This window comes from Carya illinoinensis, chromosome 13 (genome assembly GCF_018687715.1).
Source record: "Carya illinoinensis cultivar Pawnee chromosome 13, C.illinoinensisPawnee_v1, whole genome shotgun sequence".
Lineage (NCBI taxonomy): Eukaryota > Viridiplantae > Streptophyta > Magnoliopsida > Fagales > Juglandaceae > Carya > Carya illinoinensis.
Genome location: NC_056764.1, coordinates 21396801 through 21468889, shown reverse-complemented (window position 1 = coordinate 21468889; position 72089 = coordinate 21396801). Strand labels below are relative to the sequence as shown.

General features: G+C 35.8%; 3 protein-coding genes across 5 annotated transcripts in view; 2 read left to right on the top strand and 1 right to left on the bottom strand.

Annotated features, from left to right (window-relative positions):
• Positions 1-1249, top strand: part of LOC122290873 (shugoshin-1-like) — a 4216-nt gene extending 2967 nt beyond the window's left edge. For all 3 annotated transcript variants that reach the window (XM_043098544.1, XM_043098545.1, XM_043098543.1), the window contains 3 exons: positions 51-144; positions 235-295; positions 646-1249. In XM_043098544.1, coding sequence (XP_042954478.1) covers positions 51-144; positions 235-295; positions 646-949 — 459 coding nt within the window. In that variant the 3' untranslated portion in view covers positions 950-1249. The remainder of the gene's footprint in view (positions 1-50; positions 145-234; positions 296-645) is intronic.
• Positions 1250-13169: 11920 nt separating this feature from the next.
• On the top strand, positions 13170-14848 carry LOC122290758 (protein enabled homolog). The gene is made up of 2 exons (XM_043098386.1): positions 13170-13376; positions 13555-14848. The coding sequence occupies exons 1-2, from the start codon at positions 13323-13325 to the stop codon at positions 14269-14271; spliced, it is 771 nt and encodes a 256-aa protein (XP_042954320.1). The 5' UTR covers positions 13170-13322; the 3' UTR covers positions 14272-14848.
• Positions 14849-49799: 34951 nt separating this feature from the next.
• On the bottom strand, positions 49800-69078 carry LOC122292150 (DNA ligase 1). The gene is made up of 17 exons (XM_043100371.1): positions 68185-69078; positions 66577-66693; positions 65159-65260; positions 64961-65077; positions 58358-58588; positions 58177-58271; positions 57253-57340; positions 53494-53625; positions 52687-52799; positions 52306-52407; positions 52142-52203; positions 51867-51938; positions 51700-51773; positions 51539-51595; positions 50513-50590; positions 50355-50432; positions 49800-50199 (listed from the first exon to the last, which is right to left on the bottom strand). Exons 1-17 carry the CDS (start codon positions 68950-68952, stop codon positions 50131-50133), a joined length of 2355 nt encoding a protein of 784 aa, XP_042956305.1. The 5' UTR covers positions 68953-69078; the 3' UTR covers positions 49800-50130.
• Between the last annotated feature and the right edge of the window lie 3011 nt (positions 69079-72089).

Below are 72089 nucleotides of genomic sequence, written 5' to 3'. Positions count from 1 at the left end.
GCCCATCCGATTCTTTATATTTATAGCTTCTTGAATTTTGTTGCCTTAAGGAAGGAGAGGTGGCGGCAGAGCAATTATTGCATGAAGCTAACAACAGTGGAAAGAAGTCTAATCGCAACAGAAGGCGCACGAGAAGAAGTCGATGTAATTTTTATGGATCTAAAATGGATCTTTCATTTTCTTTTTTCTAGATTTGTTTTTCTTTTTCTATATCGGACTAACAAATACTTGCAGCTATGGGCCCATCTACTGCATTTGAAAAGGTTGCAGATAAAGAGAAGGTTGAAAATAAAAGGTTTGTTGTAGCATTAATATAGCTGCATACGTCTTAACTGTTTTCTGTCTTACATGATTCTGGGAAACCCCTAGCGAAGAACATGTCATATAACTTCGCATGCATTCTATTGAGTGTTGGATGTTTTAGGAATAGATGAACATATCAAACATTGAAAGAAATGCATAAGACGTCCTCCTTAAAAGGATCTAAAAAAATATTGTGTTAGCAAGTTCTTGATCTGTAATTCGTTTCTGGATTCCTGCATTCATGTCTGCAGAGATGCAAAAAATGCTGTTATCATTGCTTTTTATCATCCCTTACCCCTTGAAAGAAAAAGGTAAAATGCTGGCTTTTTTAACTTTGATCAGGCGTTGTATGAGGAGGCAATCCGCAAGGTTTAAATTCCATGAGAGAGAACCCACAGAGAACTTATTTGAGATAGAGTATGCTAACTATCCACTCAGTCAGTCACTTGAAAATCCTATGCATGAAGGTCCTCTTCCATTAAAATCATCAATCAAAAAGGAAGCGGAAGTAGAAATTTTTGTGCCAAGAAATGAAGCACAACCACCACGAAGATCTTCAGTTGGAAGACCACTACGCAAAGCTGTTGAGAAGGTGGAATCCTACACGGAAGCTCCCATTAAAATTAAAATGCGGAGGACAGAGTGATCAGAATCTTCTCACCCATAAAAGTGAGTCAAGCCACTGTTTATAGAGCTAAAACCACATGTTTCCACGTCTTTCTGTGTCTGTCTGTTAGTTTATGATATGGTATTTTTGTGGTATTGTCGTATCCACATTGGTGTGATTAATCAGGCATGTTATGTTGTTGTAAAATTGCAAAAATTGGTATATCCAAACAAGAGATTGACTCTTACGTACTGATCTCTTTCGTATGGGGATTATTTTGTAATTGCTCATTGCTATAAATTACATAGAAAATCTTCAAATTTTCCGCTGAAAACAACACATTTTCACGTCTGGCTAGGCTGTCAAATGCTCTGTTTGAATTACTGCTATACCACGGTGATGGGCTTGGGTTGTTACATCTTAGCTAAATGGCTCTGCCTTGACTGCAAAGGAGCTGGTTGGAATTTTCTTTTTTTTTTTTAAACAATAACACTGCATTGGGCTTTGGTAACCTTGACTCAACCTGAAATTTGCCGACGTGCACCCAATTGCATACAAGCCCAAACGGTGGATGGGTACAAACTTCCTGGCATGTGTCGAGGCCTGTGGCTGTGGGCACTCTAAACGTTCTCAAGGAACAGTCATCGTTCGAAGTTCTATTTCTATTCAAATGAGTTAGGTCTCATTTTATTTTCAAGACATGTGAATAAATTCTCATTCTGAAAAATAATTTAAAGCTTAATGGGTATACCGCATTAACATAATAGGATGAATACATAATTTTAACATTTCTCTATTTGTCTAAAAAAATAAGTATACTCAAAACTACAGAAGCTGTTAAAATATAAAATAAATAATAGAATTTACTTTTTTCTATTAATTTAAATTTTTATGATAAGTGGTGATTTCTTGTAATATCAGTGTAGATGTCATAAGTTCAAACTGACTCTATACTATACTTAATTTAATTAAATATTCCACATATTGATCTACTCATTGACAGGGAGTCTAACGACTCTGACCCACACGTGAAAGAGAATATTAAGATATAAAATAAATAATAAAATCTATCTATTCTCATCAACTTAAATTTTTGGAACAAATAATGATTTCACAGAAGTTCACTAAAATCCTAGGTATGCAATAGAGCAACTAAACTCGTATCATCATTATAATCAATTACTGAATTACTTGTACAACTCTGCAATGAAAAATTATTAATTATTAATTAAAACATGATTCTGGCCTTTTTAAGAGTGGTAAAAATAATTTAAAAAAAAAATCAAGCGTTACAGGAGAAAGAATACGAAGTGTTTCAAATTTTTAAAAGATCTTAAATTATTTAAGGGAAATTCGCGTGGCTTTGTAAGTTTTTTGTGAATACATTTTCTATTATCTTATATTTATTGACATGACATTTGAAATTATTTTAGACTTAAATGTAATTGTCATTTAAAGCAAAACTAGATATATATATATATATATATATATTCTGTGTCTAGATTTTTTTCAAACTTTAGTCTTTGGGTGCATGAGGGGAGTCATTTTCAGGTTTGCCAGCAATGGCGGAACAAAATGTTCATCCATGTGACTTGGTGCTTAGTAGTCAAGAGCAAAAAATCTTCAATATTGGTGAATGTTTTGTCAATAAAATACCAGAATTCTTCATAGAACATGCTTCAGCATTAGTAGTACAAAATAAAGTAAGAAACCGTGTGGGGGCCATAATATTGGAGGGATGGAGTCTTTTTCTTTCCCTTTTTCCCCCTATTTCTTTTACATATCCTTAACCATCGATTCAAAACCCATCAACTTATTCTATATACATATGTATCCCACAAGCAAAACAACATTTTTATATAAATAAATAAGGTGGCCAGCAAGCAAAAGATTTTGGACGGCCCTCTGTATCTGTGTGATGGAGAAGTCCAATCCAAGATCAGATTTCACCTGCGTTAAACAAGAAAGTCTGGTTTTTGGCCATTCCCGTGAGCTCTTGGACATGTTGTCCCCACAAATCCATCACACGTTCATCTTCGCTATCAACTTACAGAGAAACGCCACAATCCCAGTTAAGCTCTTAATTTAAAAGTACTACTGATCTCAAAACCCTCACATGCAATGGGATATATGAGGACAAATGGGGCGGCCATTTTGAAGAGAGAGACCCCAAAAAGGCCAAAACCGCGTGAGTGTAATCACGGACTGTTGGATCTCTTTTGTCTTGTTGTATAACTAGTCATGAAGGTCTCTTCAATATCATTCATATTTCTGTGTAACTTTCATGTTCAATAGCCAACATTCTCTCATTTCTTTATTTGCTTAACCTTGCAAGGAAAAATTAGTAAATATTCCAAAGAAAACCAATACCTTAGCACCAATAATAAAACAAAATAGGAACTCCGAGGTTGCATAGGGTTGGGCCAAAGGGTCCACGAGCCTAATAGGAATAAGTTCATCGGCCCTGAACCACGACTCACCCGATTCTGGGCCCTAATTTGCCCCTAGCTTGGTTATTCATAATTTTAGACGAGGACCCATTACATATAAAAATGAGATTTTGTTATTTATAAGTCGATGTATTAATATAATAGCGTGTTGGAAAAAGAAACTTATAAATAGATTTTATTTTCATTATAAAAGGAAGGGAATGGTATAGTTGTTCCTTGAAGAATCCATGTGTTTGCGCAGTGGGAGGTAGTGTTATAAGATGTTCAGTGGGTGTTATATTTTTTAATCAAGGAGGGTGCTGATCATGTAGTTTTTGAGTTGGTCTTGATATGATTATAACAATATTCCTAGAGAAAGGATGTATAACTTTTAAAAGTGGGCTGGTTAATGTTCTTACTTAAGAGTGTAAATAGTTGGAGGGTTTTGCTTACTTGATATGTTTAATTTAGAGATGTTTTATGCTTTGTATAAGGATTGGTAGTATACAAGACAATTGAGTTGTAAATAATTTTAAGAGTATGCAGGTTACTGTTCTTACTAGCCTCGTTTGTTTTCATAAATAAGATGAGATAAGTTGAGATAAAAAATGAAAATTGAATAAAATATTGTTAGAATATATTTTTTTAATATTATTATTATTATTTTGAGATTTAAAATTTTAAATTTTTTATTTTATTTTATATGAGAATTTGAGAAAATTGAAATGATTAAATAAAAAAAGATTAGACATGTTGTGAAAACATAACCCCTATATATATATATATATATTTATATATATATCTGTAGATCGTTTACAAAAATGAAGCATGCAGGTAGACGGCTCCTTAGAGTCTCGAATGATGATGATAATTAACGGACACTCCGAAATGAACATGATGGCAAGTGATTGCCTCAAACTCAATAGAATGGTGGGGTTCCTTAAAACATGCAGAATCACATCTCTTTGAAATTTTCTCCTCAACAATTTACTCTAAAAGAATCTCCGACTAACTTAATCATCGGAGTTATTTTCCGCCGATCATTAACAGAAGAAAAGCCTAATAATTTCTCCAAATTACAGTGCTTGCAATCTGATCAAGATGGTGTGCACTACAAGGCATAAAACCCGACACCATAATTGGGGCAGCAATGCATGCATCAGATCTGGATTCAAAAATCTGGTTGTGAAACCAAAGAACGGTCCGATGATCGATGTAGATCGATGATGCTGGACAGTCTGATAAAAGTCATCCAGTTGTTGAGCATTGATATGGAGGATATCTATAATTGAGTTGGTGAAGTTGATGTTTGGGAGCCAAATGTTCAAGAAATTCAATCATTATTGCATGAACGATATTTACAGTGTACATTGACTGTGCAATAGTTTTTTAACTGTATCCTATCATAATTCTCCTTAATTCTCACAAACTTTAAAATAAAAAAATAAAAAAAGATAAAAAAGACACGCGTCATTCATCAAATGAGTACGTATGATTTGGACTATACCCGGACAGATGAATTATTTTTCTAAATAATATTAATTAATGATAAGATTGATGACAAGGATTAAACAAAACTTGGTTGGGGGGAGCCAAGGAGGTAGCTTTCTTTAACCTTTTATTTTATTATATTTTATATTAATTAATTGTTGGTGTAATGAGAGGGCTTGGGATTCCAAAGATCATACAACTACAAAAACATGATATGATTTGAGATGGAATTGACGACCCACCTAAAGACTAAAGAGTCCTATGTGACCTATTTATTGTATTTTCTGTCTTTCTAATAATATTTATGTTAGTAATGGAGCCCACGCGGTTTAAACAAAGTTGTCATCCATTAATATCCTTTTCGATTACGCCGACAGGAATTAGCCGTTAAGACCCCACTAATGGTGGACTTCAGCTCGGGGTTTCCTTTCTATTTGTGAGTAATCCAATTCAAAACTGAATCTAAGTATATTCCTTTACCCCCTTTTTCTCTCTCTCTCTCTGTTGATGTGGGATGAAACCCCAAAAATGGAGGAACACTTGTGCTTGAAGTAACCTCAATTGCATGAATAATTTCAGTCAACTTCAGTCCACACACACACAGATATATATATATATATATATATATATTGTTATTTATAAATCATCCCTTAAGTGAATTATTTATTGGAAGACTTATTATAATTATGAAAAAAATATATCAAACATACAAAATAATGTATTGGTAAATGAAGAACTTAAATAGAGTTTATTTTTATTTTTAACTTTAAACGAAGACATGTTTTCCTTTGAAAATTAGGCTGAGTGTTGTTTATCAATTTTTAGTTAAATGGTGTAATATTAGCCGCTTAAGAATTTATTGAATTCTTTGGTGGGACTGGAATATAGGCTAGGGATGACTCAAATTCGAGCAGCATCTACTACTTCTCGCTCCTTCTATCTCGTTCTCAACGATTATTGTGATACGATAATCGTGTTTAAATAGAGAAGCCATCTTCAATTATCTCCTCTTATTCTATTTTGCTGCAAAATAAATGTTTATTGAATGTAAAACATTTAATAATTCGAAATTACAAAGTATAGCCGGGCCATGCAGCCCCAAGCGAGCATATTATGTAATTTTCCGAAAAAGTGGTGGTATCTACATGAAAAATATTTATATATTAATATCTTGTAGTGTCAAGGAAAGATGGGGATAAAAAGGTTGAAATCAACCACTAAACTGTGGGGATGTTGAAAGGAATAGCTAGCCGAGTAAGAAACACAGGGTTCTTGAAAAGAATTAACGAATTGCTTTTGCGACCGTTAATGGAATCATTTCTATCAAAAGGCAAAAGAATTCTGGTTAAGGTAGGCCCCTAATTTCTTTCCGACTCTTACACTTTTTCATGCAAAGATGTTACAGACGAGATTTTTGCAAATATTTTTTTATTAGCTAGAAAAGTAGTGTGTGCACTGTGCAGTACTCTTGCAAGCATGCTATTTCTTTTAGATAAAACTTAATAATTTTCTCTCGTCTCAGGTATAAATGATAAACCTTGGGCAGAAATTACATATATAGGGTTAAATATACAATCAGTTTCTTTGAAGTCTTACACCAATATCATTTTTGCTTTTTGAATTTCCAATTTTTTGACGAATTTAAAATATTTAAAATAGCAATAAAATAAGAAACTCGCGAAGTAAAAAGATAGCAGTGTAAAACCCGAAATCTAATTATGTACTCAACCCCCAATTATATATGATCCTCCTAGAATCTTTTAAGCCAAATTCCCTTTATTTATCATGAGTTGGAGTTTCATTGGAAGTGAGCTATATGTTTAAGATTTATCCAAACTCAAAAATTGTTGAGGGTTTTAATTCTTCTTTGAGTACATTTTCTCCCTTGGAAGTGTAACTTTTGGTTGGTTAAGAGTGATCAAGATATTGCAAGCATATTGGCCGGGCCCTTTTTATGCTCATGATGGGGATTAAAGACATTTTTAAGTAATGTATTTATTATCACTCAACCAAATGGCAAATGAAGAATGGTGATGTTATCCATATTGCCAACCAGATCATAGTCTTTGATGCAACCCACTGCAGGTTTGATTGAGAAGGCATCAAAGGTACGATAATGTGGGGTCCAAATGTGCAAAAGGGATAGCCAGTCCTACCAAAGAGTCTATGATGAATATGATGCCCGCTCTACAGTAAATCCCTAAGTTTTTTATTTTTTTTTAGTTGCTCTTGTATAATGTAATAATGTTGGTAAAAGTGATGTTGTAATGATACTCGATGTCTCTCCTCTTTTTGGGTATTTAAGGATGGCTTCCTTAAAGACTTCTACATTAACATATATCAAGTAGATCAGGGATCCCCTGTTTTTTGGATACCTTAGCCATGTCTTTTTTAACAACTATTTATTGGAATGATAATTATAATCACTAATATCATACCTTGAGTATCATTATTATGATCATTATCATTCTTAAAACATGCCTAGACAAACTACTATTATGGCATTGAAGATAGTGGAGCTTGGAGGCGGGAAAAGAAAGATATGGTGATGCCATATTCTTTTTCTAAATTTATATCATGTTTTGGCAATTAAGAGTATTAATAGAATCTTGTACTTTCTTAAAATGTCATGCTAATTGTTGTTGTATGGTTCCTTTTCATTGTAGTAGCACAAGGGTTGTTATGGAGATATTAATTGGTCCAGCCAAAAGAGTATGCTTAATTGGTTGATCAAACATGACCCTATCGATTCAAAAGGGAAAGACACCTCGAGTTGGAACGGAGGGTTTGGTTCCCCTAATTTAGACCTGAGGTCTTGGTTTTTTCTCAAGCACAAAAACGTCCAACATCCGGTGCACTACAATCAAAGCCTAAAAAGAGACACATGTGCGCACTTTATAGCCTCAAAATCTTAAGTTGAATGAAAGAAATAGATTTAAAAAGATTTTCACAAATCGCACTAACAACAGTTTTTAGACCCTATACAAGTCCCACAATCACACTCTTTAGAGCTATAATTGAGAATTATCAAGTTGAGAATTATCTAGTCATGACCTATATATAATTTCCTATTCAGGTTAGGGTTTGATGAACAACTTCTCATGTATTATCAAGTTCATGCCCACCAAGATGATCTTTATCATGTTTTAGTAATCTAATAATTTGAATATAATCTTTTATTTGGCTAGCTTGACGCTCCTTTATTATTCTTACAATAATTGAGTGGAATATACTGTGGTATCAATACTTTGACTTTGGGGAAAGTCAATTTTGCTCTCTAACTACCCTTTATTTATTATGATTTCTATCCCAAATTATTAAAAAGGTTGATTTACGCTTGCTTGAAGTACTAATTGAAACTACCTTGAATGTTGGTTTTTTTATTGGGCTGATTCCCTAAGTTGCAATAGGCAGTGAACTGCCAATTAAGCTGCATGCATGCGTCAGGAAATGAGGCAGCAACGTCCAATGTACGTAGTACTCATGTTGTGCTGCTGTTGGTGGCGAGAGAACATAATCCATTAACTAGAATTTGATTCATGTAACATAAAACCTGTAAGAAAATCTAATTGTTTCTTGGAACCGGGATGCTAGGTTTGCCACTGCATGGTTTGTCCACCACCTACGTGCTCAACTATTGGACTCTGATCACCTACCAATCCGGCCACCTGTTGCCGAGGACCATCCCCGCCCCCTTTCCAAGCACACTGACCACTAAGCTCGCATTGGCCCAAGTGGTGATGACAAAGATTTTGTGTATATATGCATGAGAAACAACAAGTGGCCGGGTAAAGAGAAAGACGAGAAAAAGAGATGATTGAAGGAAATGAGAGTACTGAGACGATGCGGACAAGAGACAATGGGAAGGCGTGGACGACAAACAAATTAAAGACGAGACGATTGAAAAGAGAAAATGAAAAAGAAACTAGGATTGAGGGAGACGACAGAGAGAATAATTGAAGATATAAGAAGAGGTGTATGAAGTGCAGATCAATGCTTAGAAGAATCCACAAGGTGTCTTATGCTAGGGCTCAAAAGAATGTCGCTCATTACTCCTGTAGGAGGCAAATCATGTATAAGTAGGTGGGTTTCTACACTCGTGCCCGCACTTTCATTTAAGCTTTTATATAATTAGGACCAGAAGGTTTGGTTCCGATAGTAATTAAGTTGAGATAAAAGTTAAAAGTTAAATAAAATATTGTTAGAATATTATTTTTTAATATTATTATTATTTTAAAATTTGAAAAATTTAATTCTTTATTATACTTTATATGAAATTTTGAAAAAAGTTGTAATCATATGATGAGATAAGATGATTTGAAATGAGATGAAATATTTTCACTATTCAAACATCATAAACTTATCTCAACATTAGAACATCACTGAAATATAAATATTTTTAAAATTTAAATTTTTTATTTTTTTCATCTAATTATTATCAAATCATTACAATTTTTCTAAACTTTTAAGTAAAATACAAAAATCAATTCAATTTTTTCAATATACAAGATTGAATACAGAAATTAATAGCATTGGTTTTAAAATAGTTATTTTTGTTATTGGATTGAAAAGAGGATTTAAGTGTCTTTTGTGAGATAAATAAATTAAAATTAGCATAAAATAAATGGTAACTTAAAAAAATCATTAAGTTTAAATGATAAATAAAAAATGACGTGATTTTGTATCAATAAAATCCATCCTTTGAAAATCATTATTATTATTGATAAAATATAAATAAATTATTTTCTAGTAAAAAAAAAAAAAAAGGAGTTACAGTTTCTCCAAAATGGAGGAAGAGGAGGGAGAAGTTGGAGGGAGTGTCCCCCCCTGCGTGATGCTTAAAATAGCCGCATCCCGGTGTGGACAAACATGTGCAGGCAATTAACAATCACATTACGAATGGGACATAAAGCCATGGCGCTCCCAATCTTATATATTTATTTATTATTAATTAATTGTATTTTCCTATCCTTTTTCGATATTATCAAATTACAAGATTAGGAGTCAGATGTGATGTTAAAGCCTCACTCGCACCGTACACGTGTCCCAGATATTATGGCAGTCTTGAACTGGTCAAATGGAAGCCTCACTCTTTCCCTCAACTAGGACTTTAGTGTTCAAAAGGGGTCCATCGACTTTCTTTGGGCAAGTATATTGGTGGGAAAGTTTGGTTACCAGCTCCTTTTTTTCTGGCCAATGGAATTATTTCCCTTGACCTTATATTTGAACATTAGAAAGAGATAGGTTTGAAATACAATACATGAGACTACAGTTTTCATCCTAGTTTTTGTACTGAAACTAGAAAATATTAAGATAATGGGGATAGAAATCCCTATAAATATTCCAAATGACTTGGTATTGAAGAAAAGACGAAAAAAATGGAAAATAGCGACATATTTCTTTGTGTGTATTCGAGAAATTGTCACCGTTAGGCTAATTTTTAGTGCAATACAGTGATGAATTTGTTTTTTTATATAAAAATAAAGAGTTCGAACCTAATTTTTCTATTTGAAAATCAGACTTTATGTCATCTGATTTAAAGTACTTTAACAAGAATACAATAATGATTGAAATATTGTGCTTTTTATAAAATTTCGATCAAAGCAGGCAAATGCTGTAAAACACGGTGAGAAGAGTATATAGCTCTTAGAAAATGGGACATAAAAAGCTATCTATAAATCACAAAAATGTGTGTAATGTGTTGTGTTTGAAAGCATGCTCTTAAAGAGAGATTTTCATAGAAAATACGTATAGATGTATCTACTAGCTAGTTGGTAGGGTTGTGTTGTACAGGTGTAGTCTATGCTGGGGATGAACTGCAGCTAGCACATGCAGGCAAATCCCTCAAGTCAAAAATGAGTGCCATGACAAGCAGCTTCCAAGGCCATGATGATTCCATCTTCTATTTTGCTTTGTGACTTTTGTTTGTCAAAAAAGACATGCCGGTTGAAAAGCTCCTAATATTATGCCAGATTTCTAAGACCAATACGAGTCCTTGCATACATAATGTGCTCCATCTTTCTACAGCTAATGAGAGTAATATTAAATATAGTATTAAAAAATTAATATTAAATATAATATTAAGGTATATAAATTTCGTCTGCTTATTTTAAAAATTAGCGAGATCTATAGTTAAAAAATAAATCTTTTTAATATAAATTATATTTTTAAATCAATACGTGAAATTTATATAACCTAAAACTATACAAATTATTTTTCTCTTAAAATTTTAAGGGAAACAAGTTTTGGCATGTCCATTGAACAGAAAAAATCAAGGCTTAATTTTATAAAATTATGGTTTGGAAAATGAAATATTAGAATATGATTTTAAGTTGGAATATTCTTATACAATTGCTAGAGGTCAAGCTGAAGAGATGGAAGAAGGTGTTAGGGTTGCCTGTATTTTCAACGGACCAAAGAAATATGTACGAAACACGACATGACTGGAGAGTTGATCATTCCTTTTTCTTTAAAATAATAATAATGGAACCAAAATTCTCTCGAAAATTCCGAGTAAAAGTTAAAGAATCCTACCTAACATTAGGTTTTATTTATTTTTATTACGACTCTTATAATATTAATATTATCTAGAAATCATCAATCACTTGCTTAAAAGTTTAGCCATATCTTTTCAAATAAATACTGCTCGGATGTAACCCTTTCTTCCGTTCTGCAATATTATTGGGAGCTTTAGTATGTGGTTGAATTAGTGAATTTATAGCCGCTTAAAAAATTTAATCATTGGCCTATTAGGTTAAGTGTGGTACTCTCTTTACGTTATAAAGTTAACTGTAACTGATATATGAGATTTTACGTTACTTAAAAATAAGAAGTTTTTATTCTTTATAAGGTTTCAATGAGATTCAAATTATATTATTTAAAGTATATGTCATATGGTTTGAGTTTTCTATTGAGACGTTACGTTAAGAGTATGACTAGATATTAATCTTTGCAAAGAGAAGTATACTAATTTGACATTCAAAACAGAAAAAAATAACTCAAAGAAGGAAAATTTCAAAATGGGTTAATCAAATTCTTTGGATTGCAAGGAGAGAAATTTTAACAAGAAATCCTTGTTTGGATTTATTGGGAAAGGCAGCCCACGTGTGAGAGAAAAATCAACAAACTGGAAAAACCTTGCCATTTGGGTTGAGAAGTGAATATACGACAGAAGTTGGCGTTATACCGATTGATTTATAGTTCAATTGATGTGTTCTTCCTTTGTAAAAAGATTAGAATTTTAATCTCACGAAAGAGTTTTGCGGTTGACAAAAAAGAGTAGAAATGATAGATAAAATCATCACGGTTGAGATGTACACGCTATAGAAGGATACAAAGTGCTAGAGGCAATGCATATTTTTAATCTATTACCATAAGATTGTTAGCTATTTCCCACATATTTTTAATTTTTCTTTGACGAATTTAAAAAAAAAAAAAATGCGTTATGCATATAAATAAATACACAATTAAATTGGGAAAATAAAAAATAAAATCTAAGGATAAAAATTCTACTTACATATCATGAGAACACGTGGGTTTGAAGCTTGCCAAACCCCTCTGCGTAGAAACCTAACTATCAAATAAGACCATTTGTTCGAAAGACAAGAACATGAGAAGCGTCTACTTCATCCAAAGATGTACTGAAACATTGAGTTTGGAACCATCAATACAATTTCAAAGTACTCAACTTTGTTCTTATTTGACGCAATATTTTTATCCCACGAAAAACTCCCGCAACTTTCTTCATGCTTGAAATCATTTCCACAGGACAAGATATATGCAGCAAACGCATCATGACTTTGATTGGGCTAAACGGCAGCATTTTCAAGTCACACGAGGTATTATTTGTGTGTGGGCTTAATCATCCTCTAAATAAGAAAAATTCAAACTACTATTTTTATCACTTTTTTTTTTAAATGAAAACCATTTATGTAGAATTTAAATCTCAATTAAAAAATAATTATAAGAATATAATATAAAGTGGGGTTGTAAAATTTAAATGGTTTTGCTGATGAAACTTTACATTTGTGCAGTCTCTTCCAATTTTATGCAAGTGGGTACAAAAGTCGAAGTGATTCCTGAAGAAGGTCTGTATCAACAGGATAGGACATGGGGAAACTGGTTTCTTTGCTCCCGCTTTTATCGCTGATACATGATTCGCCGCGCTAGATTGTGCATAGAGCCATAGACTCGGTAATTTTTATTTATTTATTTATTTTTATTTTCTTTCCCAAAAAATAAAAATAAAAATAAAGACTCAGACTCAGACGGAGAGAGCACAGCATATAGGAATTGGCTTGCTACGCTTTTGGCCTTTTGCACTTTTGTTCAACTCCTACTGAGGAAAAAAGCAAAGATTACAACAGAAAACAGTGGCAACTACTTCTTATAAGAGAGAGAACCGCTCAAAACCTCCCACCTCTCTCTCTCTCTCTCTCTCCCTCTCTCTCTGATAAATACTTGGTTCAATTTTTCAGTCCATTTACAGGAACATGGAAGACCAACGCAATCCTCTTCCTAGCTGGGCTTACTACAACCAAGGAAAGGTAACGAGTTTCTTTTGTGTTGTGATTGTCTGAGGATTTAGTTTAATTTGGTTTTTGTAGTAGCGGAGGTTAATGGGTTTTCGTTCTCTTTTCCCTGCTCATAAATGCATAATGGGGTTCCTTTCTTTGCCATTTGAGAGCTAATTACACATGTTTGATGTCTATTTTGATCATACAGACAATGGAAGAGCTCAGAACTTCTCTTTTGTTCACTACTCTGGAACTTGAGCAAACAAGGTTGGCAGCTCATGAGGAGCTTAGAAAGAGAGATGATCAGTTACTTCATCTCAAAGATCTGCTTAGCAAAGCCATCAGAGAAAGAGACGAAGCACAAGAGAAATGCCAAAGACTCCTCCTTGAGAAGCTCTTATTCCAGCAACAGCATCAACAAACTGCTCCTCTTTCAGGAATTTCCAGCATTGAAGACGAACCCAGAAGAGGAATCGACTCCAACAACGGCTTCTCATCCTCAGACTGTGAGGAGAGCATTGTTTCCTCTCCAATTGTTGACCCAATTCCACCTTCCAGATTGCCTCCACCACCAGCAACCCAATCTTTGCCACAAACAACAGTAGAGCCATTCCCTGAGAAGCCATTACCTGAAAAGGGTAAGCTTTTACAGGCAGTGATGAAAGCAGGTCCACTCCTTCAGACTCTTCTTCTGGCTGGACCTCTTCCCCAATGGAGGCACCCACCCCCACCACTTGAGTCCTTTGAGATTCCTCCTGTAACCATTCCTTCACCACCGCCACAACCAGAGTTCCGCCAAGACTCATTGGCTAACATTTTCAGTTGCAACACCCCCACCAGCTGTGGCATCAATAGAAAAAGGGTTCTGTGTGAAGGCTCTGATTGTCCTACAGAGACGAAGTACCAAAGGCTCATAATCCAATGACAACCATTTCAAAGTAATTAATCCCCATATTTTTCATTACAATTATAAGTTAATTACTACTACAAGGTAGTGAGGATTTAATTGCAAGTTGGTTATGTAACCGATCTGGCATTTGTACAGAGGTTTGTTCTAGAAAACAAGTTATCCAGAGTTTTAACTCACTGATAGAAGAAAGAGAGCCTGCTCTAGGCTGCTTTCAGCTGGTGCTTTTAGTTTGGGTGGAGATTTTGTCTCTTTTTTTCTTCACATTTTAGATTTGCCCCCAAGATGCAATAGGGGTTTGATTTCTCTTAGACTTGTTGCTTGATGTAAACTGGTAACGTTGATATTAGCTCAGAGTGCGCGCGCGCGCGCGTGTGACAGGAAGCGTGAGATGGATTGCATTTCGTCAAAAATTAAGATGATGGGTGTGGAGTTGTTAGGGTTGGAAGCGGGAGGGGGAGATAGATATGTCCAACAACCAGAAGGTCTTAGAGCCCTGCTTGTCGGGTTGAGTGGATCCCACAAATCAGAATCAGGATCTACTGCTGGTGTGATGTATGATTATATTAATGCAAGTATGATTATTGATGTCTAATCTCTTGTTTCTTAAAATGAATTCCATCTGCCCTGCTCTGTTCCTTATACACTAACCTCCATTTGTCCATCTACTCCCCTCTCTCTTAATTAATTGAGCACATAATATTAATCAGGGTGTTAAAGTTGAAATATGGTTGCAACACTGCTTAAATACTTTGATTGAAATTTTTTAAAATTATTAGATATTAATTTGGTTAAAATTTGACAATTTTGATCGCAACATACCACTTGACAAGCTAGAAATTTCATTTTTTTCTTGCATTTATATCCTATAACGTCTATATGTCATCATAATTTGATTTAATTTAAAAGATAAATTCCAAATTAAGTTTATATGTCATAATTTGATTTAATTTAAAAGATAAATTCCAAATCAAATTGTATCAGGATCGTACGTGATATAAAGATCTTCAAAGAATTATTCTTGTCTTTTTACACAATCCGCTGACAATATAGTTGCTTTTGTTTCCCGCCTGCCTCTTCCAATCCAATGACAAGCAATAAGGGTTTTGGGATTATGAGTCCCACTTAATATTCTTTCTTCTCATTGGGCATCAATCAATTTTTCAATCAAATATGACGTTTGGACCTAACATAAAGTTGAAACCATGTGCATGAGCATGGAACCCCAATGAGAATATATAACTAATTGCTGTGAAGATAACAGTGTGTAGTTTGATCCCATTTTTCTGTTGGAAAAGAAAATGCAGTAAGACAGAGACATGCCCCTCGGGCAATGCCCGCCGTATTTAATCTGTGGAATGACACCAAAACAAGTCCTCGAACCACCGATTTGGACCCTTCAAACCATTTAGGAATATGAATGTCAGTCGCCAGACCCCTGAAAGCAAAAATGTAAGCAAGTGGAGTGCAGTGTAGTCCACACGGCACAGGGGTTGGTTCATCGTATAAAGTTGGTTTCTTTGGTTGGATGGATCGAGACAACCCCTTGACCCAAAGACCCTTCTGGTATACTGAATTAGACAAGACCTTCCCGCCTCATGATCTCTTCACATGGTAAACGTCCTGTCACCGCTATCCCTCGCTATCTTCTGCATCCTCGGCACTGACCTGGATGCTTATCTTGCAAATTTGTGGGGAGTTTAGTCCTCAGTCACCTTCTTATCCATATAGACGCGCTTTTAAGTGGCAGATTTTTTCCTCTTAAATTGGATTGGACCAAATTTTCTCAAACTTATTTATAAATATGAATTATTTATTAATCATGTGACAAATTTATGATTTTTTTAAAAGCATAACCGAAATTTTTTACATGTGTATGTTCATTAATTTTCTAATTAGATTGAAGGAAGTTTCCTCTCATCTTGGAGAAAGAACTCTGTCATGTATTATGTCTATGTGGAATTATTGTGACAAACTTTTGTTATAGTAATTTTTTTTGTTCAGAATTTTAGTACAAAATATCATCATTCTAAAACGGTTTTCAGTTCTTTTTTTTTTTTCTTTTGTTTTTAAAAAAAAAATAATTTCGAAGATAACAATTAGGAACGTGAGTGGGAGAGGCCGCATCCCACACCTTGCCCCTTGGCAAAGGTGTGGTTCACCCGTAGATCTAGCCCCGCCATCTAAAGGCGAGGCCCCCGTCTCAATGATAAGGGGTAGATTTGGACACCGGGTCCATCCGCCTCCCATCCGGAGAAAATGGGCCCATAGGCCCAAAACCTCTTTCTGGACTAAATAATGTCCCAAAATCTCTTTTTGAGCTAGTTTACACCCAAATTTTAAAAAAGAGTAATGTTAGACACAATTATGGATTGTAGAGTAAGGTTTACTATTAAAAAATTAATTTTTTTTATATAAGTCTCATATTTACTTTTTTTTTTAAAGCGAGTGCGCTGCTTTCACAATCCATAACTGTAAATATAATTTCTCTTAAAAAATTATGTTTATTTTACAATTTACATATACATAAATTAAACAAATGTTGTTTAAAGCATAAAGCATAAAAATATAAGTATTCTAAGCTTTTACAATAATAAAAATTAATCTAAAACTATTACAAATTAATTTAAAAATATTATAAATTGTCACATAATTGAAATCAATAATATTACAATATTAGAAATTGCATATGACAATGTGACATACTAGATGACTTTGAGTTATGAGATTAGAATCTGGTGGTGGTGGGCAAGTGAAAATGTGATATTATAAAATACAAAATACAAACAATATAATGATATATACATATGTAAAAAAAAAAAAAAAATTAAAAGCATAAAGCAACAAGTACAAACAAAGTTAGACTATCAATGATTGCAAATTAGATCCTTGAGAATTTGGGATTAGGGTTAAAACTTAGGCAGGAGAGGGTGTGAGATTATAAAATCTGAAAAACAAAGAAGAAAAAATCATAAATATAAATATTATGTGTGTGTGTGTGTGTGATAAAGATACAAAATTATAATTACAAACCAAGATAAAATTGAGATTGAAGATGAGATCATTGGGATTGAACATGTGACAATGAGTATGTAAAAGCAGGAAAAAAATACAAAAAAACCAATTACAATTACAAAAATAAACATTATACATACTACAAATAAAAAAGAAAATCATTATACAAACCAATGGTAATGATGAATCAAACGGAGAAGCCATATTGCCGCTAATAGAGACGTAGGTACATTTATCAAAGTTGTCCTTACAATAATTAAATTTGAATATAAGTAATAACACAATATATTATAAGCAAAAACATTATTAGAGTGAACCACTCATCTCCTCCACGGTCTCTGCAAAGTCTACCAAATCCTAAATAGGAATTGGCCTCCCTTTAATCCAATTTTCAGTGCAAATCAACCTCCATAGTGGTTGGAGATAGTGAATTCTTAAATGGATCTAATATGCACCCCCTCATGCTAAAGGCCGACTTTGAGACTAATGTGGTAATAAAGATAGCCAAAATACTATAGGCTATGTCTCCAAGGAGAAGATACTTAACGACATTGACCTTCTACCAAGACAATATATCAAACCCCTGCATGAATAGGTGCATCTCCTATGCCAAGTACCTATCAAATGGGCTCAAGGCACACTAGGCCCAAAACCTATTTTTGGACTAGTTTGGGCCCAAATTGGAAAAAAAAAAAAAAGTAATGCTAGATGCAGTCATAGGTTGTATAAGCATTGCACACTCATTTTAAAAAAGAGTAGGGTACACTATTAAAAAATTAATTTTTTTCATATGAGTCTCATATTTACTTTTTTTTTTTTCAAAATTAGTGCATGACGCTTTCACAATCTATGAATGCAAATATCATTTCTTTTAAAAAAATATATTTAATTTACAATTTGCATATACATAAAATTAAACAAAGGTTGTCTACAGTATAAAACATAAAAATATAAGTATTCTAAGCTATTACATGAATAAAAATTAATCTAAAACTATTACAAATTAATCTAAAAATATTACAAATTGTCAACTAATTGAAATCAATAATAGTACTACATTAATAGAAATTGTATCTAGCAATTTGACAGACAAGATGCCTTTACGCCAATTGATTATCATCACTAAACCTTACTAAAAACAAAAAAGATATTATCATACCCGAAGCTGAATAGGTTTCCATATTGTCTAGTGCGTTACAAATCAAGACAATATATAGGTAGCTATTTCATTTTCTCAAATATTATAGTGGGAGTATCAAACAGTGATTTGACAACCAAAGTTTTGCTGTGAAATGAGGATTTCTATTAGAGACGATGGATATCAAGACTTCATGTAGATTGTAGACAAACAATTTCTCCCATATACTGGTCTGCCAATTTATCTATTTAGCTTCTAACTTTATTTGGTAGGATTAAGGTGACTTGGTTGATCGATGATCCACTACTACCCAAATGATATCGTATATTTTTGGTGCCCTGGGAATCCCATTACAAAACCCATGGTAATTCATTCTCATTTCCATTTTTGGATTTTTAAAGGGTTCAAGAGTTCTACTGATTTCTGGTGTTCTACATTGACTTGATGACAAGTCAAACACCTTTCTACGAATTGCACAATCTCTCCATTTTTATGTTATTTCACCAAATATTTATTTGTTTTAGTCTCAATATATTTTTGTACTCCTGGAATCTACAAAGTAAATAGATTGATGGGCTTCATCCATGATGATTTTCTTGATTTCTTCATTGTTAGGAATGCAAGTCCTCCATCAGTACATTAGAATTTACTTTTTTGAGAGTTGGAATCCCCATTCCCTTCCTCGTTCTGGAGTTTGCTTTTAGGTCCCTCCCCTAAGCCTCCTTGATGACTTCTACGTTAAGTCTCTCCATGTCTTTTATTATTTCTTTTGGCATAGACATTAGTGAAGAGAACACCCCTCATGATTTGCAACTAAGGGAATCTGTCATTGCAACACCCCGCCTAATTACCGTTTAGGATTAATCTTTAAACACCTTTAGAATAAGTTTATAATTTTGGGCTTTATTTTTATTTTTATATATAAGAATTATTATATCTTTTTTTAATTTTTATTAGAGATAGTTAGACTTATTTAGACTATAGAAGTTAGTGTAATTAATGGTTAAACTTGAGGGTTAAGACTAAGCAGTTTAGTAAGCAAGCCATTCGTGATTCACTTAAGGCCCTTAAAACCTTAGAAAGTTATGGGCCAAAACTTAAAAGCCTTATAAGAGTTTAAGTCTTGATAGGATAGCCTTTAAAAAGATTAGCCCAAGTATGAGGAAGGCATAAGGCCTTTTGGGCCTAACTTGTGTTAGGTTTGACCCATGGTCTATTTATGACAAGAAAAGCCTTTCAAGCTCCATCTTTGTGCATCTTGAGACCTACATGAGATAGGAATTTGAGATGTAAAAGGTGTCTACTTCTTTTGGATGAAATTTGGGATTGTCTTGATCTACATGAGATAGGAATCTATGATAACTAGAAGGATAGTAAGGTGGTGTTGGCCACTAGATACCATGACGTTTGTTATTATATGGAAACTGATGAACACATTTATGAGAGGTAATTGTCTACAGTTGATGCATATAAAATGTTCTAGGAAAAAGTGGGTCAGAATGTCAATCTTCCAGGCATTGAACCAATAACCTAGTTAGTTGTTGATGAGTATGCTGGTTTGTCACTCTTGATAGACAGGGTAGCGAGAGCCTTCAGGAAAAAAGATGATATTCACCTCTGAATGATGGACTAAGGAGTTTACGAAGATGACCAAGTATCAAAATCGAGGGCAAGGATGAATTGATTGAGTTTTTAAAATTTTGTTATAACGAGTTAGATGATGAGGATAAAAATATTTGCTTTAGGCACGGTGCATTATATCTTAAAAACTATGAAATCTATATTGATTATTTGAAATGTTGGAGAGCTGAGGTCTTAGTGATGCATATCAATTTAGAGTTGCAAGGGAAAAAAATGACATACAATTTTGCATGACATTATCAACGTGTATTTGCTATAGAGGAGTGATAAAATGAACTATGTTAACATGAACAACGTGCTGTGGATTACAACTTTTAAAATTTCTATGTAAAGTAATACATTTAAGATGTTGGTGAAAATGAGACAAGGGTTGCGAGAGTCCCCTACTAAGATAGAACGACAGCAAGCAAATCAAATCTCCTTGATGGAAAATGATTTGTAGACTTTACCTGAAATTTCAGATTGCAAGAATCTCTCAACTTTGTTTCTCTACAGAAACCATCTTCTAAGAGTAATTCCTCAGCCATTCTTTAAACTTATACAAAATTTACAAGTGCTAAACTTACATGAGACTGATATTACATTATTGTTAGCATTTATATTTTGTCTAATGTGCCTCACAGTAATCAATCTGAATTCTTGCATCAATCTAATGGAAATCTCAATTAGCATAGGACTCATGCAACTGGAGGTGCTTGACATTCGAGTTACTAGGATAAATTATTTTTCGACATAGATTGGACGTTTGATTCAGTTGAAGTGTTTATTAATGTCATTGTATTCTGGCAATAGATAATTAAACGAATTCCATCAAAATGTTTTGTCAAATCTTTCTTTGTTGGAAGAGTTAAGAATTTATGTAGATCAAAAAAATGGAGCATGGGATATAATATCAAAGGCTATTATTGAGGACACGTGGCTATCTTATCACATTTGACTTTGCTTTCAATTTACTTTCTTGAAATAGATTATTTTAATATTTTTATCTCAAAGAACCCTGTATGGAAGGATTTCCATTTCAAATTCTAGTTTTTGTTGGTTGCCATGCGTTAGCCAGGTTTTGAATTATTAATTGTTTTGAATATCAGATTATGAAGTGTTTAAAGTTTACAAATTGTAGAGGGGTTGATTGTGCAATTTTAGATATTTTAAAAAAAATTATGCAAATGAATTGTCAATAGCATCAATAGGATGCAAAGTTGTTTAATTCAAGAGTACAACGAAATTAAAACAATTGTTGATTGTAATAGTATCACAATAAGTGTGTTAGAGTGCTTAGAAAAGTTTTACATAAACAATGTCCTAGAGTTGTAAGCATTTGGGAAGGAGTTGTTCGTGCTAAAAGTCTAGCCTAACTAATAACCCTAACTTTGAGCAGATGCAAGAAGTTAAAGAAGATATTCTCCAAATGAATGATTGAACAACTATTGCGGCGACTACCTGGCATATATGATGTCTCCTAATACATATCCAAATCAATATTCATTCCATGTGATAACTAGGTAGATGCAATTTATTTTTGTAAAAATATTTCTCTTAAGTACAATTTAGTCGCCGTAATAGTTATTCAATCATTCATTCGGAGAATATCTTCTTTAACTTCTGGCATCTACCTAACTATTCCGATGGAATGAATATTGATTTGGATATGTATTGGGAGACATCATATATGCCAGGTAGTCACTGCAATAGTTGTTCAATCATTCATTCGGAGAATATCTTCTTTAACTTCTGGCATCTACTCAAAGTTAGGGTTGTTAGTTGAGTTAGACTTCTAGCACGAATAGCTCCTTCCCAAATGCTTACTATTCTAAGACATTGTTTATGTACAACTTTTCTAAGCACTCTAGCATACTTCTTGTGATACTATTACCATTAACAATTGTTTTAATTTCGTTGCACTCTTCAATTAAACAACCTCACATACCGTTGATGTTGTTGACTCTGAAGTCTGACAGTCTTAAGTTTCCTTGTATCCAATTAATTCAAATGCATCAGTTTTTTTTTTTAAATATCTAAAATTGCACAATCGACCCCTCTACTATTTGCAAATTTTTAACACCTCATAATTTGATGTTCAAAACAATCAATAATTCAAAACCTGGCTAACACATGGCAACCAGTAAAAAACTAGAATTTGTAGTGGAAATCTTTCCTTACAGGGCTATTTGAGCTAAAAATATCAAAACAATCTACTTCAAGAAAGAAAATTAAAAGCGAAGTCAAATGTGATAAGGTAGCCACGCGTCCTCAATAATAGCCTTTGATACTCTATCCCATGTTTAATTTTTTGGATCCACATCAATTCTCAGCTCTTTAAATAAAGAAAGATTTGATTAAACATTTTGATAGAATTCCACATCATTCAATTGTCCATTGCCCAAATACAGTGATATTAAAAAAACACTTCAACTGAATCAAACGTCCAATCTATATCGAAAAATAATTTATGCTAGTATCTCGAATGTTACGCACCTCCAGTTGCACGAGTCCTATACTAATTGGGATTTGCATTAGATTGATGCAAGAATTCAAATTGATCACTTTGAGGCATGTTAGATAAAATATAAATGCTGACAATAACGTAATATCAGTCCCATATAAGTTTAGGACTCGTATATTTTGCATAAGTTTAAAAAATGAATGAGGAATTACTTGTAGAATATGGTTTCTGCAGAGAAAAAACAAGTTAAGATATTCTTGCAATCTGACATTTCAGGTAAAGTGCACAAGTTATTTTTCATTAAGGAGATTTAATTTATTTGCTGTCATTCTATCTCAATAGGGGACTCCTGCAACCCCTCTTTGGTTTTCACCAACATCTTAAATGTATTACTTCGCATAGAAATTTTAGAGGCTGTAGTCCACAACACTTTGTTCATATTAATATGATTTATTTTATCACTCATCTCTAACAAATATACATTGATAATGTCATGTAATATTGTATGTCATTTTTCACTTGCAACTCTAAACTGCTATGTGTCACCAAGAAAACTTTCAACTTTCCAACATTCTAACAAATAATTTATATAGATTTCACAGTTTTCAAGATATAATGCAACGTACCTAAAGTAAATATTTTTATCCTCAAAATCTCTGTAAACACCTTAATCCATCATTTCAGAGGTGAATATTATCTTTTTTCCTGAAGGCTCTCACTACCTTGTCTATCAAGAGTGACAAATCAGCACACTCATCAACAACTAACTAGGCTATTGGTTCAATGCCAGGAAGATTTACATTCCGACCCACTTTTTTCCTGAAACATTTTATATGCATCAGCTGTAGACAATTGCCTCTCATAAATTTGTTCATCAGTTTCCATATAATGACAAATGTTGCAGTATCTAGTGGCCAATACCACCTTACTATTCTTCTAGTTATCGTGGATTTTTATCTCATGTAGATCAAGATAATCACAAACTTCATCCAAAATAAGTAGATACCTTTTACATTCTAATTTCGTAGATATTCGCCATAAATTTTCATTACGATTATTATTGTCATCCATAAAAGTTTTGTAATGAAGAGTTTGATAGTAAAGATAAAAATATTTACTTTTCTGAAGTAGATTGTTTGGATATTTTTATCTCAAATAGCCCTGTATGGAAGGATTTTCACTTCAAAGTCTAGTTTTTTGTTGATTGTCATGCGTTAGCCAGGTTTTGAATTATTGATTGTTTTGAATATCAGATCATGAAGTGTTTAAAGTTTGCAAATAGTAAAGGGGTTGATTGTGTAATTTTAGATATTTTTAAAAAAATCAATGCATTTGAATTGATTGGACACAAAGGAACTTAAAACTGTCAGACTTTGGAGTCAATAGTATTAACGGGATGCGAGGTTGTTTGATTGAAGAGTGCAACGAAATTAAAACAATTGTTGATGGTAATAGTATCACAAAAAGTGTGCAAGAGTACTTAGAAAAGTTATACATAAACAATGCCCTAGAATAGTAAGCATTTGGGAAGGAGTTGTTCATGCTAGATGTCTAGCCCAACTAACAACCCAAACTTTGAGCAGATGCCAGAAGTTAAAGAAGATATTCTTCGAATGAATGATTGAACAACTATTACGGCGACTAAATTATACTTAAGAGAAATATTTTTACAAAAATAAATCACATCTACCTGGCTACCCCAATGGTATGAATATCGATTAGGATATGTATTGAGAGGCATCATATATGCCAGTTAGTCGCCGCAATAATTGTTTAATCATTCATTTGGTAAATATCTTCTTTAACTTCTTGCATCTGCTCAAAGTTAGGGTTATTAGTTGGGCTGAACTTCTAGCACAAACAACTCTTTCCCAAATGCTTACAACTATAGGACATTGTTTATGTACAACTTTTATAAGCACTCTAGCACACTTCTTGTGATACTATTACAATCAACAATTGTTTTAATTTCTTTGCACTCTTCGATTAAACAACCTCGCATCTTGTTGATACTATTGACAATTCATTTGCATAAGTTTTTTTGAAAAAAATATATAAAATTGTACAATCAACCCCTCTGCAATTTGCAAACTTCAAATATTTCATGATCTGATATTCAAAACAATTAATAATTCAAAACTTGGCTAACGCATGTCAACCATAAAAAAACTATAATTTGAAATGGATATCCTTCCTTCCAAGGCTTTTGAGATAAAAATATCTAAACAATCTACTTCAGGAAAGTAAATTGAAAGCAAAGTCAAAAGTGATAAGATAGCAATGCGTCCTCAGTAATAGCCTTTGATACTACATTCCATGTTCAATTGTTTGGATCCACATCAATTCTCAGCCCTTCCAATAAAGAAATATTTGACAAAATATTTTAATGGAATTCCACGTCGTTCAATTGTCCATTGCTCAAATACAGTGACATTAACAAACACTTCAACTGAATGGAACGTCCAATCTATGTCGAAAAATAATTTATCCCAATACCTCGAATGTCAAGCATCTCCAGTTGCACGAGTCTTATGCTAATTGGGATTTGTATTAGATTGATGCAGGAATTCAAATTGATTAGTCTGAGAATCGTTAGACAAAATATAAATACGGACAATAATGTAATACCACTCCCATATAAGTTTAGGACTCATTTATTTTGCATTAGTTTAAAGAATAGCTGAAGAATTACTCATAGAAAATGGTTTCTGCAGAGAAAAAAAAGTTGAGAGATTCTTGCAATCTGGCATTTCAGGCAAAGTGCACAAGTCATTTTCCATCAAGAAAATTTGATTTACTTGCTGCCATTCTATCTCACTAGGGGACTCTCGCAACCCCTCTCTGGTTTTCACCAACATCTTAAATGTATTAATTTGCATAGAAATTTTAAAAGCTGTAGTCCACAGCACTTTGTTCACATTAACATGATTTATTTTATCATTCATCTCTAACAAACATACATTGATAATGTTATGTAATATTGTATGTTATTTTTCACTTGCAACTCTAAATTGATAAGCATCACCAAGAAAACTTTCATCTCTCCAACATTCCAACAAATAATTTATATAAATTTCACAGTTTTCAAGATATAATGCGTCGTGCCTAAAGCAAACATTTTTATCCTCACCTTCTAACTCGTCATAACAAAACTTTAAAAACTCAATCAATTATCCTTGCTCTCGATTTTGATACTTGGTCATCTCCATAAACTTCTTAATCTATCATTCAAGAAGTGAATACCATCTTTTTTCCTGAAAGCTCTCGCTACCCTTTCTATCAAGAGTGACAAACCAACACACTCATTAACAACTAATTAGGCTATTGGTTCAATGCCTGGAAGATTTACATTCCAACCCATTTTTTCATGGAACATTTTATATGCATCAGCAGTAGACAATTGCCTCTTATAAATTTGTTCATCAGTTTCCATATAATGACAAATGTCTCGATATCTAGTGGCCAATACCACCTTACTATTCTTCTAGTTATCGCGGATTCCTATCTCATGTAGATCAAGAAAATCCCAAACTTCATCCAAAATAAGTAAATACCTTTTACATTCTAATTTCGTAGATATTCGCTATAAATTTTTATTACGATTATTGTTGCCATCCATAAAAGTTTTGTAATGAAAAGTTTGATGGTGATTATAAAAATATTTACTTTAGGTACGATGTATTATATTTTGAAAATTGTGAAATCTATATAAATTATTTGTTGGAATGTTGGAGAGATGAAAATTTTCTTGATGACGCATATCAGTTTAAAGATGTAAGTGACAAAGGACATACAATATTACATGACATTATCAATGTATATTTATTAAAGATGAGTGATAAAATAAATCATGTTAATATGAACAAAGTGCTGTGGACTACAGCTTTTAAAATTTCTGTGCAAAGTAATACATTTAAGATGTTGGTGAAAACCGGAGAGGGGTTGCGAGAGTCCCCTAGTGAGATAGAATGGTGACTCACTCAAAAATGAGTAGCACTAAAGCTATCCCAAGTGCAGGAGGATGTCGTGTAATAATTAGGAATAAATTCATAGATCGTCTCCTCAGGGAAAGTTACTTAAAAATCAAACTCGTTGAGAAAGGTGAAACAAAGAGAAAATAAAATGATGGTATGTGCAATGGATGGAAAAGGGTACTAGTCATGGACTAGATTCATGTTTTTAGATTTTGATTGTCGGATTGGAATATAAAGGACTAATAGATTAAACTCAGAAATTAATAAAACTAGATTAAGAATTAAACTAAATTAGGAAGTAATTGATAAAACATGCACAAAAAATTGAAAAGCCCCAAATTCAATGTTCTAGGATTCATCATTATATTCAAATCACAAATTCTTAAATTAAACCACCTTAATTGTAATCACTACTAAAATGAAAGTTTAACGAAATGATAAAAATAAATAACATGAATTAAATAAATAACAAATAAATTTCTCAAACGTCTAAATCAAAATTCTCTAAAATAATTCAGAAACTCAAAACTGAAATGAAATAGCAAGTAGGGAATTGAAAAGATCAAGCCAGTTGAATGGAGATGAAGATTCAAAGCGGTGGAGGAGGCTGAGCTGCAGTGGCAATTGGACCCCTCAAGGAGTTCTTCAATCTGCTGCAGTGTGAGTGAATGATCCAGTGGAAATTGTATAGCTGCGTGAATGATCGATTGAATGAATTCTCCTCTCCGAATCTGAACGAAAATCAAAGGAAAAATGAATTATAAGTGTTTCTCTACTCAAAACTGAGTTTTCCAGCCCAAGAGTCATCCTAAGATGTAAAATAAATATATATATACTCTGACGGCGGAATAAACTCTGATCTGTAAAAATGCGATATTCACTCGAGCAGAGTGTCGAGCGAACATCGAGCGTTCGACTCTGCCTAAGTTCGCTCGAGCGGCCTGTCGAACGAACATCGAGCGTTCGACTCTGCCTGAATTCGCTTGAGCGATCTCTTTTCCCTCAACTCGCTCGAGCCCACTGTCGAGCGGAAGTCGAGCGTTTGAATCTGCCTGACTTCGCTCGAGCGGCAGTTTCTGGCCATGATTTACCCACCAAGGGTTATACCCCCAAGACTATCTCAACAATCTTTCACATAGAATTAAGGCAAATGTCTCAGAACTCAAATGTGTGTGTGGAGCTAGATCGGTTGTGTGTTCCTTATTACTAGCCATGATTTGCCATAGGATTTTTCAACCTTAAGATTAATCATTGCTGATTCTAACTACCTCAAAGCCCAAGGGTCTAACAGTTTTCACGCCAGCTCTGTTTTTAAAGGTTGGACACTCAACCCCCAAAGTCTTGGGTAACTGTTTCTAGCCCTTTTTACTTAGGAAAATTCACTAAGTTGCCTTTATTCCTTTTCTCTCTGTTTTCTTTTTCTTTTTCTTTTTCTTTTCTTCTTTTCTTTTCAAATCATTTTTTCTTTTCTTTTCTTTTCTTTTTTTTTTTTTTTTTTGGCATGGCTCGGTAGTCCTGCAGTTTACTTCTCCAGTGTTAAATCAATGAATGGTAAATAAGGAACACTACAAGCGTAAGCATGTGCAAAATGTCCTTCAAAATTTGCCTTTCGTTTTACAAAAATTTTATCAAGTTTCATCTCAATAAGCATAACATCCCGGTGTTTCAAGCCACATATCAACAAAATATAATGCATCAAAAATCATGCTCTATGGTTAAGCTTGAAAATAAATCTTCACAAATGATCCCGCTCAACTACTCCACCAGGATGCTCAAATTTCACAAATCTTATTTATTTATTTATTTTTTTTTTTTTTACTGTGCACACATGCTACCCCCAACTAGTGAGAGACATAGTCCTCAATGAGTCGAACGAAAGAAAAGAAAGTGCACAAAACTAAGCAAGCAAAACAAACAATCAACATGAAATATAAAATCAAAGCAAAAGAACAAATAAAAACAAAGCAAGTAAAGAAAACTGTAAAGAAGGAGAAACAAATCAAAACACTTCCCTGGGGTCTTGCACAAGCAAGATCTCTTCATGTGGATCAAAGACCTTCAGAAATGACTTTAGACGTTGTCCGTTGACAGTGAAGCTATTACCATTTTTTGGATTGACAATGTCTACCGCACCATGAGGATGAACGGTCTTTACAATGTATGGCCCACTCCATCGGGATTTCAACTTTCCAGGAAAAATGTGCAAGCGAGAGTTGTAAAGAAGAACTTCTTGGCCAAGTGTGAAATGTTTTGGATGAATTTTCTGATCATGCAGAATTTTCATGCGTTCCTTTGTAATCTGAGCGTTGTCATAAGCATTTCGACCAGCTTCATCCAATTCATTGATTGCAATTTTCTCAACCCTGAAATTTCATCAAGTGACATGTTAACATGTTTTATGGCCCAAAGAGCTCGATGCTGAATATCAACAGATAAATGACAAGCTTTACCATAAACTAATCGATAAGGAGACATCCCTATATTTGTTTTAAAAGCTGTCCTATAAGCCCACAAAGCATCAAGAAGTTTAACCGACCAATCTTTCCTATTAGGCTTAATGGTTTTCTCTAAAATAATTTTTATCTCTTTGTTTGCCAATTCAGTTTGCCCATTTGTTTGAGGGTGATAAGGGGTAGAAACTCTGTGTGTAATACCATATTTCTTCACAAGTGTAGAAAATGGTTTGTTGCAAAAATGAGAACCCCCATCACTTATAATAATTTTTGGCATGCCAAAACGAGCAAACAAATATTGTAAAAATTTCAGGACAACATGATGGTCATTTGTTTTGCAAGCAATGGCCTCCACCCATTTTGAAACATAATCCACAGCTAAAAGAATATATGTGTTTCCAAAAGAAACCGGAAAAGGTCTCATGAAATCTATTCCCCAACAATCAAAAATTTCTAAAGTCAGAATAGGAGGAAGAGGCATCATGTCTCTTTTGCTAATGGATCCCAATTTTTGACAAGACTCACAAGCCTTGCAAAAATTATAAGCATCTTTAAACATGGACGGCCAGTAAAAACCGCTTTGTAAAATTTTTGAAACTGTTTTCTTTGCTGAAAAATGACCACCACATGCACCCATATGACAAAATCTCAAAACTGAAGAAAACTCATCATCAGGAATGCATCTTCGAATCAATTGGTCCGAATAGTACTTAAAAAGATATGGATCATCAAAATAAAAGTATCTTACCTCAGAGAGAAACTGACGCTTATCTTGGGTGGACCATTCAAAAGGCATTCGCTTAGTCACCAAATAATTGACTATGTCAGCATACCAGGGAGCTCTATCAACCACAAACAATTGCTCATCCAGAAAACTATCATCAAGAGGAAGGCTGACATTTGAAGAAGGAGATGATGACAATCTAGAGAGGTGGTCAGCTACCACGTTTTCAACTCCTTTCTTGTCCTTAATGTTGATGTTGAACTCTTGAAGTAATAGAATCCAGCGAATCAAGCGTGGTTTTGCATCTTTCTTAGCCAACAAATACTTAAGAGCAGAGTGGTCAGTGAAAATAGTAACAGGAGAACCAAGACTATAAGTTCAAAATTTATCAAGTGCAAAAACTACTGCAAGCAATTCTTTTTCAGTAGTGGTATAATTTTTCTGGGCATCATTCAAGGTTCTACTAGCATAATAAATCGCAAATGGTCTATTATCCACCCGCTGCTCCAAAACAGCTCCTAAGGCATAGTCACTAGCATCTGTCATAATCTCAAAGGGAAGGTCCCACTGCGGAGGTTTCACAATAGGTGCAGTGGTAAGCCATTTCTTAAGGGTATCAAAAGATTTTTGGCACTCATCAGTCAAAACAAATTCAATATCATTTTGTAAAAGAGTGCACAAAGGTTTTGCAATAGAACTAAACCCTTGAATAAACCGCCTATAAAAGCCAGCATGACCAAGAAAAGAACGAATATTCCTAACTGTCCTAGGAATAGGAAGTTTAGATATTAATTCAATCTTTGCCTTGTCAACCTTTATACCCTCAGAAGAAACAATATGCCCCAATACAATGCCCTGAGTGACCATAAATTGGCATTTCTCCCAATTAAGTAAAAGATTTTTTTCCTCACATCTCTGGAGAATACGTGCCAAATTATGCAAACAACTCTCAAAGGATTTTCCAAAAACAGATAAATCATCCATGAATATTTCACAAATGTCATCAATCATATCAGAAAAAATACTCATCATGCATCTCTGAAAAGTAGCTGGAGCATTACACAAACCAAAAGGCATTCTAGTAAAAGCAAAAGTGCCAAAAGGACAGGTGAAAGTGGTTTTCTCCTGATCTTCAGGTGCTACAGCAATTTGATAATAACCAGAATAGCCATCCAAGAAACAATAGTATGCATTACCAGCTACTCTTTCCAAAATTTGATCCAAGAATGGTAAAGGAAAATGATCCTTCCTACTGGCTGAGTTAAGTTTTCTATAATCAATGCACATTCTCCAGCCAGTAACCATTCTAGTTGGAATCAACTCATTTTTATCATTTTTTATGACAGTCAAACCAGATTTCTTTAGTACCACTTGAGTTGGACTTACCCACTTACTGTCTGAGATGGGATAAATGATACCCACTGCGAGTAGCTTAAGCACCTCCTCTTTCACAACTTCCTTCATGGTAGGATTGAGCCTACGTTGAGCATCACGAACCGGTCTAGCATCGTCTTCAAGATGGATTCTGTGGGTACATACAACGGCATCAATGCCTTTGATGTCAGCTATTGTCCAACCAATTGCGCCTCGATGCTTCCTTAATACTTTAATCAACTGGGCTTCATCCTTCTGATTTAGCTTTGAGGAAATTACCACCGGAAAAGTGCCTTCTTCAGGACCAAGGAACACATACTTTAAATCTTGAGGAAGTGGTTTCAGTTCCAACTGAGGAACTTCTTCCTCTGAAGATTTAAGCATGTCTGGTGGTGGTAGAGCTTCAAACTGGGGTTTCCATCTTGCTCCCGCAAATTGTACTTCAAGTGGTAAAGATGAATCTGCAAAACAATCAAAAAAATCAAAGTCATCTTCATTGATATGATCAATTTTCTCATCAAGTAAAAATTCAGGTGTCTGAAAAATATAATCATCATCAGAGAATGGAGAAGTTGAGCAAATAAAATCTGTTGGTGTCAAACTCTCCACAGCATTCAGATCGCTTGTGTCATCAAAATGTGCTGGCATCTTGCAAGCGTTGAAAACGTTCAACTCAAGTGCCATGTTCCCAAAGGTAAGCTTCAAAACTCCACTTCTGCAATTGATCAATGCATTTGATGTAGCTAGAAATGGTCTTCCTAAGATGACAGGAGCTTGATAAATAGTGGAGACCAGCTGCTGCATGTCAAGAACCACAAAATCCACTGGGTAGTAGAATTTGTCCACCTGGACCAACACGTCCTCCACAATACCCCTCGGTACCTTAACTGATCTGTCAGCCAGCTGTAGCACGATGGAGGTCTTTTTCAGCTCACCCAATCCCAAATGCTCATATACTGAGAACGGTAGCAAGTTCACACTACTCCCCAAATCAAGTAAAGCTCTCCCAATGCGTGATTCACCAATCATAATAGAAATGTTGGGAGAGTCAGGATCTCCAAACTTCTGAGGAGTCTCGCTCAATATCAATGCACTAACTTGCTCCGTTAGGAAAGCTTTCTTCTTCACATTCAGCTTCCTCTTCACTGTGCACAAGTCTTTCAAAAATTTTGCATATGAAGACACTTGTTGTATGGCATCCAAGAGTGGAATATTGATCTTCACTTGCTTGAAAATCTCTTGAATCTCTATGTGATACTTGTTCTTTTGGCCAACTGCCAATCTCTAAGGATAGGGAACCACAGGTTGGTATCCCTTACTAGTCTCAACATCTGCACTCACAGGCTTCTTCAGCTCTGGTCTTACTACCTCTGGTTCTTTCTCAACTTCATCATTCTTTGTTACATCTTCAGGTGTAGGACCAAATACCTGTGTGTCTATAGGAATCTCTGGTTAGGGAACTTCCTTCCCACTTCTCAAAGTAAGAACTGTCTTCGCTGTCTCAATAACATCCCCTGAGACATTATGCACTTGCTGTTGTTGCTGCCTGTACACTTGAGGATTAGGCTGAGGCTGTGCTGGAAATTTCCTTTTCTCTAGGGTGCTCAAGGTTGTGCTCATCTTATTAATAGTGCCTCGCAACTCATTTATGGTCTGAGTGTTCTGATTATTTGTGGTGGCCTGAATCTACATGAATTGCTGAAGTGTATTGGTCATCTGAGTCATACTGTCATCTAGAGTCTTCTTTGCAGATGATGAAGGCTGAGAACTCTGTGTAGCTACATGAGGCTGAAATCCAGGAGGAGCTACATAAGGATAGCTCTGAGGATTCTGATATGGTGGATACTGGTGCTGAGGAGCACCCTGATTAAATGGCTGCTGCTGAGGTGGTGGGGACCGACCAGGCTGATCATTTCTCCATGAGAAATTTGGGTGATTCCTCCACCCCGGATTATATGTGTTGGAGAAAGGCTGATTCTGTGCTCTATTAACCCAGTTAGCTGATTGCATCTGCTCAGACCCACCTTCTTGAAATACTGGCATAATCGGGCAGTTTTGGGTCTTATGGTTTGAATAAGCACATATAGAACATGCCTCTACCAACTTCACGGCCTTCACTTTTTCCATTTCCATGACCTCTAGTCTTCTAGTCAATGCAGCTATTCGGGTCTGAACATCGGTGTCTTCTTTAAGCTCATATCTACCCCCTCCAGAAATAGCCCTCAGTGGCTGTGCTACTAATGGAACTCGATCAGTACGAGTATTCCACTGTTGTACGCTCTCAGCAAGATAGTCAAAAAATGATAGTGCTTCATCAGGTTCCTTGCTGAAGAACTCCCCATTGCACATTGTCTGAAAAAACTGCTTGCATTCTGGAGTAAGACCAGTGTAAAAATAACTCACCAACCTCCAAGATTCAAAATCATGATGTGGACAGATGTTCATCAAATCCTAAAATTTTTCCCAACTGGCCTGAAAGGTCTCATCATGTCTCTGACTGAACTGACTAATTTGCTCTTGCAAAAACTGAGTTCTCTGAAAAGGAAAAATTTTTTGTAAGAATTCACTCTGCATATCAGACCAACTAGAAATAGAATTAGCCCTCAAAGAATTAAACCAAATCTTCGCTTTATCCTTTAAAGAGAAAGGAAATAAACGAAATCTAATGAATTCATCAGTAACAGCCCTAGTGATAAAAGTAGTGCAAGCCAACTCAAAATCTATCAAGTGCTGGTAAGGACTCTCAGAATCCATCCTGTGGAACTGAGGTATCACTGACATCATGCCATACTTAATAGAGAAATTAGATGCATTTTCAGGTAAAACAATGCATGAAGGAGTAGTGGTGCGAGTGGGTTGCAAATAATCCTTAAGAGTGCGTGGTGCAGATGCAGCCATGTTTTCTGGTTCAATTTCAATTTCCTCACTTGACTCACTAATAGAAAAGACAGAAGAGCTATCTATCTCTAAACTGTGTATACTACTCTCAACACTCAATGTGACTCTAAGCAACCTATTTGAACTGTCCCTCACCCATGACATGAAACATCAGTTTAAAGAGCATAACAAAAATAACGAGTTTAAATTTAAGTTAAAATACTTTCCTCGGCGCCAAAAACTTGACTCACTCAAAAATGAGTAGCACTAAAGCTATCCCAAGTGCAGGAGGATGTCGTGTAATAATTAGGAATAAATTCCTAGATCGTCTCCTCAGGGAAAGTTACTTAAAAATCAAACTCGTTGAGAAAGGTGAAACAAAGAGAAAATAAAATGATGGTATGTGCAATGGATGGAAAAGGGTACTAGTCATGGACTAGATTTATGTTTTTAGATTTTGATTGTCGGATTGAAATATAAATGACTAATAGATTAAACTCAGAAATTAATAAAACTAGATTAAGAATTAAACTAAATTAGGAAGTAATTGATAAAACATGCACTGAAAATTGAAAAGCCCCAAATTCAATGTTCTAGGATTCATCATTATATTCAAATCACAAATTCTCAAATTAAACCACCGTAATTATAATCACTACTAAAATGAAAGCTTAACGAAACGATAAAAATAAATAACATGAATTATGTGATGACCCGTTTTTGAGTGTATTTTCGCTGAAATAATTGTTTTTATTTTAATTAATATATTAGTTTAATTATTTTAATTTATTTGCGTTTTAAAATTGGTTTTTAATTTATTTGATGTTGTGTTTTATTTCTTTAAGTTGTTTTGTGGTTTTTAATCTTTTTGGCGGTTTAGTTTTGCTTCCCGGATTGAGGATTAGATCTTCTCTTTTCCCTACATCTCTTTTCTTTTTTTTCTTTCTTTTTTCTTTTTCCTTTTTCTTTTTCTTCTTCTTTCCTTTTTCCCTTCTTTTTCTTTTTTTCTTCTTTTTCTTTTCTCTCTCCCGCGTTCGAACCCCCCTCCCCCGATCGGCTCTCTCTCTCTTCCCCCTCCCTCACGGCCGAACACCTCTTCAGCCCAACCCAGTGTCGTCCGGCCACCGTTCGGCCCCCCACCGGTCCCATTCTCTTCCCCTCCCTCCGGCGCACCACCCCTCTGAAGGCCACCCCCAACCGGCCGGCCGTTTGCCCGGAAAAGCTCCAAGAAGGGTGCACGGATTTTGCTTCGATCCGCCGCCGTCGCTCCACCTCCGGCCACCATTTCTTCACCACTTCATCACCGACTCCTCCACCCACGGCCGTTCATCACTTCCAATAGCTTCACAACCATCCCTAGACCATTCCCTATCAATTTCGTGTCCTAGTTTGTCCCCGTTCAAAAGTGGGTTTTTCACAACCCACGGCCACAGTGAATTTTCACTGTAACGTTGCTTTTCCGGCGCCGTTTGCAACGCCGCTTGTTTTCTAAAATTGCCATATAGCGCTGTAAGTATTTTCCAAACCCTATTTTCAGATTTAAATATATATCGCTCATACAATTTATTTATTGTTGTTGGTTGTTGATTCCGGACTGAGTCCGAGGAGTTTCGGGGGTCGGATGGATGGAGGACGGAGTTGTCTGTTTAATTGATTTATGTTGTTTGATTATTTTATTATGCATTGTTATGGCATTGCATGGTGCATGCACATGTGTTTGTGGAATTGTGTGAAAAGCCTGTGTATTGGCGTGAGTGGTTTTACGGGTGCGTGTGTATCACGAGCCCAAGCCGGGATGGGTTATTATCCCGGTGGAGCTCCTCTGGTCACTCGGGAGCGGAATAAACTGAGTGATGTCCCCTGAGTTGTCGCTAGACGACGGGAGCGGGGGCTAGGGGTTGCTTGGCTACGAACGCGCCGGGCGCGGAACCGGGCATCGCCCTACGCACCGACTCCGTGGCCCTTCGCTGGTGAGGGCTAGAGGATGCTTGGCTACGCACGCGCGGGGCGCGGAACTGGGCATCGCTTGTTAGGTGTCACACGCGCGGTGGTACTCTGCGGTGTGGTACTGGAGCCAGGGTGTGCGGATGACCCCTAGGGGAGGTCATGGTGCACGCGGTTAAAATTGGATAATGGTTTGAGAGACCAAATGGGACTTTTGGTGTGGTATTGGGCCAAATGGACTTTTGGCGAGATATTGGGCCAAATGTGACTTTTGGCGTGTTAGTTAGAAAGGTTGTGTGTTTTTGGGTCAAATGGGTTTTTGGCGTGTGTAGAAAACTGGTGTTTTATGGGTTTGGTGCGTTGGGCATGTTTCATGCATCTTGTTTGAGTTTTATGTGTTTTTATCTGGTAGTGTTTGGGTTTTACTTACCTGCGGTACCATTTTTGGTTCCGTAGCTTTTGGTGCAGAGTTAGAGGACGAAGAGGAGGAGGCTGAGCCCGAGGATGCGGCTCCGCCGGGTTGCTGATGCTATGTTTTATATTTGTTTAGAACTGTATTTGTGTTTTGTAATATTTTATCTATGTACGTTTTAAACAGCTTGTTTTACGTTAAGAAAAATTCTGATACTTAGTTATGACTTTCGTTATCCGTTGCGTGTTTTTTCTTGCACATTTGTTGCCTTTGCACACACTTGGCACCCGTCGATAGGATGGTGACCCGGGTTGTCACCATCCGAACGTCTCGATCTCCCCGTGTTCGGGCATGGGGATTTGGGGGCGTCACAAATTAAATAAATAACAAATAAATTTCTCAAACGTCTAAATCAAAATTCTCTAAAATAATTCAGAAACTCAAAACTGAAATGAAATAGCAAGTAGGGAATTGAAAAGATCAAGCCAGTTGAATGGAGATGAAGATTCGAAGCGGTGGAGGAGGCTGAGATGCAGTGGCAATTGGACCCCTCAAGGAGTTCTTCAATCTGCTACAGTGTGAGTGAATGATCCAGTGGAAATTGTATAGCTGCGTGAATGATCGATTGAATGAATCCTCCTCTCCGAATCTGAACGAAAATCAAAGGAAAAATGAATTCTAAGTGTTTCTCTACTCAAAACCGAGTTTTCCAGCCCAAGAGTCATCCTAAGATGTAAAATAAACATATATATACTCTGACGGCGGAATAAACCCTGATCTGTAAAAATGCGATATTCGCTCGAGCGGAGTGTCGAGCGAACATCGAGCGTTCGACTCTGCCTGAATTCGCTCGAGCGGCCAAATGCCTCCGCTCGAGTGATCTCTTTTCCCGCAACTCGCTCGAGCCCACTGTCGAGCGGAAGTCGAGCGTTTGAATCTGCCTGACTTCGCTCGAGCGGCCAGAAACCGCCGCTCGAGCGAAATGTACCATAATCCATATTAATTGGCAGTTGATAAAATTAGAGCAGAAATTCATGCTTTTAATCAATTAAAATCACAACTTTGATTTATTCATTTTTCCATATAAAACCAATGATAAAGTAATGAAAGAATTAATATATATTGGTTCCAAAAGCATTAAAAATGCAATAATTCAACTCAATCAAATGGCAGCAAGTAAATCAAATCTCCTTGATGGAAAATGACTTGTGCATTATTGTCTAACGTGCCTCAAAGTAATCAATCTGAATTCTTGCATCAATCTAATGCAAATCCCAATTAGCATAGGACTTATGCAATTGAAAGTGCTTGACATTCGAGGTACTGAGATAAATTATTTTTCGACATAGATTAGATGTTTGATGCAGTTGAATTGTTTGTTAATGTCACTGTATTCAGGCAATGGACAATTGAAAGACGTGGAATTCTATCAAAATGTTTTGTCAAATCTTTCTTTGTTGAAAGAGCTGAGAATTGATGTGGATCCAAAAAATTGAACATGAGATGTAGCATCAAAGATTTTTATTGAGGACGCGTGGCTACCTTATCACATTTAACATCGCTTTCAATTTGCTTTGCTGAAGTAGATTGTTTTGATATTTTTATCTCAAATAGTCCTGTATGGAAGGATTTCCAATTCAAATTCTAGTTTTTTGTTAGTTGTCATGCGTTAGCCAGGTTTTGAATTATTGATTGTTTTCAATATCAGATCATGAAGTGTTTAAAGTTTGCAAATAGTAAAGGGGTTGATAGTGCAATTTTAGATATTTTTTTAAAAAAACTAATGCATTTGAGTTGACTGGACACAAGGGAACTTAAGACTGTCAGACTTCGGAGTCAACAACATCAACGGGATGCAAGATTGTTTAATTGAAGAGTGCAATGAAATTAAAACAATTGTTGATGGTAATAGTATCACAACAAGTGTGCTAAAGTGGTTAGAAAAATTGTACATAAACAATGCCTTAGAGTAGTAAGCATTTGGGAAGGAGTTGTTCGTGCTAGAAGTCTAGCCCAACTAACAACCCTATTAGACAATGACTATTAGGGTCATATAGGTACTTAAAAATCTTATTTCTTCTAATACTAATAAATAAAGGACCCAAAGAACTTGGGTACCAAGAAAAATCATTTTAATTGTTTTTATAGGTATGCATGAAGTCTTCCACAAGCAAAAACAAATGGTTTTTAGATAGTGGATGTTCAAGACACATGACGAGAGACAAGACTAAGTTCTTTGATCTTAGATTTAAAGAAGAAGGACACGTGACATTTGGAGACAACTCGAAAGGGAAGATCGTGGGAATAGGTAAAATTGGTAATGAATCTTCTCTCATAATTGAAGATATTCTACTTGTTGAAGGTATAAAACATAATCTTTTGAGTATAAGTCAATTATGTGATAAAGGATTTACAGTTACTTTCAAAATGGATAAGTGCAATATTTTGAATGATCATAATTGTAATATTTGTTTTATTTCTTTTAGAAACAATAATGTTTATACAATTGATTTTGAAGAAATTACCTCACAAGATGCTATTTGCTTTTCAGCTCAAAATGAAACTAGTTGGTTATGACATAGAAGATTAGGTCATGCCAACATAGAACTTATTTCCAAACTTTCAAAAAATGATCTTGTGAGAGGTTTACCAAAAACAAATTTTCTTAAAGACAAAATTTGTGATGCATGTCAATTTGGTAAACAAACAAAAACTTCTTTTAAAACTAAGAAACATATTTCCACTACTAAACCATTGCAACTGATACACATGGATCTTTTTGGACCAAATAGAGTTGCAAGTCTAGGAGGAAAATATTATGCATTTGTTATTGTTGATGATTTCTCTAGATATACTTGGGTCAGCTTTCTTGCTCATAAAGATGAGGCACATAATGCCTTTACCAAGTTATACAAGAGAATTCAAAATGAAAAGAGCTATACTATTTCAAATATCCAAAGTGATAGGGGAAAAGAGTTTGTTAATAAAAATATTGAAACATTTTGTGATGAAAATGGTTTTGTGCATAATTTTTCTGCTCCTCGAACTCCTCAACAAAATGGGGTAGTAGAGAGAAAAAATAGATCTCTTCAAGAGATGGCAAGAACAATACTCAATGAGAACAACTTGCCTAGTTATTTTTGGGCCAAAGCGGTAAGTACTGCATGTTATGTTATAAATAGAGTTATGCTAAGGTCTAAGTTAGATAAAACCCCCTGTGAGCTTTGGAATGAGAAAAAGCCCAACGTTGGTTACTTTCATTTATTTGGATGCAAATGTTTTATTTTGAATGACAGGGATAATTTAGGCAAGTTTGATGCAAAATCTGATGAAGGTATCTTTCTCGGGTATTCTACTAATAGTAAAGCTTATAGAGTATTCAATAAAAAGACTTTGACTGTACAAGAATCTATGCATGTAGTATTTGATGAATCTAATTCTCTACTCTCTAAGAAATCTATTGATGAAGAAACAGGAGGTATAAATAACACGGAAAGTTTCAATCTCAACAAAGAGAAAACAATAGAGGAAGTTCAACATGGAGCCATCAGGAAAGATTATCAAAATTTAATACAAGTGCAACCAAACAGTGAAAATTTGTGAAAGATCATCCAGTGGAACAAATTTTGAGAGAACCTTCACAAGGTGTAAGTACTCGATCATCTCTTAAAAATATTTGCAATCATACTGCTTTTCTATCTCAAATTGAACCCAAAAATATTGATGGCGCACTTCTTGATGAATCTTGGATTCTAGCTATGCAAGAAGAGTTGAATCAATTTAAAAGAAATGATGTTTGGACACTTGTTTCTAGACCCAAAAATCATACTATTATTGGAACAAACTGGGTTTTTAGAAATAAGAAAGATGAGTCTGGAGTCATTACTAGAAATAAGGCTCGACTTGTAGCCCAATGTTTTAATCAAGAAGAAGGAATCGATTATGATGAGACATATGCACCAGTCGCAAGATTAGAAGCTATTCGAATGCTACTTGCATATGCTTGTTATAAAGATTTCAAACTTTTTCAAATGGATGTTAAAAGTGCTTTCTTAAATGGTTTTATAAATGAAGAGGTATATGTTGAGCAACCTCCAGGTTTTGAAAATCATATTTCCCTAAATCATGTTTTCAAACTCACAAAAGTACTATATGGAATTAAACAAGCTCCTAGAGCTTGGTACGAGAGACTCAGTGGTTTCTTGATTAAAAAAGGTTTTTCAAGAGGAAAAATCGACACAACTCTTTTAATTAAATATGAAAATGATGATATTCTTTTGATTCAGATTTATGTTGATGATATAATATTCGGTGCTACTAATGAAAATATGTGTCAAGTTTTTGCTAAAACTATGCAGGAAGAATTTGAGATGAGCATGATGGGAGAACTTACATTCTTTTTCGGATTGCAAATTATGCAAGCAAAAAGTAGGACATTCATCAATCAATCAAAATATATTAAAGAATTACTGAAAAAGTTTGGGATGGAAAATGCTAAGGAAATTGGAACACCAATGAGCCCATCAACTAAACTTGATAAAGATGAATCTGGTAAGCCAGTTGACTCGAAGATATATCGAGGTATGATTGGTAGCTTATTATATTTAACAGCCAGTAGATCAGATATTATGTTTAGTGTGCTTATGTACACGCTTTTAATCATCTCCAAAAGAATCACATTTAATTGCAGTTAAGCGCATTCTTAGATATCTTAATGGTACAATTAACCTAGGGTTATGGTATCCTAAGCACACATCTTTCGATCTAATCAGCTACACAGATGCAGATTATGCTGGCTGTAAAATAGATCGAAAAAGCACTAGTGGAGCATGCCATTTCTTAGGTCATGCACTAGTTTCCTGGTTTAGTAAAAAATAAAATTCTGTTGCACTATCTACTGCTGAGACAGAATATGTTGCTGCGGGTAGTTGTTGTGCTCAAGTTCTCTACATGAAGCAACAACTTGAAGATTTTAAACTCATGTATAATCACATTCCAATCAAATGTGATAATACAATTGCTATAAATCTTTCAAAGAACCCAATACAGCATTCTAGAACTAAGCATATTGAAATAAGATATCATTTTCTTTGAAATCATGTGCAGAAAGGCGATATAGTACTAGCATTCATAAACACACACGATCAGTTAGCAGATATTTTCAGAAAGCCTTTACCAGAAGATAGATTATGTATGATCAGAAGAGAAATGGGTATGATGCATGCTATGAATATCTCTTAAAAGATAGACTAGAGTCAATAAAAATAGAGATAGATTTTTTAAATACTTTTATATAAACTTGAGATTCTTAGCCTCATGTTTGAGACGCTCATTCTCTTCATACAATATCATGTCATTCTTATCCATGGGAACCGGCAAGCGGAATGAAGAATCTAATAAAGATTTCAATTGTTTATTCTTCTGCCGAATGATTCCTTCCCTTGTGTGAGACTCTTGAACAGTTCGTTGAAGTACAACAATTTGTTCTTTGAGCTTTTCAACTTCATGATTTTTGGCTTGTAGCCGCTGAGAAAAAGCAACAATAGAGGAAGAGTAGCGAGTTCCAAGACTCACCAAGTCATAAATAGCATCAGAATCTGACTTATTAGTCAGATTATTATTTTCCTGCTGCAACATGGCACCAATGGCAGCTGCAGAAAGGACAGGAGGTTGAGATGCAGAATGCCTCATGGATGGATCTAGAGAAATGTTAGAAGAATGAGCCATTGAGAAAAGAATAGAAGGCTTAAAACGAGAATGTTGAAGGAATGCAGATGAGTTATAGAGATGAGAAGAAAACTTGATGCGGATTAGATGAACTTCAGGACTGATTTTATAGAGATAACATAAAGAATAAGACAAACTATTGTCTCTTCAAATCTTATTTAGTCAAAAGAAATACAAGATATGCTGGACACACATTGTCAAAAGTTTTCTTACTAAGCCAGCGAGATTAACAGTAGATTGTCCCTATTTTTCTAGTAAACGATGAACCTCTGCTGTTATCTGCCGATGTTGACCTTGTATCTGAACCCTTTCTCGTTCCAGCTCCTCTATTCGTGGTTGCAGATCATGAGCATACCAATCTATAAATTTTTTCAACTCTTGGTTTTCTTGCTTTAGCCTTTTTTTCTCACTATCCTTATTAGCAAGCTTCTGTCGTAACTCAGATATTTGCATGTTAAGATGATCAATCTCACTCACCCTCGCCATTAACCTCCGAGACATGATCGTAACAGAGGCAGCATATTGACTACTGAGCATTCTTGATTCTACAATAATTTCAGAATCAGCCTTACTAGAAAAACGGTTCACTGCTCCTATCATGGTATTGACGGCCTCAGGAGAGAAGATTGATGATTGATGCGTCAAGGGTTCCTGATTCAAGTCTGGAACATTAGTGGAAGAGAATTGCTCAGTCATTCTATCGTTGTGGAAAAACAGAACTCAGGTCAAGAAGCGATTATTTTTTTGGCATCCGATAGATGAAAATAATCATTTTTTATAGCAACTCAGAGCCTTCAATCACATTTTTCAACAACATCAGGCAATTATTTAAATCTCCAGCCGCACTAAATTCATAGAGTTAGGCCTCGAGACTTTGCAGCATTTGTCAGGTCACGGATGGCTCCTTTTTTCAACTATCTACAGTGACTATTAAACGCATCGTTTTCTTCAGTCCATTTACTTGTTGCCGATCCTTTTTAATGATGCCAAAAGGGGAAGAAGTTTTAGACTAGAACATTAACATTGTTTAAATTACTAAACTTGTTATATATGCTTGGAATTATATTTATACTTTTGCTTGAAAAACTAATGCATATTTTCAGGGGGAGCTTAAGTATTAATACAGGTTTCAAGTTCTATCAAGTATTTGTCATCATCAAAAAGGGGGAGATTGTTGAATTTAAGGTTTCAAGTTTCATGTGATTATAAATCTACACATGGATTTTGATGATAACAAATGAATTCAAAGAATAAATGAGTTTCAAGCTCAAGTTGTTCACACAATGAAATCAAGCACATCAAAGAACCAAGCATAAGCAAGAAGGAAACAAGTTCACATTAAAGTCATAGAGTAATGTTGTAAATCTCTTAAAATTTGAAATTAGGATTAATGCTCAAAATTAATATTTTATCATAAAGCATTAAAATACATTTTCCACATGTGCATGAATATTTTTGAAAATTAAATTTGAAAATTTTGAAAGATGATTGATTGTCATCTTTTGCATGTGCATGCCTTGATTAAAGGGTTGAACTTTGAAAATATTAAAGATGATTGATTGTCATCTTTCACATGTGCATGTTTTATTTGAATATTTTCAAAAGTGATTGATGCTTTTTTAGACTTATACAAAAGGTAGATGATTTTGTTTGAAAAATTTGAAAAGTAAAGTGTGCTCATTTTGTCATATACAAAAAGTAAAAGATTAGGTTTGAATTTTTTAAAAAGGAAAGTGTGCTCATTTTGTCATATGCCAAAAGTAAAAGATTAGGTTTGATTTTTTTGAAAAAGTGAATGATGTTATCTTTGACAGTTGAAAAAGAAGAACATTTTATTTGAATTTTTTGAAAAAGTGAATGATGTCTTTTACATGTGAATCTTTTTAAATTTGAATATGAAGTCTCATATGCCTATAAATAGATCATTTGAGAGCTTCACATTCACAACATCCAGAACATACAACATTCATTCAAAGCTTTCATTCTCTCTTCTCTAAGCATTGAGCCTTAATCCTTATTCATTTTGAGAGATATAGTTTGCGCTGTATTGTTCTTATTTCACTCATTGAGGAGTGTTTTCTGATAACCTACCCACTATCAGCTCTTGTATCAAAAAAAGGGTGTGTATAACCCTTGTGCGTGTAGAAAGTATTCTACACGAAAAATAGTTGAATCACCACGTGTAAGGTGATTGCAAGTGTAGAGGGTGTTCTACACGGATCCTTTGTAGCGGTGTTGTTCAAAGGTGTAATAGGTTTCTATCTCCACCTGAAGGGGGTTGAATAGTGAATTTGGAAATCCTCAAGAGGTAGCTTGAGGCGAGGACGTAGGCAGTGGGGCCGAATCTCGTTAACATACTGAGTTTGCTTCTCTCTTACCCTTACTCTTTATATTTATTGTTATTTCATATTTTGTTTATATTTTATATTATATATTTGATTTATAATTGTTATTTTGTTAATACAACTCAATTCACCCCCCCTCTTGTGTTAGTCATCTGGGCAACACATGACAACCAACAAAAAACTAGAATTTGAAATGAAAATCCTTCCATACGGAGCTCTTTGAGATAAAAATATCAAAACAATCTATTTCAAGAAAGCAAATTGAAAGCAAAGTCAAATGTGATAAAGTAGCAATGGGTCCTCAATAATATCCTTTGATACTACATCCCATGTTCCATTGTTTGAATCCATATCAATTCTTAACTCTTCCAACAAAGAAAGATTTGACAAAACATTTTGATGGAATTCCACGTCTTCAATTGTCCATTGCCAAAATACAATGACATTCACAAACACTTCAACTGAATCAAACGTCCAATCTATGTCGAAAAATAATTTATCTCAGCAACTCAAATGTGAAGCATTTCCATTTGCATGAGTCATATGCTAATTGGGAATTCTATTAGATTGATGCAAGAATTCAGATTGATTACTGTGAGACATATTAGACAAAATATAAATGTTGACAATAATGTAATATCAGTTTCATGTAAGTTTAGCACTTGTAGATTTTTCATAATCTTAAAGAATGACTGAGGAATTACTCTTAGAAGATGGTGTCTGCACAAAAATAAAGTTGAGAGATTCTTGCAATCTGGCATTTCAAGTAAAGTGCACAAGTCATTTTCCATCAAGGAGATTTGATTTGTTTGCTCTATCTCACTAGTGGACTCTCGCAACTCCTCTCCCGTTTTCACCAACATCTTAAATGTATATTACTTTGTATAGAAATTTTAAAAATTGTAGTTCAATTCATTTTGTTCATGTTAACATGGTTTATTTTATCACTTCTCTCTAGCAAACACACGTTGATAATGTCATGCAAAATTGTATGTCGTTTTTTCCCTTACAACTCTAAACTGATATGCATCACCAAGAAAACCTCAACTCTCCAACATTTCAAATAATCAATATAGATTTCACAGTCTTCAAGATATAATGCATTGTGCCTAAAGCAAACATTTTTATCCTCACCATCTAACTCATCATAACAAAACTTTAAAAACTCAATCAATTCATCATTGCCCTCCTCGATTTTAATATTTAGCCAACTCCGTAAACTGCTTAGTCCATCATTCCAGAAATGAATATCATCTTTTTTTTTTTTTTTTTTTTCTGGAGGCTCTCGTTACCCTGTCTAACAAGAGTGACAAACTAGCACCTTCATCAACAACTAACTAGACTATTGGTTCAATATCTGGAAGATTTAAATTCCGACCCACTTTTTCCCGAAACATTTTATATGCATCAGCTGTAGACAATTGCCTCTCATAAATTTGTTCATCAATTTCCATATAATGACAAATGTCACAGTATTTAGTGGCCAATACCACGTTACTATCCTTCTAGTTATCACGGTTTCCTATCTCATGTATATCAAGACAATCCCAAACTTCATCCAAAAGAAGTAGATACCTTTTACATTCTAATTTCGTAGATATTCGCTATAAATTTTCACTATGATTTTTGTTGCCATCCATAAAAGTTTTGTAATGAAGAGTTAGATGTGGATAAAAATATTTACTTTAAGTACGGTGCATTATATCTTGAAAACAGTGAAACCTATATAAATTATTTGTTGGAATGTTGGAGAGCTGAAAGTTTTCTTGGTGACGCATATCAATTAGAGTTGCAAGTGAAGAAGGACATACAATCTTAGATAATATTATCAATGTATGTTTGCTAGAGATGAGAGATAAAATAAATCATGTTAATATGAACAAAGTGTTGTGGACTACAGCTTTTAAAATTTCTATGTAAAGTAAAACATTTCAAATGTTGGTGAAAACTGGAGAGGGGTTGCGAGGGTCCCCTAGTGAGATAGAATGGTAGCAAGCAAATCAAATCTCCTTGATGGAAAATGACTTGTGCACTTTACCTGAAATGCCAGATTGAAAAAATCTCTCAACTTTTTTTTCTCTGCAAAAACCATCTTCTACAACTAATTTCTCAGCCATTCCTTAAATTCATACAAAATATACGAGTCATAAACTTACATGGGACTGGTATTACATTATTGTCAGCATTTATATTTATCTAACGTGCCTCAGAGTGATCAATTTAAATTATTGCATCAATCTAATGCAAATCTCAAATATCTTAGGACTCATGCAACTGGAGGTGTTTGACATTCGAGCTACTGAGATAAATTATTTTTCGATATAGATTGGACGTTTGATTCAGTTGAAGTATTTGTTAATGTCACTGTAATCGGGCAATAGACAATTGAATGACGTTTAATTCCAACGAAATATTTTGTCAAATCTTTCTTTGTTGGAAGAGCAGAGAATTAATGTGGATCCAAACAATGGAACATGGAATGTAGTATCAAAGGCTATTATTGAGGACACGTGGCTACCTTATTGCATTTGACTTCGCTTTCAATTTGCTTTTCGGAAGTAGATTGTTTTGATATTTTTATCTCAAAGAGCTCTATATGGAGTGATTTCCACTACAAATTCTAGTTTCCTGTTGGTTGCCATGTGTTAGCCAGGTTTTGAATTTTTGATTGTTTTGAATATCAGATCATGAAGTGTTTAAAATTTGCAAATAGTAGACGGGTTGATTGTGCAATATTAGATATTTTTTTAAAAACTAATGCATTTGAATTGATTGGACACAAGGGAACTTCAAACTGTCAGACTTCGGAGTCAATAGCATCAACGAGATGCGAGGTTGTTTAATTGAAGAGTACAACAAAATTAAAACAATTGTTGATGGTAATAATATCACAAGAAGTGTGCTAGAGTGTTTAGAAAAGTTGTACATAAACAATACCTAGAGCAGTAAGCATTTGGGAAGTAGTTGTTCGTGCTAGGTGTCTAGCTCAACTAACAACCCCAACTTTTAGTTGATGCCAGAAGTTAAAGAATATATTCTCCAAATGAATGATTGAACAACTATTGCGACGACTAAATTATACTTGAGAGAAAATTTGGCATGAATATCGATTTGGATACGTATTTGGGGGCTTCATATATGCCAGGTAGTATGTATTTTTTAGATCAAAATATCCCTATCATATACAAATAAATAATATATTAAGTAGTTAGAAATATCAGACACAATGACGGACATAATAGCATATCTAAATGACGAACGTTTATCATACCTGGATTAGTGAAATCCTACCTAGGTGGCATTCTATCTTCCTTTGTGCCTTCAATCTTGTAATATTCTTCTCTAATCTTACAATATTTACATCTAACTAACGTTATAGTGTCATTGTTCACATGAAGAAAATTTGTTATAAAATAGCATGGCCTATATATATATATATGTATTTTTTATTTTACTTTTATATATCTATAGATGTCCGGGCCAGTTTGCACCCACCTCAACTAATCCCACAGGACTCTGAAGTTAACTAAGCTAAACCTCCAGTGGCTCTGAGGGGACTCGAATTAGTGACCATTGGGAAGCAAACCCAAAGCCTGACCAACTGAGCTATCCCTCGGACTTCTATATATATATATATATGTATATAAATTGATTTAACATTTTTTTAAGCAAGCTTCATAGATAAGCTTTAACAATAGTTAAAAACTCGACCATTGATCCAAAAACTCTAGAATTGTTGGATACTAATTTAGTTAAACCTTTAACATTCAAGATCATAACATTCCACCACACTTTCGAATCCAATGTCCACAGCGGCCCACTCTACCGACACTAACTCGGTAGTAGTCGTTTCCCTTTTGGCAGCTTCACTCATCTATCGGCATTCAATAACTTAACACTATGTCCATACACAGTACAAAGACATTTTAATCCAGCCTATAGGTCAACCCCTTCATGACTTGAACCTGAGATGTGATCAATGCTCTGACACTAATTGTTATGAACCCAATAAGTAGAACTCACTCTTGAAAACTAGCTTACTAGGAAAAAGTGACTAGGGCCTCGTAAACCACCACCCAATTCCATACTTAGTCGATGTGGGATTATAACAACAACCACGCTTCGCAACCGACGTCCACGACAGTCTCGATACTCACAAGGGCTAACTGTGCACTAGGCCTTTCCTAGCCCAGACGACTACTGCTATGCCGGCATCACCCCCCGTGCTGCACAATTGCAACCGTCACAACATGGCCTTAGAACTGTGGGGCAGCTCTGATACTATTTGTTATAAACCCACTAGGCAGAACTCACCCTTGAAAACTAGCTTACAATGGAAGGGTGCCTAGGGGCTTATAAACCATTAACCAATCTCATACTTAGTCAATGTGGGATCGTAACAACAAAAACATAAAGAGAATTAACTACTTAATTTGTTATCAAAGTACTCATGTTCAACAACATAACTAAGCTAATCATATCAAGGAGCTAGCTAGCTATAAAGAATAATTGATGTATTTGTATTGCTTATTTGTCACAGGAATTCATGCATTTTTCATAAAGAGAAATACTATTTATAAGAATGATAAAAGTTTCAAATGAAAATAGCACGGTTTGAATGCACATATCGCCCCAACACCAGTAGAAAAGATTCTGCTCAATGCGAAGGCAACAACTTGTTGGGCCATAAATTCAAACGTGCAAACACACTTTTTTCATCATAAATCTATTCTTACAATCAATTCTAGTTCAACCCAGTGAATACTTAACAAAAGCAAAGCACAAAAAATGTGTTTTAAATGAAGCACAACACAAAAGACTTACTAGTGGAGGAGCATGCACGGAGGCGCAGGCAGGGGGCTGCAGACTAAATGCAGGGGTTTAGTCTTGGGAGGTGAAAATGGATTCCCAAACCTTTGGGACAATCAAGTGTGTGGTCTTCTCATCAATACTACAGCAAAAGCGACGCATTATTTTTTTCACAAAAAAGGGTTTAGGGAGAAAGAAGGTGGTGTAGATGGTGTACGAGATTAATGCAACGATTATAGATTGGATGAGGACGAGTGCCTTCCAACTGCAAGGATGGGCCATCTCATCCATCCCATGAGCGTCTGGACCAAACATTGTTTCGGCTCAAATATTTATTTCTTCCTAGACAACCGCCAGGAAGGGCCATTAGAAATGCAGAGCGTCTACCGGAAGACCCGGCCCAAATAATTGTCCGTGGTGGAAGCCGATTCTATCAGTCTAAAAAACAACCAGGTTGCAAATGCCCAATTAAAAATAAATGAACCGAAACCTTAGTTATACACAAACATCTCAGATCATTCTTCCTTGTAGGCTTCGTTTGATGATCATATCATCTCTTTGATCAACATTTTGGTCGACTTACACCAAGGGATCCCTCTTAATCCTAATTGCCCATAGTATAGTGGTAACTCAGCATGTCTGATGCACGAGTCATCAGTTAATGCAGCAGTTAGAAGTTTAGAAACAGATCATCTCGCTCAAATGTACTAAGACCAATACAAAGCAACTAAAATGTCTGAAAGTTTTATGTACAACTATGATTGCCTTAAAGCAGACAATGAAAATTTTGCATGACAGGCCATTCATTCTATTTCTAACAGGATAAATTAAGAACTTCATAATGGTACTACACCACATTAAGGGGCTATATGGTGGTTAGGCGCTCACCACAAGTTATAACCTTAGACGACAGAAAATTCCCTTTCGGTTATCAACTAGCGTGGGCTGCATTGACCAAGCTGCTGATCTCTTTACATTGAAATAAAGATCTCCACAAATTCTTAATCATCTTCATTATCATCTTGATTATTCAGGTGGTTGTGCTTTTGAGCATTATACATGTCAGCGACCTAAAAAAATATGAAGGAATATTAAAAAACTATAACTAAATAAATGGAGTTCAAACTAATAACTGGGGTATGAATAGTTGAGAATTTCATTTTTTTCCCTTGTTTGTTCTGTAACCATATAATCAAATGATCAGATAATGAGGATTGTTCTTCACCTGCTCAGATGATGAAGACTGCTCAGGAGTCTTGTCTTCCCGAACACGAACCAGGCGTGGGAATCGAAGAGAAATGCCCTTTCACAAATTAGCCAAAGCACCTTGTTAGACTGAGGTTCTAAAAAACAATCATCTCAAAAATAAAATAAAAAATCAACCTTATCAGGATCCACAATGCCAATTGCAGCACGATGAACAGGGCTAATAGTCAAGTCTGCAGCTTTGACCTCCCAAACCTAGAAGACAATTTACGCAAAAGATGCATGAAAAAGGGCTCCACTTCTGTGTGTCTACAACAATCATCTAAGCTATTATTGGTTTAATTTCTTCGGGCTTTGGCTTTTTTAAAAACCCAAAATAACATGCATAAGATGTGTTATTTTTACTCCTCTTTACATCTGAATTCTTCCTCAAAAACCATATGGCAGAGGCTAAAGGGGAGAAAACCAAACAGGATTCAGAAGAGACCAAAGAATATAACCTCCAAAATTTCATTGTAGCCAAAAAGAATTTGAAGTCCCAACTGTTGTACTCAGTTGACAATAGGTATCTGGTTAAAAATACTGTTTAATACGTATAAAATACTCTACCCCGATAAAAAAAGGATAAGGAAATAATTTGCACATATCTGCATTTAGAGCATCAATGTTCCAAAGCAATAAGTGTGGGGGGAGGCCAAAAGCTATGTATAAATAAAAACAGAAAGCCACGGATTTGTGCACAACATATACTTTTTTTTTTAAATCTCCATGTAATTAAGAGCTTCAGAATAACCTTCATGACTTTTGAATAGTCTATTCACTACAAAACTTTCAGTATTCCCTTCACAAGGGTTGCTGCTCATTGTGCATCAGCCCATGAACTGTTGGTTTTATGATATAAGTGATGAGACATCTAATAACAGTAAAAGGGGAACTTAAAATACCAAGGGTGTCAACTATGCCAGTCTAGGTCCGGGCCACATGGTCACCCAAGGCAGTGCCCAGAGGAAGGTTATAAAATTTTTCTACTGTGGAGGTGAAAAAAAGTCAATGAATCACTTTTTTTCCATCACAAATCATATATTAAAAGGACGTGACTCAAGAAGCTCAAAATTAGCAACTAATGAAAGAGATAAGGGAAACAAATGCACAAAGATAGGAGTAGAGGAACATTCACAATGAACCAAAAGATAAGATTGTTACCTCAGTGGGTTCAAACCATACATCTGGATTCATTGAATCTGCATACCGGAAGTACGGCTGAAATGGAGAAGAAACTTAGAAGTAGCACGAAGAATTTTCCAGGAGCCCTAAGCATACACAACTCTTTAGTGGCAGAATCAAAAGGAAAGAGAAGCACAGACCTTTGGTTTAGGAATCACTTTAGAACGTAGACTCACAGAACGCTCTTCAAGCACTGCTTCAGAAAATCCCGTGCCTACAAATCAATGGATAAAAATATCACACCAAATGACATTAGATTAGGTACTCAATAGCCAGTGACAGCCGCAAAACCATGTATTTCACTCACCTATTTTACAAATGCTTTGAAATTCTTCATTATTACTGTCATAACAAGCAAGGAGAAAAGCGCCATAGACACCTAAAGAGAAACACTATATTACCATCAACAAGACTATGGCTTGAACTTAAAACCAATTATTGAGGAGTAAACATCATACAGAAAGAACCGTTAAATGGAAGTGACGATAAAACACAGAATTTGGCTACTAGTAGAGTTTAAAAAGATAAACAGAAGCACGTTCAAGTATCACCTCATTTTAACAGGTGCATTTTTGTAGTTACCTGTACGCTTCCCACGGCCATGGAAAGCTGCAATAGGTACCAAATCTAGCGAGTCCCCAATACTGCAGAGACACCCAATTAATGAATATAAATTTGTAAGCCATAATAGGCACCTGTACAAGTTGCTAATATGTAATCTTTCTTCATGTAATTTTACCCCTCACCTATCCATGTAGTCTTTCTTCAATTTTAACCAGTTGTGTGACCGCTTGGCTGGCTCATATGTAGCATCTCTAGTCAATGTTTTAATAATTAAGCCCTCACAACTGCAAACCAAGATAGATTAATAATATGAGAGAGGAAGAAGTTCAATTTAAAAGTTCTTTTTTTCTATAGAAATTAAATACACATTCAGTAGGGTTCTCATCATTGAGATGCATTTGCACTTAACGTTGCTATAACAAATATGATTCAATGGCAACATGGGCTCATTGACATACTTGAATAATACTTTTTTTTAAAAGCTACTTAAATAATATTATCTTATGATATGCCAAGTTCATGAGCAATTTGCCACCTGCCCACCCAAGTCAAGAAATGAGTACCTTGAATCAACAGCAGTGTCAAGAAATTTCTGTATTTCCTCAAGATCATTCGATATTATTGAGGTTGCAAACTGGAAAAGTCCACGCTCTTCTGCAAAGGAGTTGTAAAGGTGCTGCATAATGAGAGGCACACAGGCAAGATCATATTACAACGGTCAGACTCCGCTTTGTGACATAGAACGAGACCAAAGGGAAAAATTAACGGGAACATATAAAAACTATGCATGCACAGAAATATGGTGAAGACTTCATAATTGTGTTCCTGAATGATGTTGCTTGCACAACTGCACTGTCATGCAACCGCATTAATTAGGTAATCACTAGAAGCCATAAGTCCCTATGACAGAAATAGTCAAAAACATCTACGTGACCTCCAATATCCTCAATGCTGGACTAGTGGTGAGGATGGCTCCATCAAGTCATCTCTTGCAGACTTGTACCAATTTTATAATGAACAAACAATATCATGCACAATATCATATCTTCAAAAAGACTTTAGCCAACAGGCATCAAGCAGGAAAGATAACCTTGTGCATACTTTAGACAGCATCAAAATGTTCTTATCATATTTTACAAAAATTTATGTTATTCACATATAAAATAAAAATTAAGATTATGAGCATGATAAAATGGGTATTTGTGAAGAAAAACTATCACATGCAGAACCCTTGGAACTGAAAACTGTTACTATAAAAAGTGCCAAAATTGACCACAAGATAACACACCAAGAAAAAAAGATACTAAAGTTAAACAGGAAGCAAAAAAGAAAGAAATGAAACTTGGCTTCGTAAAATGTACAAGTCATACCTCCCTACGAACTTTAAGTTCTTCCTGAAGAAGCGGTTGGCCATTAAGATACAACATATCAAAAGCAAATATGCAAACATCAACCTTGATATCACTCACAGCAACATTTTTACGAGCTCGAGTGCTGAGGACCTGCCATAATATTCATTCATAAGAATCTCTTCACCAATGTAGATAAAGCCTAGTGTCAACTAAATGGGACAGGTCATCTATAAGGCATTATTTATAAACAAAGAAGAAACCAATAAAAAGAGCTCTTCAAAAGTTTAAATTTCTGTTCCCTTTACAATGATAGAAAACTAGAACAGGTAAATAAATGGTCCTGAACAATAGAATAAGGCAAACAGAAAGAAGGACATTTTATATAACAGACTAGAGAGTAATTGGTAAATCCCAATTGCAAATATAAAAGCGCTTTTATGAAACCATCCTTTTAATAAATAATGCAATTTTATTCAAAGTCCAGAATGACACAACCCAAGTAAATAAGAAGCATACAAAAGGATACATCCAACTATTGAGAAGAAAATAAAATCATTGAAAGCTATAGAGCATGAGAACTGGGAGCTATCTTGTACAGCCATCCAAACATAAAGGGAGTTGAATATTGAGGCTTTTAACTATGAGATCTTCCTCTTGCTATCTCAAATGCGTAGGCATAACATTGCTGCCAAATATAACACATTAAGCACAATGGAACAATCCTAACTTTTATATTTCTATGACTGCCGAAAGTATTTCACCAACAAGAAAACAACTGTTCCACCCGTTGGGGCATGACCATACAATACAAAAAGTACTGAGTATCAAAAGCCAACAAATCCCTAGACACCTCACAATGAAGCAAATGATTATCAATGCTTTCTCCACTCTGCTCATACAACACCACTCCAATTCTACAATGTGCCTGTTTTCCTAAAGCTATTATCCAAGCAAAAGAAGTACCCTCAAAGGCACCTTATTAAATTAAATACTCTTCCAAGTAACGAAGACGTTAAGTATTAGTGCAGTGAAGAAAGACTTGACCTAGAAGGTCTGTCTTTTTTTACTCAATGGACTTTGTCAACACCACCACATAAAAGAATCCAGCTTGTTTAAAAGAAAAAAGAGAGAGAGAGAGAGAGAGAGAGAACAATTCCACCTTGTGATCATGTGCCGATCTAACATGTATCTAGTGATAATGGAGGAGCGAAATGCTGTCAGCTGCTATGAATTCAGGGCTGCTATCAAGTTTTCTGATTGAGACTAGAAATGATGAAGGGCTTATTCTGCCTCATCGCCTCTCGCAGATGACTCTTTTGTGAGGCTATCTAGAATTACCTTTGTCGTTTGTGATGTATTTCCTTTGCTTTGAGGCCATTACAAGGCTGAAAATCAATTCGGCCAAGTCAGCACCGGTATCAATGGAAGTAGTGGATAGTATTAGAGGTTTTACCAGTAGTTTTAATTGTAGGGTTATCATCTTTTCCATGAAGTATGAGTCTCCCGTTAGGGGTGCCAATTCTGCCTCATCGCCTCTCACAGATGACTCTTTTGTGAGGCTATCTAGAATTACCTTTGTCGTTTGTGACGTATTTCCTTTGCTTTGAGGCCATTACAAGGCTGAAAATCAATTCGGCCAAGTCAGCACCGGTATCAATGGAAGTAGTGGATAGTATTAGAGGTTTTACCAGTAGTTTTAATTGTAGGGTTATCATCTTTTCCATGAAGTATGAGTCTCCCGTTAGGGGTGCCATTCAAGCTATAATCAAGCCGGGATGACATCATCGAGAGGATGGAATGTCACCTAGTGGTGTAGTTCAACATCTTGGAAAACTTCAACAATACTTCTTGTGGGGCTGAGTTGGCAATGAGTTCAAGTTTGACCTAGTTAAGTGGTGTATGATTTGAACCCGTTTCATCAGGATGTGTGAAGATTAGAAATTTGCTTTTGTTTCACAAAATCTTTTGGCAATCAGTTATGGAATTACACTACAAAAACAGGGAGAGAGAGAGAGAGAGAGAGAGAGAGAGAGAGAGAGAGAGAGAGAGAGAGAGAGGCTTTGTCACAATTGGTGGTGGATGTTAAGTATGGTACTATGTGGGGGCAGGTGTTCAAATGAGGCTAGTTGACCTTTTAGTGTTGGGGCAATGAATAACATTAGAAGGGTTGGGTAAGATTTCTCTTATTTTGGCAACTATGAGGTGAGTTTTGAGTCTAAAATCAGATTCTGGTACAATGCATGGTGTGGACACAAGCCTTTAAAGACTTTTTTTGGTAAAAGCTTTGAAGACAATCTTCCCAGCATCGTTTTCTACATCTCATTGTAAGAAGGTTTCAGTGGTGTAACAATTGCAGGTCTCTGATAGGCCTGCTCCACTAGTTAGGCTGTGTGGGCCTGGAGTCCAATCTCACTATACACCTACCCACCCTTTTTTAAAAGCAACGTCTCTCAAGAAGCTAAAGTCCAAGAATTCACCCCCTTTGTCCTGCTCAGGCTCTGCACTAGTGGACCTTTGATACTCTTCTGCCGCCATTTGCAGTATTAACTCCATTGACACATTAAATGTTGAAAAATCATAAAAGGCCAGAAGCATTTTTGGCCCTGGTGAAATTGTTCAGGCTGAGCTCTTGCTCCTGTCCATTATGCATAACACAAATACCCCTCCTCTTTCCAAAGCTCCAATGCGTAAACAACTCAAAAGGGAAAAATAATGATCATCTGTTTAGCAAGCTAACTTGAAGATGAAATGAAAGGAATCCCGGGAAGAAACTATACTAACTCATTGGAACAGGTTTGAGAGGCGGAGAGAGAAGAGAGAACCCTTAAAGGACTAAAACTTGTACTTTGACTAGTCCAAAAACTAACCAAGAAATCAAGAAAAATTTTAATGCTTTTAAGTATTACTTATCCAGGACACTATTGTATGTTCAATTCCAATAGGGTAGGATGAAAGACGTACCAATCCTGACATTTTTCCCCTTTCTCATGTTCATATCGTTCCTTGCAACTCTCTAATATACAAAAATGGCATATAAAACAAAAGAAACTCTTTCTTTTTTTTTCCTTTTGATCAGTGAAACTTAAGAAACCTTCCAATAGAATGAATGAAATTATTATGCATGGCCCTTTCCTCCATTTTATTGGGTCTTCTAAGATTAGTACAAATTCAAGGCAGTTATATGCCAACATATAAAGATTTTTTTAGATATAAAAAATTAAAAATATTCAAGGCAGTTTCCTAAAGTGCATCCTCCTAAATGGAGTCACCATGTCACACTGCCTTGACAAAGTTATGTGGATAACCCTTAATAGATTGATCCCACTTCTTCATGGGCTATCTAACCTAAATTAGAGTTTCAGATGTTTCCTCTCTTACAGACCACTTTGTACATACCTTTTTTTTTTTTTTTTTTTTTTTTTTTTTATTGACACCGAGTGTCAAGGAACAACATCCCGACTAATCCCAGGAGTGCACAGGTTTTCGGCAAGGAGTTTCCCACAAGTGCACCTCGGGTAATTTAAGTGGAAAATCTCCAAGTCCGATGGCCCCTAGAGATTGTTTATATCCAGTAGAATTCGAACCTTAGACCAAGGTCTTTACCACTTGAGCCAACCCCTAGGGGTTTTTTGTTTATTTTTAAAAAGCAAGTATTTTTACGAAGTATTTATTTCCCATGCTCAACAGTGATTAATAAAGATCCGGTTTCCTGATTAATGCAGAATTATTGCATATGTAAAGAATGATATGCCTCAACTAAATGTGAAGGCAATTTACCTGGAAAGGCAGAATTTTCTGTTTTTCACGGTCGTAGGCAACAAGTTCACAATCCAGAACAAATGATTGGATAGATGGCTTCTTTAACCTGCATACTGACAGTAAGATTAGCAACAACTAAAAATGACTATTTACCAGACGACTTTTGTAGTTGCAAACTAGAAATACAAAAAGAAAGCTCAAAGAAAGATTAAATTTGTTTCAGAAATATGACAACCTTCTTTAGTCCTTAAGATGAATTGAGGAATCCAACATAGGTGATCAGACTTCAGACCTACGTTTTACACTATTTGATACAAACCACATTTGGTTTCAGCAAAATTGTAACTATCCTATCAGAAGATCAGGATGAAACCATCAGTATAAAACAGAACTAAAGAAGTACAGGATTATGGATTATCATTTAGAACAAAACAAGAAGAGACCTGACACTGAAAATACACACAATGCAGTGCTTTAGCCCAGAAAACTCATAAGAACATCCTGATAAAATGACCGGTAACCACTGCTAAGTGCTAACTCTTATGACGTTAATTTGCAGACCCAAGGCCAGCATGTGACATAAACTTGAAAAAAGAACTTCAAAAATGATTAGTTGGGTGGCAGTAGAATTTTTGGAGGGGGTAAAAGTTAATTTTTAGAATCTATAAAAATACCCTGTAAATATGAACTTAAGGGAGCTTTTCAAATTTTGGCATTAGCCTATTTCTGCCCCTGGATAAAGTGATAGAACAAAAAGCTCCCACACTATTTTGACATTCTATTGTAACAGCAGGTTCTATTTACCCATGAGATTTTCTCAGCAGACAAAAAAATATGCAACCCAGATCAAAGTTATGATATTCTATGGAGATTGCTGACGATACTATTCAAACATACATTCAACTTACCCAACAGGAAATACTGCCAACAATAGAAATCTACCTTGAAATTGCAATGACAACGTCAGGAAACTTTCCAGTGTTTCGCTCAGCATTTCGACTATATATCTCCACTGAACCATTGTCCATGTAATGGATCTGTGCCAAAAAGTTAAGCTATAACACACTATATACCATTTTGACAGCATAAAGTTGCAGTTAGTTGTTTCACTAGGTATTATCACCTGGGCACGTTCTCCATCGTATTTGTATTCACAGGTAAATTCCATATCCTGAAACTTATTTACAATCTCAGATACCCCCTTGGTTGGCTTTGCTAGCATAGGTCCAAGTGGGACACCAGGTGTAAAGTTACATGTCTTTGGAAGATTCCATACACCACCACTAAGAAGAGCAGGAACTATCTTGTCATAGACAGGGAGTACAGAGTATACTTGTTTAACAATCTTTGCAGCCTGATGCAAGCACAATCATTCAAAAAATTAAATCTGTGCACAAAATAATGTAAATACAACAGAATAAGCACAATAACTTAATTATAATGACAAGGGACAGTATTTTTAGTGGTGCAAACGTAGTTAAAGGTGAGAAAAAAATCTTACCAAATCAATGAAGGAAAAAAAGGTTATAAGTGCTTAAAGAAGCCCCCCCCCCCCCAAAAAAAAAATCTACAACCACTATGGCCAGAATCAAAAAACTAAAAGGCAATTAATCACTCATTACTCACGAGTCATATCAGGAATATACAAATGAGATTCACATGGAAAGGTCTAGGAACAGTGACTGATAATTCAATACTTCTTTGCCAGCCCACTTCTCAGCCACTGAAAAAAAAAATCTTTGTGATACACTTGATAAAAAGACTTATTTCTTTATAATGTGGAACTTCACCACGTCTAGGGCCTTTCGAAAGCGGAGTTAATTATACCGTTGTCCCTGGAATTTTACCCTTTCTCATTTACACCCATAAATTTTGATTGTGAGCAACATTGTGATACCCCGGCTTGTATATAGAAAGGGAAGGTGGTGAATGACAACAACTTGTTTTGGAAATAAGTTTTTGCCCTTTAAACTTCCTTTTCTATCTGTACAACTAGTTTTCTCTCCATACAACTAAAACTACAATGCTGGTAGGTGGCGTTTAACGGTGAGATTTTTTCCAAGCATTTTAGTTTTGAGGTGAGACTAGTGTGATAATGGGGAATCCAAAACACTTTTTTTTTTTGTAAGTGGGGAATCCAAAACACTTAGAGATTGAATCTAAACTCTTTTTGTTGAAGACAAATGGAAGTTTCATGATTATTACTGAGAAGAGTCGAAAGGTCATGAAAGAGGTGAGGCTGGGGATGAACACGGTGTAGTGGTTTGCTAAATCACTGGAGGACTGCATGAAGGGTGAAAAAAAGGATTACTACGCTACAACACAGGAGGGAACCAGAAGCTTCATGGCTCAAAGATGCTCCAATGCCCACGGTCAACACATGGCACTAGTGGAATATGGAAATGGTGGCAAATGAAATTTTATCTTCATATCAAAGGCAACGAACAGTATGTGATGGAAGAAGATGGCAAGTGCATTGAGAGAGGGCAGTCGTAACAGAAGGCAGTTGTTTTTAGGGCCGATGGTGGTGGCAAATCATTCGAAATCATTTAAAGATGTCCTCAATCAATTGTTGGTCACAATGCCAGTACAAGTGCATAAAAGGGGCGATGGGCACGGTCGGGTGGTGGCATAGGGAGGAGATACAGTGAGCCACCATAACAGAAATGGCCTTGGGAAGGATCATCGTACTGCTGGCACAACAGACAACTAGGGCCAAGGTGGGGGTGGTAGGCCTACTGTCGGTATGTCAGAGGTTGACATGCATGGTACACATTTGGACATGAGATCGCAGATGAGGCATTTGCAGGAGAAAATGGACTGCTTATATGCAGCGTTGAGGAGATGAAGGAAATGGGTTTGGGCCTTGGAGTGGTAAGTGGACTGCACAAGGAAATGGGCTGCTCCAATGGGCTTCACAATGAGGGCCCGAACAAAGGTAAGGCTAGGGCTGGGCTGGGCTTTGCAAACCAAAGATTGCGAAGCTTCGAGGCCCTCCATCATCTAGAGGGTCGCCTAACGCTGATGACTCTCTAGGTGACTCACCAACGTCGATCTCGATCGACCCCCTACGGACCAAGCCACTTCCCAAGTCTTCCTCAAACCCGAGTGGTTGCTTTCTAGATTCGCCGCCGACTGACTTGGGGCCCTCTGGGCCACCACAAAAAGGGTCGCCAACATCAATGACTCGACAATGTTGGTCTCGATCGACCACCAGCAAATCAAACCACTTGCCAGGTCTTTCGCAAGCCCGAGAGTGATTTCCTCTCTCGATCTACCAGCAATTGACTTGGGGTCCTTCAGGCACTCACATAAAAGGTCGCCAAACGCCAGCAACCCTCGAGATGACTTGCTGGTGCGGATCCCTGTTCCGACAAGCAAGATTAACATGAAGGCTTCTGGAAACAAGATCCCTGTGCCATCACCGTAAATGGTTTGTCGCAGGTCTTCGAAGGTTCCTTGCAGCCAGTCACAAGCTGTGGTAGCCCCACAGTTGGTGTTCCTACCCAGGATGAATCCGACGAAGCATCTATGAGAATATCCTAGAGGCTATCCAAGGAAAGTGTTCCTACCCCTTTAGAGAATATCCTGTAGGCTGGAAATGAGGGGTTTGTGTAGGTGTGTGATCTACAGTTGGTTTGTAGGGAGCTAGAGGAAGGTGTTGGAGGAAGGGACAGGGGATGACCCAAGTCCCTTATGTTCTATGTTACTAGGTTCACAGTGGGTAGATTCTCAGCCGGATTGGGTCCTCTAGAAAGTGGATGAAATACAGGAATGCATAGGGATTTCATGTGAGGGTTTTGAAGATCAATTCAAAGCTCTCCTCATTGCTATAAAATCGAGTCCACCTCTCTTGGCTAGATCTTATGCCAAAAGAGAAAGGGAGTTAAGGAGACTAGCTTGCTCTATTAATTATAAAGTTTAGGAAGGTAGTGCAAGTAGGGGAAGGAGTACGGGTAGGGCGAATACCTATGATTAATGAATCCAAAGATTTTATCTTGGAATGTAAGGGGCTAAATGGAATTCCAAAGGCAGCTCCTCTTCACCAACTACATCCTACACAACCACGCCCTTTGACACCTGCACATTACTACCACAGCAAAAATGTGATGAAGACATCTGCCTCCCCTTCGCCGAAGTGAGACTCACCACCTAAGTACCCCCAAAAGAGTCTCCAACCGCCTTCGACCCTTTCTAGGATGAAGACGCATCCTTTTGAGCCGTCAAAGATCTGATCTAAACCTCCTCACTAGTCAAAATCTTAGATCTATGTAGATGGTAAGTTGCCACCGGAGAACTTGACGTTGGAAGACCTCTCGAAGCCTATATGTGAAGTCAAAGCACCTGTCCAAGCAATCAAACCCTTGGGCTAAGCCATCACTCCTATTGAGCTTTTGGGACCCTGCTTCGCACAATAAGGCTTAGCCCTCCATTGAACAAGCCTCTATGCTAGGCCTCTGGCTAGCCCATCTCCCTTAGTAGCATTAGAACCACTAGGTCCAATCCACGTCCCCATCACCCCCTTCACCACTTCATTGTCCATTGATGCTTGGCCCAAGCCCATAAGCAAGTCTAGCCCCCCATCAACTTGCTTCAACAATGAATCCAACCTCTCCTTCCATCCAATAAGCTATGCCCTTATGTGCCAAAGAGACCCTTCGACTTCTCCAAATATCTGCAGCGCCATGGAAGGCCAACCATCAGACCCACCATCAAGCTGATTCCGCCACAAAGCAACAATCATACCATCCTTCCATTTACAAACATCCATCACTAGCTCATCCTTCCTAATATTGACATTTCCATTATTCTGGTGAGAACCAGAAACCTCATACACTGGATTCATCAATGCCAACAAGTTAGAAGCTGCACAAGGGGGGATAACACCTTTGTATGATGTATCCGATATCACCTTCTTACCTTGGGAATCCTGAACAACACCACCATTGTTTCAAGCAACTCTGTTTTCAGAAGCAGAAACAGAGGATTTAGAATCAATAATCTCCCTCATTTTCCTCACAAAACCTGCCCTACCACACCCTTTCCTCCCTTCTGGAATCACAATGATACCATTCCCCATACCAGTGCCAAACTCAAATCAACTTCACAAACCTACCATACGCATTTTGACACCTTTGAACCAAAAAAACTCTATTTCCCTCCCTTCTAGTCTGGTAAGATTCCAGTTTACCCGATGACCTCAAACAATCCTCCATCATCTTTGCCATTCAGACAACCATTCCTCCACGAAGATTAAGGGACTTTGACAACTTCCTGCTCTTCTCAGTAACATAGAAAAAGTTACCACCTTCCCTACTAAACACGAACATCTTAGCTTCTATCCAAAAACTCAGATCCATCTTCATCTAACTAATGAATAAACTAAAAGAAAGAAAAGAAATCGAAACAGAGAAACAAGGAAAGATTAAGGGCTAGTTTGGGTAATTGAGTATTCTAATAATCCTCCACTATTATTCATTATTTTATCATTACTTTTCACCTACTTTTTATTACTTTTTACTACTATTCACTACTATTCAATATTTTATCATTACTTTTTCACTACTATTCACAGAATATCTAAAATCACCTCACTATCCAAACGCAACCTAAGGATTATCCCCTCAAAACTCTTCCATACTTGAGACTCCCCTTCTTGATGATATGGCCATAATCATATCCCTACTGGTTCTCTTCAATGGTATGTGAGGTTTATTAGAGCTGTACAAGATTGGGAGGCAAGGGATATTACTGAATTTTACAGTGCATTATATGCGCTGAATTTAAAGTCTGGAAGGGAGGACAGGTTGCTTTGGACTCATTCGGGTAATAAGAACTTTTCAGCCAGATCCTTTAATAAGGTTATGTTGACCCACTTCTCCATTGTTTTCCCTTTGAAGAGCATTGTTCCACTTAAGATTGCTTTTTTTGGCTGGCGGGCCTCCCACGAGAAAATATTAACTATCGATAAGCTGAGAAAGCGTGGGCTTTTTATAACGGATTGGTGTTTTATGTGTAAAAGAAATGGAGAATTGGGATCATCTTCTCTCCTTCACTGTGACATGGTTAAGGCTTTATGGGATGAAATCTTTACTAGGTTTGGTATTGCATGGGTAATGCCTAGGAGGGTGGTAGATTTAGTCATGTTGGAGAGGAATTCAGGGCAATCGTCAAATCACGGCTGTTTGGAAGATGGGTGCCTTCATGTTTAATGAGGTGTACTTGGAACGAGAGGAATGGTCGCTGTTTTGATTATAGAGAATGTTTGATGGGCGGATTTAGGGATTTTTTCTTTCATACATTATTACTTTTGGCTTCGGCTATTGTATTGAATGTGATTCATTTTAATGACGTTTATGCTGTTTTTCACAGCTCTTAGCTTGTAATTAGGTTCATCTCTCGTATGTATATCTCCTATGTACTTGGGCTTTGCCTAAATCTGTGGATTAATAAATTCTTTGTACTTATAAAAAAAAAAAAAAAATCACTCCTGATGATACCTCCAGGGTGGTGGAGCTTCTAACATGTTGGAAAGTGAAGTTTAGTTACCATCAGTGCATAACCCTATGTAGCTGGTCATATCGTGTATTCTATGGTGTATATGGAGAGAGAAATTAGTGTAGATTTGAGGATTGCAAAACATCAATGTCAGAGTTAGAGTTGTTTGTTCTTAACACTACATATCTGTGGACACAAGCCCATTTTGGGTCTCATTTTTCTATTTCTAATTTTTAGGACTTTATAGCATGTTTCCCCTTTTTTTTTTTATTGATTGGCACCGGATGTCCAGAAATAATGTCCCGACTAATCCCGAAGGTGCACAGACCCTCAGTAAAGAGTTTCCCGCAAGTGCACCTTGGGTAATTCAAACAAAAAATCCCCCAGTCTAATGGCCCCTAGAGATTGTTTGCACCCAAGTGAATTTGAAACTTAAACTTGGGGAGAAGCATACTCCCAAGCCCAAGGCCTTTACCACTTGAGCCAACCCCTAGGGGTTATCCCCTTTGTTTGTTGAAGTGGGTTTATGTATAATTCCGGTGTACTGGGACAATATACGTTTGCATCATTAATAAAATTTATTTTACCCATTAAAAAAAACTAATTTTGCATTTTTGTTTCTTTAACGTGCCCAGTACCTACATGATAAGTGATTGAAGATGTCCAATTTTTTCAATCTTGAAAATAGATGCATTTTGTATTTGCATCTCAATTTATGTTTGTACCTTTTGTTAAGAATAAAATATGTAAAAAATAATATATTAATCACCATCAATTAGATCAGCCCCTAAAGTTGAACTCCTGGCTTCGCCACTATTCGTAGGGGTACGATATCCCCTCAAAGCAACCATTTCCAATCCCCTTGAATTGGCTAAATTTGAAGAGAGAACATACCAATTTTAGTGAGTTGTCCTTCACTTCCTTTTTTATGTTTGCTGATTTATAAAATCTCAACAACCTCTACAAAAATCATTCACTTCCTTTTTGTGTATTTCAACAACCAAACAAAGGTCTGGATAGTTACTCCCTCCCCTTTCCTGGTTGTCCCCTCCCTCTTCCCATAATCCTCACATCTCTCTTCAAGCTCACATAATCTAAGAGTTATAGCCTGTAAGGTAATTTCCTTTCTAGACCATCTACAGGTAAACAAAATGTACAAATGTTTTCTATCTGTTGCAATACAGTACATCCTGGAGCAAGTTTTCTGAAATAAAGAACAATAACTGACCTCTTCTACTGGAGACTGAATGTTTGGAGGTGGTGTAGAATGTTTTTCAGTATAGACAGCAGCTTGACCCAATGCAGCTAATAGGGTCTGCTCTGCCAATCCAATGCGCAACTTCGTCTACAAAACACAAATAATAGAAATTATACAATTGAAGAAGGAGCCAACAAACAGATATATAATAGATGTCTGGTTTGCAACCTGAAGTAGACGAATTAGATACTGAGGTTCACAGTCAGTGGCAGCAACAAGTAGTCCCTTGATGTGGTTTTTTTTCTTTTCTTGGCTATCTTTCCCAGATTCCTAGTAACATTCAAATTAACAGCAAGTAAATTACAAAACTCTACTTGTAATACCAAAAGTCATTACAACGATCCCATATCTCTTTCTCCCAAATCTTAATGTCGTGCCCATTGGCCAAACAACAGTGCATAATTCCATTGGATATGGTACTGAAAAGGACAATTGTTACCCTGGATACAAATTAAGAATGAAAAAATTGTGCAACAAGACATTTATTACTAATAAATTATTTTAAAAGCATAACTAAACTGATAAAAAGTTTCATGCAGTTTTTGGATGCATAGGTCATAACATGGGTCAATAACTTGAGAAAACTAATAACTTAACCTTTTCGCTTTCTCTAAATTTAGCTACAAAGAAAAATTCAAACCACTCAAGTTGCCATAGACAAGAAAGTCTTTTTGCCAAGGTGAGGGGGAAGTGCAATGTGCTGGGTAAAATAGAAATTAATAATTCAAGAACCCACAACAAAAAGTTCAACATTTCGAAGAAAAGAGCCAAGAGATATGGTGGCAAATTCAAAAAAGAAAGGAAAATGCAATATTAAGGAAAGTGATACAGCATCAGAGCTTCCAATATTAAACCTAAGTATCTAACCAATGGCTCAAAAGTTGGAGCACCAAACAAAATAGATTTACTATCAAGTAGTGCAAAGACAATAATTAATATCATCAAAAAAATAGAAAGTATGAGAATCCATTAACCCAACCATCAGTATTGTGGATAAACCAAAACCAACCATCACAAATAGGCATGTTTGCCAAATCCACATTACAACCCCAACGATCAGTCAAGTTGAAAATTCTCTAGACCTACTCATCAAGCCTAGTTTCACCTAGTATGTAGCCAATGAGGGACTTTATAATTTACTCACTTGTTAGTTATTTATTTTCTTAATGTGGGGCAAAGCTGTCACAAACTCCCCTTCTAACATTCTTTTGATGTCTTCTTCAAGATCATGTCATACAATGCTCTAGTATACAGGGCTAGCCCTACTAGGTGGCACTGATACCAGATTTAACGGCTCAAGGAAAGCACAGGTCACATCTTTTTTTTTTTTCGATAAGTAAAGCACAGGTCACATCTGTGCCATAACCCTAAAAGACTAGTGAATTTGATACTTCACTAGAATGACTTACACAGCCAAGTTTCACCTAGTAAATAGCCAATGTAAGACTTATCACTTGTTGATACCTGATTTTTATTTCCAGCCTTAATTCTCATCAAATCCAACCAAGGCCAAACCCAAGTCTAACCCAAAATAACAAAAGATTAAAATGTAAAGATCAAGTTTGGGAGAGAAAAAGATAGCACACCTTAGCAATGAGCCGGAATGTATTAAAAACCTTGATGACAGTCAAGGCATCAGGCTTGCGCATCATAGATTGAGATGAACGGCTTGATTTTGCCACAAGACCCAAGTCACCCAATTCCTAATAATTAGAACCAATATAAATTTTTTGATAAAAAAATATTAAAACCAATATAAATAAAAAAATAAAAGATAAAAGGAGCTGTGTTCATAAAAAGAATTAGTTTAAAAGGTAGTGCTGGCTTACCAGACAAAAAGAGCAGTTCTTCTCTCAAATGAGATTTAAAACCAATTGGAATTGATAGAGGGATTAGGATGCAATGGGAACCAACGGTGAACAATATCATCACTTAACTATAGGAAGATCCTCTAATACTTCACAATAATTTCTATACTCACTTGACATTTAAAAAAAGAAAAGGCCAACTATTTTTCCAGAGTCTCAAGAACCCATTACAATCAAAATGCAATTCAACAGCCCAAGAATGAAACATTGTCATGGTCATGTAATCAGCACAGAGCAACCCTCACCCCCCCCCCCCCCCCCCCCCCAACCCCCCAAAAAAAAAAGCACTAGAAGCCCCACAACAAAGTTACAGATCTTAAATCTCTTAGACTTTCATTCTTCTAGAATCCCCAAAAAGTACTTTTTAACGAATTGTAGTTTTTTTTGGGGGGGGGGGGGCTGCGTTCCCTCAAAAATATTCTTACAATTATAAACAAGCGTGCCGCACATCGGTCATTAAAAAATTTATTTTCCTTTTTTTTTTTTTTACTATTTATATGTTTTTAAAATTATTGAAAAGAAGTTTCCCTTTCTTACAATTAGTTTACACTTCTAAAATATTGTAGAAAGGATTGAAGAGATCTTTATAGTAAAGGAGACAACATTTTATTTTCCAATCTCAAGTATGTATAAATATTCATGGATCCATAAAAAATATTTATATTAATTTATTCCACCACGCATATGGTTAAATTAATTTTAAACATTATTTTGTGAGTTGTTGATGAGTCATTTTTTTTTTACTTTATATTTTAAAAAATTAGGTTAAACAACAAGGGCAACTCAAAAACTATTGAATCATTTTACGGAAAAATGTGTTTGATATTTAACAGGTTGAACCCACATTTGTTGCTAATATTGATACCTCATCTCCTATGCAACGTTCCTATAGTTCAATCTGAAGAAGTTAATATGGCTTTATAAGAACTTAATCCTAGTTTACGTCCTTCAATCTGGGATTAAACCAACATGATGAAATTATACGGGCATGACTCAAAGCTAGCCATGGCATTTTTTATTTTTTATTTTTATAAGTAAGAGCGATTTTATTAATATGAAAATAGACATAGCCCAAATACGCAGGTCGTATACGAATGCAGCTAGTTAGGAAATAAAGATATATATAAGGAATTCATGAAAACTGCCGCCATTGATATCCATAACAATAGCCCACATAAATAGAGTCTTAAAGAAAAAAATTTCAGATCTTCCATAGAGCGCTCCAATTACCTTGTAGTGCTTATCAAATACAAGTACATTGTACTGCTTTCAGATCTTCCACAGAGCGGTCCAAGATTAAGAAAGCAAATAAACAGAAACAAGTACCTTGTATTGCTTTTTAACCTGCACCTCTGTCCTCCCACAAGCCTCCGAGAGTGCCTTAATTATTGAAGCATCCCCAATTCCTAGCTCCAAACCTTCGTGCGCCGGCGCAATCCTGTTCGCAGAAAGATAAACAACCGCCACCAGATCATCCGGGGTCGTATGTATCACAGTCCTCAACATATTACACACTATATCCGTAATCACAATGCGCCCCGTCTCGTTGGAAATCATGTCCAAGATCAAACAGAGAAAAATGAATGGAACCCTCTCACCCTCACCCCACCATGCAACCGAGCTTGGATCGAAGTCCCCCGCCTTCTTCTTCAACTGTGGCATTTTGGTCTTAAATTGAGCAATAGTCTGCTCCACGGTCACCGCACGGATCTTATTCTTCTTAGCTGCGGGCGCGGCGTCGGACCCAATGCTCTCATCCACGCTCTTCAATTCCTGGGAAATTGAGATATCGGGCGCTAAAGAATGGAAGATGCTGGTGTTTGTGGGAGAGTCTGAATCTAGGGATTTGCGTTTTTTGGGAGAAGAGGAGCGGGGTAGGGTATTCTTCTTAGCGGCAGCCCGAGCGCCGGACATGAGGGCGTCGAAAGCGGAAGGGCGAGATGACATGGTGAAGGTTTTAGGGTTTGTGGAAGCAAAGGGCTTCAGAGAAGGACAGAAAGGTTTGGTGGGGAAGGGAGAGAAAGAGAGGGCCTTGAGGGGGTGAGAAAGTGAGGGAGGATGCCGCAGGCAGTAGCATAAACGGAGTGGGAGCATCAATGCTACAAAGGTAACATGCTCAAGCAGCAGGAGACTGGAGAGTGCCACAGAGGGTAACTAGCGTGCGGTACGACGCGGGGGAGAGAGGCCCGAGGGAGGGAAGCCCACGGAAACATGGCGGGAATATCTCGTCATTATTACAATTTTGTTATCGTTTACATATTTGCTTCAATTAGATTTTTTTCATATAAAAAATATTATGTGCAAAACATTTTTTAAGGTAAATTTGTTGAGACACTTCCATAATTCCATTCTTTGCTCACTTAGGGCCTGTTGTAACTTGGAAAATATTAAAATTAATTTAATTTTAAAGTAAGTTTAATATTTAAATATTCAATTCATAAATTACTAAACTTCACTAATTTAAAAATTCTTTACACTAAAACCCACAACTAGAGACAGAATTAAGATTTGGTACTTGGGGGCGATTGACTGTATAGTATGTGTAAATGATATGTATTTTTTGCATATAGCTATATAAAAAAAATAATCATACGTCATAAAATTGTATACAAAAAATACATGTTTATAAATCATCTTACAAGATAATTTTTTTTTAAATTTTCGTTAGAGACCATTACAAGAAAAAAAAAAAAAAAAAATTGAAATATCAACTTAGATTTTTCCTTCAAATTAAGCTCGACGACAATCTTTCATAGAATAAAATTCATCTATTATCATATCTAAAGTTAAATTTTTGATAATTTTTTTCTCAATATAAACTAGTAAATTGATTTGCAAGAAACTCATCTTCTATCCGAGTACGCAATATAGCTTTTATAAGTTTTATGATAAAAAAATGCTCGCTTAGTAATAGTAGTAGAAACATAAAGAGTTAATACTAGACGAATTAACATGTCAATTAAATAATAAATCTTTGACTTTTCTGAAATTGCTAGTCATTTACATAGTTTAAATAATATAGACATATCTTGAAAATCTGTATGGGTCAGCACATCAAGCTCATAATGCTACAACTAAATTCTTAAAATGAATTTTTCTTACTAAGTAAAATCTTGTGGATAAAAATTCTCAACTAATTTGCATATATCATCAATTTTAAATGATTTGGATGCACATTAAGGATTTAGAGTAGCACTAAGAATAAGAAGTTATATTATATGTTCGTTAAATCTATTGTTCAATTCTTACAACTGGAAATCTATTGTAGCTATAAATATATCAATTTTAAAATGATGCCCCATTGTTGTCAATGACTTGTCAACTTGATGATGAGATTTTCCTTGAGCTCTAGTATATTGACCATTCATATCAAGAATATTAATTTAGCGTTTTTCACAAAATGATTTAATATTAGTAAGCAAAGACTCCCACCTATCATCTCTCAGCTTTAGAATGAGTACTTTTATGGTTGAAACTAGGCTCATGACATTCACAATATTTTGAAATTTTTCTTGCAAAAATTGGCAAAGTGCATTAGTGATTCCCATGATTTTTTTCATCATATGTAATATCAAAATAAATTCAAAAGCTGTTAATACCATGTAAGCCACTTTAACATCACCACGTTGAGAATAATTTGATCCTTCATTTGAGATAATATTGATAACTGAGCAAGTAGCACCAAACATCCTCTTCAAGCTACAAACAGATTGAAAATGAGATCCTCATCTAGTATCTCCAGCTTGTTGTAGTGTACCAATTTGATTTGCCCATTTTCCAGTTTCAATCTCATTGGCAGCAATCAAACTTTCAATTTTAGCAACTTGAGCAGATTGTAATTCATCATTATATTTAGAAGAACCAACAATAATATAGATAATGGATGTCAAATGGACAAAAAACTAATGAACATGTTTGACTTCTCTAGAGGCTGCAATTAAAGCTAATCGTAGTTTATGAGCCCAACAATGCACATAATATGTATAAGGATAATATTTAAGAAATAAAGCTTGTAATCTATTTCATTCACCACGCATATTACTTCCTCCATCATATTCCTGACCTCGAATATTCTTAATTTGAAGGTCATAACAAGAAAGAACACAGATCTCATTTTTTAGAGTTAGTGTCATAATATCTTTAACATGCACAATAAGAAAAAATCACTCCCTAATAAAGTCGTCTTTATCAACAAATCTCAAAATGATAGCCATTTGTTCTCTTTTGTATTCATCTCGAGTTTCGTCTATGAGAAAATAAAATTTGGCATCCTCAATTTCTTCGCAAATCACATTTCGCACTTTATTTGCAAATATATGCAAAATTTCCTTTTAAAATTTGGGTGATGTATATTTGGCATTCTATGGAGCATTTTCCATTACAACTCCATCAACTTGATCGTTATAATTTGCCAGAAGTTTTATCAATTCAATGAAGTTACCTTAATTTTTTGAGTCAGAGCTTTCATCATTACCTTTAAAGGCACAAGCTTGGAATGTAAGCCATCGAACACTATCTATCAAAGTTTTAAGTTCTAACTAATTATTTTCCATCTCTTGTGATACTTATTTTTCAACTAACCTGTTAATATGTATTGACTTATTCATTAGATCCTCACAAGATTTCACAACATTTTTATGTGGTGAATTTGAATCTCTCCCCACATGTCCTATTTAAAAGAATCATCATTGCGGGGAGAATAAAGAGCTTCCAACGTAAAGTGGCCATTCATTCCCTTATTTTATCATGGCGCACACACCCCCCCCCCCCCCACAAGCACCCCCCAGCTCAAGGGAGACCAGAAAATGTCTTTTGTTTTCCGCCCTTCGTCGGCCATAGCCGCCTTCCTTAACAAGCCCTCGAGCCTCCTTTGCACCACCTTCCTCATAGAAGCCACCGAGTTGATGTCGATGGCTGAATTCCATGGTAGAGAATGCTGTTATAATAATTGGGCCATGAGAGACCTTATTAAGTATTGCAAAAGAAAGGACCTGCCAATAGAGCTAGGCAGGGAGGCGATACTAGTTATTAGGTTAGAGAGACGCCTAGCCAGTAAGCTGGCACAACAAGAAGTAGCTCCGTCAACACACCTCTAGGCACAAGCAATCCTCTCATGAAGAGCACAACTCTAACTAGTGAAGTGAGGTGATCAGCTCAACTAAAAGAGAAGGCGCTGTTGGCATACAATTCTTCGATTTCATTTCTTTCTTGTTGCAGTATGTGATAACCAA

Bases quoted from the DNA above. Each gene is read 5' to 3' on its own strand.
- LOC122290758 (XM_043098386.1), top strand. From the start codon at position 13,323: ATGGAAGACCAACGCAATCCTCTTCCTAGCTGGGCTTACTACAACCAA. The intron at 13,377-13,554 runs GTAACGAGTTTC...TTGATCATACAG, and splicing joins CTTACTACAACCAAGGAAAG to ACAATGGAAGAGCTCAGAAC.
- LOC122292150 (XM_043100371.1), bottom strand. From the start codon at position 68,952: ATGCTCCCACTCCGTTTATGCTACTGCCTGCGGCATCCTCCCTCACTT. The intron at 58,589-64,960 runs GTCAGTTATTGT...TGCTTGCATCAG, and splicing joins TTCAGTCTCCAGTAGAAGAG to GCTGCAAAGATTGTTAAACA. The intron at 52,204-52,305 runs GTGAGGGGTAAA...GTGTCTCTGCAG, and splicing joins AAGAAAGACTACATGGATAG to TATTGGGGACTCGCTAGATT.